The sequence below is a fragment of the Pongo pygmaeus genome, chromosome 1 (genome assembly GCF_028885625.2).
Source record: "Pongo pygmaeus isolate AG05252 chromosome 1, NHGRI_mPonPyg2-v2.0_pri, whole genome shotgun sequence".
Taxonomy (NCBI): domain Eukaryota; kingdom Metazoa; phylum Chordata; class Mammalia; order Primates; family Hominidae; genus Pongo; species Pongo pygmaeus.
Genome location: NC_072373.2, coordinates 39,559,385 through 39,618,188, shown reverse-complemented (window position 1 = coordinate 39,618,188; position 58,804 = coordinate 39,559,385). Strand labels below are relative to the sequence as shown.

General features: G+C 42.3%; 1 protein-coding gene across 2 annotated transcripts; it reads left to right on the top strand.

Annotated features, from left to right (window-relative positions):
• The first annotated feature begins 6,239 nt into the window (after positions 1-6,239).
• UTP25 (UTP25 small subunit processome component) lies at positions 6,240-27,952 on the top strand. Of its 2 annotated transcripts, XM_054450004.2 has the most exons (12): positions 6,240-6,453; positions 8,418-8,457; positions 9,110-9,347; positions 11,492-11,665; positions 13,397-13,485; positions 15,120-15,530; positions 17,236-17,455; positions 19,190-19,392; positions 20,605-20,787; positions 20,923-21,035; positions 21,779-22,024; positions 26,943-27,952. In XM_054450004.2, the coding sequence occupies exons 1-12, from the start codon at positions 6,347-6,349 to the stop codon at positions 27,184-27,186; spliced, it is 2,268 nt and encodes a 755-aa protein (XP_054305979.1). In that variant the 5' UTR covers positions 6,240-6,346; the 3' UTR covers positions 27,187-27,952. The 2 variants fall into 2 exon arrangements, with proteins under 2 accessions (XP_054305979.1, XP_063528543.1); XM_063672473.1 differs by lacking the exon at positions 11,492-11,665 and having other exon boundaries at positions 6,258-6,453.
• The last annotated feature ends 30,852 nt before the right edge of the window (positions 27,953-58,804 follow it).

The window sequence follows — 58,804 nt, the reverse complement described above, 5'->3', positions numbered from 1 at the left end:
CCAAGGTGGGTGGATCACTTGAGGTCAGGAGTTTGAGACCAACCTGGCCAATGTGGCGAAATCCATCTCTACTAAAAATACAAATAAAAAAAATTAGCCAGGCGTGGTGGTGCACGCCTGTAATCCCAGCTACTCGGGAGGCTGGGATGGGAAAAGCATTGGAACCAGAGAGTCAGAGGCTGCAGTGAGCTGAGATCACATGACTGCACTCCAGCCTGGGCAACAGTGAGATCCTGTTTCAAAAAAATAAATAAAAAACAAGAATTATCTGGGCACTTGTTGGGCAGATGGATGCAGTGTTTCTGAGCCCACAGGGATAAAGGGAGAACATAAGAAGTTAAGAGCTGTGGAGAGCTGAACCCTTGGGTTCACCCATGTGATTCCATCATATTATAACCATATTCGCATAGTGACCAGCATGGATAGTGTGGATTTCATGGATGTTTCTGGTAAACTGAACTCATTACAGTCTCAAAATATGATAATTATACCAGGAGAGACTTGAAATCCTGGTTTCAATAAACGCTGAGAAGTAGGAGGAAGCACTTGGTAAACATATGAAAAAGTCTTCAAAGTCGCCCCGGCTGGAATGCAGTGGCACAATCTTGGCTCACTGCAACCTCCACCTCCCAGGTTCAAGCGATTTTCGTGCCTCAGCCTCCCAAGTAGCTCGGATTACAGGCGCATGCCACCACGCCCAGCTAATTTTTGTATTTTTAGTAGAGATGGGGTTTCACCATGTTGGCCAGGCTGGTCTTGAACTCCTGATCTCAATTAATCCACCCACCTTGGCCTCCCAAAGTGCTGGGATTACAGGCATGAGCCACAGAGCCCAGGTGAAAAAGTCTCCAAAGTCATGGTGGGCAGCATCCAAAGCAAACTAATTGCTCAGGTAAGGCATCAGAAAGGAAGATTTAATAGACTTGACACCCACACCAGACATCCTTGTGATTTCTCTAAACTCCAAATCTGATCACATAACTTCCTTGCTTGAAATCCCTTATTGGCTCCTCACCTTTTATGGGATTGGATGTCAACTTCTCCGCAAGGCATCCAAGGCCTTTCATGGACTGGCTCCTCACCTGCCTGCTCTCTAACCCCTCCTGTCCTGCCCGTCCACCTCAGTGACGTGGACCACTTGCAGTTATCCAAACACGTCTCTATACTTTTGTTCATGCTATTGCCTCTACCTGGAATTCTCTCTTCCTATTTATTCACCCAGGAAACCCTGACTCAGCCCATCCTCTGTGCAGCTCCCCACAAACTTTTCCCTCTTCTCCACGGCAGAATGAGTTTCTTTATCCTCTGGGTTCCTTTAACCCTTTCGTACATCTTTTAGCCCATGACAATGTCATTCTTTGTTAACTGCTTTGTCTCCCAACTAGACTCTGAGATCTTCAAGAGAAAAGTCTGATGTTTGAGCTTTTTAAATCCTTGATGCCCAGTGTCATTGCTGGAACACAGTAACTGCTTAGAAAATGCTTGATAAAATGAATGAATGTATGAACAGCTGAGCCCTTGCCGGAACAAACGAAAAATAGTATGTAGTTATACCAACGTCCCACTAGAGGGAGCAATGCAAAACTTGATGCCCTCTAACAGCATTTAAGGCTTGTTCTCAAAGTAATATGATAAAATATTTTCCATTTTAAGCTAAACCTAATGTAAATCAATCCCTGATACACCTGATGAAACATATTTATAAATGTTCACTATATTCCAGGTTCTGAGTTTCACAGTGGATACTTCATACGGGTACAGACGAATGGAAAGGGCAGGGGCCATATGTACTCATATTTTGTATTTTTATGTTATGTAGCGTGCATCACAAAGCTTTGCTCTTCGCAGACATAATCTCACTTCTAAAGTCTGCTCCACCTAGAAGCTTATTGCTCCACATACAATAAATGCTGTGGAATCCGATGACTACACAGCTTCCTAATTTCCTATTGTCCTATATCCGTCATATCCTGTCTTGAACACACACACTTACTGTTGATGAGGTCAGGAAACACAACTCATACAGCCTCATATCTATAATTTCGATCAATTTTGAGTTCAATACTAGTGTTCAATGAATGTGTCTGGCTGACAGATGCTCAGCCTGAGACCAGCATCCTCCCACCTGGGTAAATGTGTCCTTGCAGATTCCTTAGCATCCAGCATTGTTCAGTTCAGCATTCAGCACAGTGTATTGTAATTGTCTGTGTACTTACCTACACCCAGACAAGACTGTGAACTCCCTGAGGAGACTAGCATGATCTTATTCTTTCTTCTAGCTTTGGCTGCCAGCATAGTACCTGGCACCTAATTGTTAGGTAAATATTTTTTTAAACAAATAAGTGAGCTAATTCCATAATTTTATAAGAGTAATGAGAGACTGATTTCTGCCAGCAGTCTCGGGAAGAGGCTGGATTGCTTTGGGTCTGTACACAGACATACGTGTATACATGTTGTAGAAGAGCTGGTCTTGTATGTAGGAAACTGCTAATTTAAGGCTACTAGGAAAACACACACACACACACTCCTTCCCTAGAATCTTCCCAAATCAGAAGCTGAGGTGTCTGACTTTCACCATTAGAGAGTCATACCTTTGGATATACATGGCTTCCTCTCAACATATCTTGAAACTATGTGACCTTGTTATAAAAAAAAATTAAACCTCAAACATCCCCAGCATCTGAGATGTATCCTCAAGGAGTGTTCCCCCTAGCTCTGTTGAGAATCTCAGATAGACCTCTGCTTACTTTCTGTATTTTGCATTAGAAAGTGACTGACTTGTGTCTTTAAATATTTATAGCTATATGTCAAGTAAGTACTTTCAAATTATATATATCATAATATTTACAAACAATTAGAATATATCAATTTGTAGAATTCCATGAATTCATAATGACACTAAACATAAAAACCAAAACTTAATTGGCCACCATTAAATCTAGTGATCAACTTCTTACGTTGAAAATTGGCAAATGAAGGGAAAGAATCAAGCATTTATTCTTTCCTATATAAACTGTACCACTGGGTAACCAAAATTTAATTAAGGTAGAAATTTGTCTTCACAACAAGAATTCAGCAATGAAGTAAAGAATAAATGACAGAATCAGAGTATCATTCCCTGAAATAGAATTATAACGTATTCATGAATTAATGAATTTAGACATTGAGCATCAATGTCTGGTAACATCACAGAAAGAAAGGCAACCAGACATCATATGCCTTCTGATGGAAGTATAAAATACCAAGTATAACCAAGTCTGATCAAACTTCTAGATCCAACAATCAATTCATAAGAAATATACAGAAGAGCATAACATGTTAAACCAACAAAGTATTTTTAAAAGACAACATTTATGAGACAATCAAAAATGTGAACACTGGCAGTATATATGATTATATTAAATAGTTATCTTCAGGTTTCTTTAGGTTGGATAATGCCATTGAGGCTACATTAAAAAAAAAGCCTTAACTGTTAGAAATGCACACTAAAATATTTACAGATGAAATAATATGATGTTTGGGATTTGCTTCAAAAATAATGCAGAGTCGGGACAGGGTATGGGTTGGGCATATAAATGAGACAAGATGGCCTTCAGTTGATAGTTGTTGAAGCTGAGCAACAGGTATATGGGAGTTCATTCTCCCATTTTGTCTACTTTTGCATACACTTAAAATGTGCCATATAAAACATTTTTTTCTTTTAAATTATTAACTGATTCCGAAACATTCTGATATTCTTGTCCTAAGGGATAGCTATCCCTCTCCCACTCCTTGAGATCATTATCCTAGAGAATCTTCTGGAAATTGCAAATATCCCAAGGAAAGTAACTTGTTAATTCATTAACAGCTATCTGTAAACTAATATAGAGGGTTATTTCCTGGACTGCCTTTAACACTGAAAATACAGAGTTCCTGTGAGTAGAGGTAAAAGAAAACTTTGGGGGAGGGAAACAGAAGGGGAGAGGGAGGGAAGAAGAAAGAAGAAGAACAAATTTTGTCTTCATTACAGTTTTCCTAAGGCCTTCATTTGTTGGCATATACATCGTCTTTGTGCAGGTTTTACTAAGAGAACTTTCACGGGGGGCGGGGGGGAGAAATGCTTACATTCTTGGCTTTTAGGTTAAATTTTCACAAAGGATCCCTTTTTATGTTGTCAAAGGATAATATAAATATTTTTAGGACAAAAAGGGCTTCTTTTTCCATTACCCAGTGAGCCAATGATGAGACTGCTTGGGTGGGGCTAGGGTAAATTTTTACCTGAACCTGAGAACCGTCTAGACCTGTACACAAGACCACAAGGGTGTGGAAACCAGGAGAGTAAGAGACACCTCAAGTGCTTGAGAATATAGCTTTCATAGAAGATCTCTGGAAGAACACCAAGAAAGTGGCTGCCTCTGGGGAGGGAAACCGGGGCACTTGGGATATGTTGGGAGGGAGAAAAAGGATAGCTCTTTATTGTTATAGCCAAGTTATACTGTGGTCAGCACCTTAAAATATATGATGACATCTTGCAAACAGGCTTTTGTTGACCTAAGTGACTGTACCTTTTATCTTGAAATTACATAGAAGACAAATGGCTATTTATGGGTTCCTTGGCTGGCCCAGCTGCTGGGCACCACCCGCTGTGTTTGCATGTGTTCCTCATATTCTCCAGCCCTGTCCTCCCTTCCCCAACCCAGCCTCTCCAAATCTAATTAAGAATAGTAGATGGTCACTAGAACTGACAAGAATCGCATTCTAATAGTTTTATTACAACTTCTATGGTATGACACAGTATCAGGGAAAACCCAAATTTCCCACAGTAGTACTCCAATAGCAGAGCTATTATTTTGCTTTTCATTTCTCTTATTTTGGACGCTCCTGTTTTACCATAAATATTCAAGTGAATTCTGCGGCTTATGATTTAAGCACTCCGTTTCTATAGAACATGGTATCATAAGTACTATTACGAAAAGGGTCTCACCATGTTTATCCTGTGGTCTCAAGCAGCCCTGCACACTTTGCAAATCCCTAGAATACTGAGTCTACTTTTATATTTTTGCTTTTTCCTGTTGATTTAAGTGTTATTTACATACATTAAAATTCATCCACTTTAACTGTACAGTTTAACTTTTCTCATTGTATACAAGGTGTAACTACCAGCATGATCAAAATGTAAGATGGTTCCTTTACCTTCAAAAGCTTTTCCATCCCCTTTTGTCCGAGTTCAGTTATGAGACACTGGATTGGGTTTCACAGCCTTTTCTAGCATTGACTGAGGTGATTTGAAGTAAAGTCACTTTACCTCTCTAGATGTGTTTCTGCTGTTGTTAAATGAGGAATGCTGGAACAGATTTGTTTGCAGGGACTCTTCCAATACTTTCAGAAAACGCGAGTAGGGTGAGGGTGGGAATCTCAGACTTGTGGGCCCCATGATTGATATAACACACACAGGCGGCAGACCGTAATGGGTAAAAGCATGTGGTTGCATCAGTTAAGGTTTTTCTCTCTTCTCTTGCTAGCGTGTTATCTTTTCTTTTCTTTTTTTTTTTTTTTTTTTGAGATGGAGTCTCGCTCTTGTCGCCCAGGCTGGAGTAGGCTGGAGTGCAGTGGAGTGATCTCGGCTCATTGCAACCTCCACCTCCCGGGTTCAAGCGATTCTCCTGCCTCACCTTCTGAGTAGCTGGGATTACAGGTGCCTGCTACCACGCCCGGCTAATTTTTGTACTTTTAGTGGAGACGGGGTTTCGCCATGTTTGGCCGTGCTGGTCTCCAACTCCCGACCTCAGGTGATCCGCCCGTCTCGGCCTCCCAAAGTGTTGAGATTACAGGCGTGAGCCACCGCGCCCGGCCGCTAGCGTGTTATCTTTTCTAAGCATCAGTTTCCTTATCTGCAACACCAGGCTTATTAACAAGACCTATCTGTACACTGTTGTGGTGATGAAGTGAGATGTTCAGGCACCCTTAAATGTTGGTTGATATTTTTATCGCAGTATACTGTAAAGTCACTGCATTCGACTATCTCCGCTACTACACATTTACGCAGACTGATTTCCATAACCAAAACACAAGCACAAAGCTCATGCCCCGACTTAACGCAACCCAGGAAGCCCAGCTGCCCACGTTCTAGGGCTCTGAGAACACATGGGAACGAACTCCCGTGCTTTCAAAGAGCTGCGGTAGGGGGCAGAATCGGGAACCGGATGTTCTAAGCCTGTCGTACGAGCGCGACGTAAAGCGGATCTACTTTATGGCACTTTGCTTTCGCCGTAAAGCGCCGCCAGCGAGCCCACGTGCTTGTGTTGACTGGACAACTTCCTGGTGAAAAACGCGACTCTTGCAAGTGGGGAAACTTGACGTTTTCGCTATGGGCAAACGCGGGAGCCGGAGCCAGAGCCAGCTACTCAACACCCTAACTAAAAAGCAGAAGAAACATCTTCGAGATTTCGGCGAGGAGCATCCCTTCTATGACAGGTCTGAAGGGGCGTGGCAGGGTTCCCCAGTCGCCAGAGATGTATCCTCGGGTTTGGTCCTCTGGTCTCCCGGATAGTGCTGCTCCGGTCTTTTCCCACGCTTCCCTGGCTCCCGCTGTGCTCGGCCGGGGAGATTCTGGCGCCATCCCGCCGGGAGATGGAGTGCTTCACGGGCATATTTGTTGACCCGTAATTTCATGCTAAGAGGTACGCCCGTTGTGTGGGGGATTTTTTTTTTTTTTTTTTTTTTTTTTAAGACGGTGTTTCCCTCTGTCGCCCAGGCTGGAGTGCAATGGCGCGATCTTGGCTCACTGCAACCTCTGTCTCCTCCCAGGTTCAAGCGATTCTTCTGCCACAGCCTCCCGTGTAGCTGGGATTACAGGCGCCCGCCACCACGCCCGGCTGATTTTTTGTATTTTTAGTAGAGATGGAGTTTCACCATGTTGGCCAGGCTGGTCTTGAACTCCTGACCTCAGGTGATCCACGCACCTCGGCCTCCCAAAGTGCTGGGATTACAGGCGTGAGCCACCGCGCCCGGCTGTGGGGGCGGATTTTTGTGTGGTCAGAGATCTAGGAATTTTTTGTAGAGACAGAGATATATATATAGATAGATATATAGAGATATATAATTTTTTTTTTTTTTTTTTTTTTTTAAGACAGAGTCTCGCTTTGTCGCCCAGGCTGGAGTGCAGTGGCGCGATCTCAGCTCACTGCAACCTCCGTCTCCCGGGCTTAAGCGATTCTCCTGCCTCAGCTTCCCGTGTAGCTGGGATTACAGGTGCCGGCCACCACACCCGATCAATTTTTTGTATTTTTAGTAGAGACGGGGTTTCACCATGTTAGCTAGGGTGGTCTCGAACTACTGATCTCAGGTGATCTGCCCGCCTTGGCCTCCCAAAGTGCTGGAATTACAGGCGTGAACCACCGCGCTTGGCCTGTTTTTATAATTATTTTTAACTTACATAAAATGATTGTACATATTTGTGGGATACAGTGTGATATTTTGATACCAATACGTGTACCCAATGTGTAATGATCATATCCGGGTAATTAGCATATTCATCATATCAAACATCAATTCTTTGCGTTGGGAACATTGAAAATCTGCCCTTCTAGCCATTTGAAAATATAAATTGTTAGTTATAGTCACATCATATGTTTTGTGTGTTTTTAAAGAATTTGTTGGGACATCATTGATCTATGCAATTACGATAAGGAACTAAGTGTATTAGTAGTTGTGGTTTCTCTAGAAATGGCTAGGTGCAGTTATGATCTCAATGCTCATCCCACTACTTTGGGCTGCTTTGTCATCAGTTAGGGACATTCTTTTTTTCTTTTCTTTTCTTTTTTTTTTTTTTGAGACAGGGTCTCACTTCGTTGCCCAGGCTAGAATCCAGTGCTGCAATCCTGGCTCACTACAGCCACCACCTCCTGGGCTCAAGCAGTCCTCCTGCCTCAGCCTTCCCAGTAGCCGAGACTACAGGTGCACAACACAACACCGGGCTAATTTTTCTTATTTTTTTGTAGTGACAGGGTCTCCGTATGTTACCTGGGTTGGTCTCAAACTCCTGGGCTCAAGTGATTCTCCCACCTTGGCCTCCTAAAGTGCCGGGATTCCAGATATGAGCCACCGCTCCCAGCTTAGAGGGACATTCTGATTAAGAAATTTGCTAGAAAAACATGAACCCTGAGATCTTTTATTTAGCCAAGTTGTATCCTTCTTTTGGATGAGAGCCATGTGTGACGGTAGGGTTTGTCATGTGACCTCCTTAAACTTTTCATTTGTCAGTTATTAACCATATTCTTGCCAGCCCTGCCCAAGTGCATGTGTAATTTTTGCATGACTATATCTAAAATGTATTTATAATGTTATATTCTGCCTTTTTCATTTAGCATCTCATTTGACCTTTTTCCTAATTTCTACATACTAGTAGTTAGAGTGTAACATTGCCTGTTTCTTTTTAGGGTTTCCAGAAAGGAAGCAAAACCACAGATTTGTCAACTGGTAATGGTTTATACCTTCTTTTTAGTAGTTTGTTTTGGGTTGTTGCCACTAAGATTATATCTGATAATAAAGCTTGATTACATTTCTATTCCTTTTGATTTCAGATGCAAGCTATTATTTTGGCAGTATTACTTAATTTTAAATGCAGATGTCTATAAAAATGCCATTGTGGTATCTAATACAGAAGCCACAGTTTGAAACTGTCCCAGGAGACTAGCCTATTAGGCCCTGTTACAGAGGCTTATCAGAGGGCTCTTAGTGAATCCTAACAGGGAATATCTTTTTTGGTTACCATAAAGGAGTCACAAATATAGTGCTAAATGAACAAAGGGCCTATCGTATTACAACAAACTAAAAAAAAAAAAAAAACCTGTTTTCTTTTGTTGTTTTGTAATTATCCTGTTGTTCTGTTAAACCTGTGGCCTAATGCCTGGGACATAAATTAGATCTCATAACCTGAAGTTTTATGTTTTAAAAGTGGGGCAGTAGCAGTTTGGAGAATATGAAGAGCTTCTAGAATCATAGCTAGATTAGCAATTTTAAGTAAATTTGAATTTGGGCTTCGTTGAATAGATGTTGGCTTGATGATAGTTTTAGGGTAACAATGAGAACAATATAGTTTTTGTTCTTAAAATTCCCCTTTTCCTTTTAGTCAGAGAGTTCAGATTCTTCAGATTCTGAAAGTGAATCAGAGAGTGAACCAGAACAAGTTTCTGGCTACCACAAACTACTTGCTACATTAAAGAATGTTTCTGATGAAGAAGAGGAAGATGAGGAGGAAGAGGAAGAAGACAGTATTGTAGATGATGCAGAAATGAACGATGAAGATGGTGGTAGCGATGTCAGTGTGGAAGAAGAGATGGCTGCAGAGTCTACTGAAAGTCCAGAGAGTAAGTGTCTTTAGTATAGGCTCATCATCTTTGCCAGAACTATAGACAGTTCATCTCATGGGCATGGTACCTTGTATACTGTGTGAGTTGGATGAAAGGACATGAATCCAAAACAGGGATTTAACCTTGTTGGGTTTGATTATATCTTTGATAATCTGATGGAAACACAGAACCTTCTTAGCACAGCTAGGCAGAAATAACATTTTTGCTTGTAATTTCAGGGACTTCATCAGTACTAGTGAAAGACCTCCTAATACAGAGGAAGGAGAACACAGTTCTCTCTTTGTGACTGTCTGAATTTATTGAAGAGTTTACTGTTCTTCTCTTAGGGAGACCAAGTTTGATGGAAGATAGACATAAAAATATATAAAAATTTTCAAACAGTAGATTTGCAATTGCATGGAACAGCTAGATGTAAGGTGTTGAAGAGAGGCAGAGTGGTTGAACACTGCCAGTGGAAATTAGGGAAGGCTTCAGGGACTCTGTCTCACTCAGACTTGAAGGTGACTTTTTTCTTTAACTTCAAAATCACCTTCATTGAGATATCATTTACATACAGTAAAATGTATCCAATTTAAATATACAGTCTGATGGGTTTTGACAAAGGTATACATCCAAATCAAGATACAGAACATTTCCATTACCTCCAGAAATTTTTCTTGTCCTTTTGCAATCAGTTCCCCACCCTTGGCATCAGGCAGCCACTGACCCGCCTTCTGTCACTATAGATTAGTTTTGCCTATTCTAGAAATTCATATAAATTGAATCATACAGTATGACTCCTTTTGTGTCTAGCTATTTTTGCTTCTCATGCTTTTCTAATTTATCTGTGTTGTGCATGTATTAGTCACTTACTACTTTTAGTTGCTGGAATAGCATTCCATTGTCTGAATATATCTGGGTGACTTTTTACTCATTATTTTAATGCCTATTTTTCTTACAGCCTTATTTTTTTTTTATACCTTCTAGTATTATATATCATTCCAGGTATTTTAACTGATCAGTTTTACTGAGATAAAAATTCATTGACTTACACTTAGGAGTTTGTTTTGTTTGTTTCTATTTTTCTTTGCTTTTTTGGATTTTTAAAAATGAAAATTTTTTTATCATTATAAAAATAATATATATTTACTGTAAACATTTAAGAGGGTAATATAGTTACCCTGTATCCCTGCTACCCAGAGATAAACACCTTTAGCATTGTATATAACCTTTCAGACTACATTTTTATGATTATATATGTGAGTATGTATATCTATTTATGTGTATCTGTATAATGGCCTTATACATTTCCGTAACTTCCTGTATCTGTGACTGTGGATTCACATTAGCTTCTTAATTACATAGTATTCCATTGTAAAAATATGATTGTACCCCATTGATAGACCCTTTTTCCCCCAGTTATTTCTTATAATCAGCGCTCGCTGCTTTGGACATCCTCTCATGTACATCTTAGTGTACTATGTCTGGTTACTATTTTAGAATAAGTTCCTAGAACTAGAACTGGGTATATTAATTCGAATTCTCCAGAGAAACAACCGGTAGGATATGTGTGTATATGAGAAAGAGATCTGGCTCACGCCTGTAATCCCAGCACTTTGGGAGCCTGAGCCAGGCAGATCGATTGAGCTTAGGAGTTCGAGACCAGCCTGGCCAACATGGCAAAACCCCATCTCTACAGAAAAATGCAAAAATTAGCCGGGCATGGTGGTGCATGCCTGTAGTTTCAGCTACTCGGGAGGCTGAGGTGGGAGGATCACTTGAGCCCAGGAGGTGGAGGTTGCAGTGAGCCAAGATGACGCCACTGCACTCCAGCCTGAGTGACAGAGCCAGACCCTGTCTCAATATATAAATAAATAAATAAACGCTCATCCAAAAACATCCTCGCAGAAACATCCAAAATAATGTTTGGCCAGATATCTGGGCACTGTGTCCCAGCCAAATTGAGACATAAAACCCACCATCACACATCATGTGTTGATGATTAGGCTTAATTTTGAAATCTATGTTTTCTACCTGAATTTACCTAAATATAAATAGTATCAATGAACATTATTGTTGGTATAGCCTAAGGAAATAAATTTTGTCAACAAAAGTATAATTTGTGAGTAAATAGTTTTATAAAGTGTTTCTCAAAACTGCAGATGTAGCTTTATCTGCTGACCCTGAGGGAAAAGAAGATGGGGAAGGGCCACCGGGCACATCACAAGCATCCCCCGAAGAGTTCACAGATGCAAAACACGAGTCACTGTTCAGCCTGGCAACCAATTTTCTGGAAGAGGAAAGTGGAGACAACTCTTCTTTGAAAGCATCTCAAGGTCATAGCGCAGTCTGTGTTATTTGAATTCACCAGGTGCTTAGTATGGAATTTGTGTACTAATACACATTGAATCTATTATTGGAACAAACAGCAATAAAAACTGTTTAGTGGCTAGATCTAGAGCTGGGAAAAATAATTCTAAAAGATATTTTGTGTTTTTCAAGGGTTTCTCAGTGTTTAGGGGTTGGAGGGGACATTTAGGAGAACAAACAACTTAAGAATGATGGTAGGGAAGGCCAGCTTCTCAGGCCTCACATTTTCAAAATTGGGGTCAGGGGAAGATTTCTGATTTTCTCCCCAAGAAGGGAAAGAGAAAGAAAAAGAGGAAAAAATACTTCCTCTACCCCTCACTTGCTGTTCCTTTTTGGAGCAGTAATTTTTCAGATTTGCAAGACCCAGGGGTGGCTAATCTGAGTGGTCTTTCTTACCAGGGAGACCCTCAAAAGCCAAAAAGCCCTACCCCGTGTCTCCTGCCTCCCACAGACTCGACCACTCCTGTGACCAAATGGCAGTCACGTGGTCAAGACGTGCCTATGGCGGGCTTTGATGGGTTCCTGCTGTCTCAAGTCCAGTTTCTCAGCCAGTGTCTGGGTAGGCAAGTCAGGCTGGTCTCGTTCTGTATCCTGATTGCCTTCATTGATCTCATTGCCATTCTTCAACCCACCTTTACCTTTAATGAAACAGAAATTTTAATCCTCATTTGACTCATTTAGTTCTGTTGGTTATTTTGCAGGAGAAGAAGTGACAGGTAGAATTTGTCGATTTTAGTACAAACTCCATTCTGAACCATTAAAACTTAGAAACTTTGGAGGAAACATTAGGAAGCTTGACTGTCCCATAATTTCTGTAGTTGTTTTGCCCATACAAATATATTAGCGTCTAGAATTCTTATGTCCTGTTGTTCACTCTTAGATATTTAATACAAGATGCATTTCATTTGAAATTTTAACTGTTTGGATGCTTGAATGGGTCATTTAACTTTGTTCTGTTTCTTATGAGTGGGACTGGGAGAGAAGGTTGGGTGGCTAGCTCAGAATACTAAAGATTACTTGGAGTGCAGATGCTATCATGTGGATCATTTGTTCAATTCAGGGGAATATTGGTCGTGTCTATGTGTCCCAGTGCAAGATCAATCAGACATGGAACCTGTTCTTAGCGACCTTGCAGTCTGCTAGATAAGACATGTATATATGTATATGTGTTGGAATGGGTGGGTTAGGCAGGGTAGAAGACTTGAGAAAGTGATGACTCTAGGGAACAAGGGGAGCCAACGTTGTGCCTAATACAGTAAGCCTGGGAAGTATTTATTGTGATTCAGTGGGTAACATTAAATTGATAACATTTGGATATGCAAAAATGAAATGAAGGAGAGGCTGGAATTTTTAGTTGAAGGAAGGAAAAGCACAGAGGCAGAAGAATTTGAGGGCCATATAGTCCAGAAATGATAATGAAGATGCAGGTTGGAGGTATATCCTAAAGTGCTCTGAATTCCAGGCTGAGAAGTTTCTTCAAAAGTTTTCAAGCTGGGAAGTAATATAATTAGAGAAATGTTTTAGGAAGATGAACCTTTCAGAAGTTTTTAAGCTCTGGACTTGGCCAGAGGATGGGGAAAGTCAATGGAGAAAAGGATGAGTTAACACAATGAAGATCAACATGTCTTTCACAGGGGAAGACCAGAAAACTCCTCTATAGTTGCATAGTGTGCTGACATTTTTTATTTCTGAATTAGATCCATTTCTTCAACATGTGAACAAAGAACTGAAGGAAAAAGAAATTCAGGCTGTTGCCACAAATCCCCAAACTACCCACGAGCTTAAAGTAAGTGTTGCTTGGTCATCCCGGTCACAAATAGAGAAAGCTCTAAATAAAACAGTGGTCTTGGGTTTTAGTGGCCTCCCAGAATGTATGATATACACCTGCAGTAGATGGCTTGCTAGGGAAGCAGGGCATAGGAAGGCTAGAAGAGCCTAGTGAGGCACAGATGTAGCTAGAAAAAGCACCAGGAAGCTGGAGTGTGGGTGCCAGATAATGTAATGATGGGTAAGAGTGGATTTGGAGACCAACATCTTCAAGGAGCTGTCACATTCTGACCCAAGGCAAGTTCATCTGCTTTTTTGCTATTCACTATTCTAGTCTGCTAGAGGGGGATAATAATACCTATCTCAAAATACAATAGTTTACTAATACATAGTGTTCAGTAAAACAGTGTTCATTAAAACAGTAGGTACTACTGTTGTTCATTTGTTTGAAATGTCTGAGGTAGGTTCACAAATAAATTATCCAGATATTGGGCAGTTTTTGCTTCTTTGTTCTTACCACTGATGCCATTCATGAGAGTTGGTCATCCTTTTTTTAATTGAAATTTTTATTGAGGGAATAATTATAGATATACATGCAGTTGTAAGAAATCATACAAAGACATCTTGTACCCTTTGCCCAGTTTTCCTCAATGATGAAATCTTGTAGAACTGTAGTATAATGTCACAGCCAGGAAACTGACATTGATATAATCTACCAGTCTTACTCAGATCTGATTTTACTCCTGTTCAACTGCGTATGCCTGTGCCTATATTTATGTACAATTTTATCATGCATAGGTTCCTGTATCTACCCCTGCCATCAAGATGCAGAACATTTCCTGCAAAATACGGATCCTTGTTGCCCTTTTATAACCATATCTACCTCCCTCTGCACCCCGCCCCACCCCCATTTCTAACCCCTGGTAACCACTAATCTGGTCTCCATTTCTACAATTTTGTCATTTTAAAAATGTTAAATGACTCATACAGCATGTAACCTTTTGAGATTGTTTTTTTTCACTCAGCATAATTCCCTGGAGATTCATCCAAGTTATTTCAGCTATCAGTAATTTATTTCTTTTTATTGCTGAGGTTCTCCTATTTTTAGATCAGCAATTTAGCTATAATGCAAAAATTCTTAAACTTGTATCCCACAAAATAGAAAGTAGTATTCCTCAGGATTTAAACAAAATGGACAGATTTCTTGTCATAGAACTTGTCAACACCTTTAGTATCTAATGTACATTGTGAATCTCCCTCCGAGGAATTAAGTTTTGTAATGTTTATCAAGGGTATTTGACCATGGAACCCCTTTGTTTCTAGAATGAATGTTGATTCTTCCCGAATATATTCCACAGAACAGTATGGGACAACTGATAGGGTGAAGAGCTCAGATTTGAAGTCAGAAACCTTGGGGTCTGGCCTTCAGCTCCATTTTCTTCTGTGTAAACTTTGTATCATACAACCTCTGTATGAACCTCAGCGCTTCCTAAACTATAACATGAGTATCATGGTAACTACCTTGCAGGGCTGTTGTGAGGTTTAAATGAGATGATCTATAAATCATGAAAAAATTTGCTAAATATAGTACTACGTGAATGTAATTTACTGTTATTCATTTCTAATTTGGCTCTTGATCTGTTTCTCCCCTAGTGGCCTATTCTGGGCCAGCTTGTCTTTTCCTCTAAGTTTCAGAAGTTGGAAACGTGTAAACCCCCAAAGGATATTGACTTAAAGTCACTTCATCTCCAGAAGCCTCTGGAATCCACCTGGACTAAGACCAACAGCCAGTTCCTATCTGGTCCCCAAAAATCAAGCAGCCCATTCACCCCCCTCCAGAAAGAACTCTTCTTAATTATGAATTCTTACCGGGACCTGTTCTACCCAAAAAGGACTGCTCTGAAGAACGGGGAAGAGATCCGCCATGTGTATTGCCTGCATGTGATAAATCACATCCTGAAAGCCAATGCCCAGGTGCTTGGCAACAATAGCAGACGCCGAAGCCAGAAGTTTGGAGTGGGTGATGATGATGACTTCAGAGACCAAGGGTTAACAAGGCCCAAGGTGAGTCTAGCAGGAAAGCTTTGCTCTCGAGAAGGAGACTGCAAGGCACTGCCACAGAGGTGCCTGACACTTAGCAGGAACTTGGGTGTTTTAATAATTGACTGGCATAATGAATGAGCCCAAATGTGAGCATATTAAGTAGGCCAGGTAGTGTCAGAGCAGCACTGCAACAGCTTAGTGGGCTGTTTCTGACAGTGGATGTAGCTGGAAACTTGTGAGAAGGAGGCACTTCATGACACTTTCCTTAAAGATAAACCCAGAGTATATAAATAAAACTCCATTATAAATCTCTTCTTTGTGGTTGTCAAAGCTGGATGGGACCTTAATGAGCATTTTATCCAGTCCCTCCATATTACAGCTGTGGACAGCCCCAAATTCGTAGAAATTCACAGAGGTCCTTGCTAAAGAGAACCAGGGAAAGAGTAGCAAAGATGAGACAAGAACTATAGATTCTCTTCACTAAGCCACATACATATGTCAGCCTTTGAAAGCAAAAATTTACATTTGCCACTGTAAAATTATTGCTGCTTAAAGTGATGAGTTTGTATTCATAAGTCTAAGTTCTAGTGGATTTGAGGCCTTAACAGGAAATGGCTTTCAATTCTGTCTACATTATTCATGATGTTATAGAACCAGGACTTGTCCCCCTGCCCTGAACTGCATCTCTCCGTGTTGAAGAAGCCTCATCTTTTTAGAATTTTCCCATTGAGTTTAATAGGATTCTAGAAATTTGATACTAATGTGGCCTTTAGAGATTTCTTAGTCAAACTCCCTTGTGTAATAGCGGGGGAGACCAAAGCCCTGATGCTTACTTAGTGTCACCGCTGGAACAATAACCCAGTCCTCTTAAATCTTGGTCCACCATCTCTGTAACTGTACCAAGCTGAGTCCACTGCACTCCTTGGGGCTTGAACATCAAGGTTATAAGGTTATTTGTTTCCATTTAGAATTACATAGGAGAATAAGAGGCAGATTATCTATGAAACATTATAATTTGGTGAGTTACGTGATTTAACTGGGGTTATGTCCATTGTTTACAATAGGAAATTAGAAATTAACCATTTATTAAGCATCTTTGGTTTTTATTCTCAATAGTAACTTTAAATATTTTTGAATATGCTTAGAAAGCTGAGTCCTGTTTTTCCCATTAATTGTGGTCATTTTTTTTTTTAGAAATGCTTGTCATTTCTGAAAGACTGTACTAGAGAATGCACTAAAAATGTAATGATGTGTTAATCCTTTTTCTTACCCGCTTTATTTCTTCTCTACTTGTTCCATTTATTTATTTGGCATGTATTTATTCACTGTGTCTTTAGGATAAAAATATTGCACTAATTCTGTGGGAGACACAGAAATCTTTCCCTCAAAGAGCTCACGTGTTTATGTCCTTGAGTTTTTACTGGTAGACGTATCTGTTAGAGGCATTGGCTTATTGTAAAAGGTATTTCCAAATTCTGCTTGAGAAATGTCTCACATGGACTGATGGGTCTAAAGTCTGCAGGTCATGGTGCTGGGGTTATATGAAAGGTGCTCAGTTTCTGGTGTTGAGCCAGGCCCTGCACAAAAGGGGTAACATAGGTATGTTTCTTGGCTGGAAGCCACTGCTCTACATGGAGGTTTTTAGCTCCACTTCCTCAGCAGTTTCACCTCAAAATCCGGTTCCTTCCTCTTGCACCCACTAAGGCTGCTGTTGCTCTCTGCACAGGTACTGATAGTGGTGCCATTCCGGGAAGCTGCTTTGCGGGTGGTGCAGCTCTTCATCAGCCTCCTTGAGGGTGACAGCAAGAAGAAAATCATTGTGAGCAACAAAAAGAGGTTTCAGGGAGAATATGGATCAGATCCCGAGGAGAGACCACCCAACTTGAAGAGGCCTGAGGATTATGAAGCCGTATTTGTGGGCAATATTGACGACCACTTCAGGATTGGTAATTATTCCTTATCAACTTTGAGATCTAAAGTGTGAAGGTCTACATAGCTGGAGACCAGAAGCTGGAATTAGATATTTTCCCAGTGGATCACTCACTGCGCCTCTTAACAGAACCAGTGTGCCTTTGAGACATGTTGTTTGCCATGGGAGAGTCTTGCCTTGGCTAATCGGGTGGACATTAGGCCAGTGGAGTGGGGAGGATCTCTGAGGCCATATATGAAAGGCACATGTACATTTATAACAGAAATTTATAGCAAGTTTATAACAGAAGTGTGAAAGCACACCCATAGCTGGTAGCAGATAGATGCTACAAGGGGTGCTCTAGGATGTTGGAAGTGATGGGGCTGATGGGGTCATTCTGGGGAGGCTGAATAAAATGACTGTCTCTACATAAAGGTGGACTTTCTCCTGTGTGCTACATAGATGCCTACCCTGAATAATCTCCACACATGACCTCCACCCAAATTTTCACATTTTTGCTTGTCTCTCATTCAGCTCCCATTGACTTTGGTTGGTTATACCTTTATAGAGTAAAGTTCTTGGGAAAATGTTCATTAGTCACATATGCTCATTCACAAATACTTATTGAGTATCTACAGTGTGCCAGGCACTGTTAAGAAGTTGGGAATATGCAAATAAATATAGAAATAAAAGTTATAGTTCCCATTGCTAAGGAAATCCAGCCTACGACAGGGAGCAGGCAGTGCAGGATACGTGTGCAGCGGTTGTTCTCAGAGCATTTAAAGCAAACCCCCTTACCCAAAATGGGGGCAGGGTGGTTAGGGAAGATGTTGTGGTGGAGGTGTCATCTGTACTAGGTAGAAACCTGTGTAGGATTCAGCCAGTTTCAAAGGGAGGTGGCTGAGTGGAGGAAAACATTTCAGACAGGAAACTGCTTGTTGCAGAGGCATCAGGGTGACTAAGCTTGGAATGACCTATGATTCACACAGGCTTCGGTATGGTGGAACGTAAGGCATAAGGAGACGAGAGCTCGTGTTTTGTTTGGAACATATATAGCTGTCCAGGAAGCAGTTGGTATATTGTTCTGGAGCTCAGGAAAAAGATATGGGCTGGAAATACACATTTGTGTGAACGTGACATTAAAGCCATCATCAGTGAGTCAGTTTACCCAAAGCTTTATGCAGCATGAGAGCAGAGCTGACAAGTGAATCCACCAGTTTGCAGAAGAAGAGTTATTTGGATCTGGAAGGATAGACAAGGGCCAGGTCAGTGATAGAAGCAAAAGTGAGAGTTGAAGTCATGGAAACTATTAGCAAGGAAAAGAGCATTGCAAGGCAGCTGTTTGTATATTCTGTGCCATTTGTACGTTCCTCATAAGAAGCTCTCAAAAGTGTTCATCCTGTTGGTGACTGAGGACTGTGGAGACCTTAGCTAGAGTCATTTCTCTGGACTCCTGAGAATCAGAGGCCAGATTGCAGTGGAGTGAGAAGTGAAGGAGATATTTGAAAGTAGAGAGAATTCTCTGGAGCAGTTTGATAGTGACGGAAAGGAAGAGAAGGTAGAAGGTAGAAGCTAGAAGGGACTATAGATGCAAGGGAAAGATTTATCTTGTTCTTATGTTTTAATAATTAAAGCAGTTGAGCACAGTTACATGCTAAGAGGAACATAAGAGATATGGAAGCAATAGAAGTGGTGGACTGCTTTGAGAAGGTGGAAGGTAATGGCTTGGTAGTAACTAATGAATTGGTGTATACTTGGCTGTTTTGTGTAGGAGTGGCAATACTTCAGAGAAGCATCCGACTCTATGCCCCATTTTACTCTTCGGATATCCTCATTGCTTCCCCCCTGGGCTTGAGGACCATCATTGGTGGAGAAGGAGAGAAGAAGAGAGATTTTGACTTTCTGTCTTCTATTGAGCTTCTCATCATTGATCAAGCTGACATTTACCTGATGCAGAACTGGGAGCATGTCCTGGTAATGCTGGCCATTCACATTCAGTGGGACAGTATTCATATTTAGAGGGATAAGACACCCAGTGGTTTAAGTCCTAAAGAATTATTTAAGTCCAGATTAGAACTCTGTTTGGAAGCAAGAACACACACTCCACATTTTCTAATTTGAAAAAGTCTTTTGTCCCCTTTTCTACCCAGAGGTTGTCCATAATTAAACTATCTAGAGATTAAAATTCCTGTCAGTCATTTTCAAATCTCCAGAAAAGATTTCTTTCCCTTAAAATTTCTTTCTACTAACTTTAGGGTGGGTGGATGGGTGGATGGGATAGGTTGACGGATGGATGGGTCCTCACCAGGAACATCTTTTCCTAACATAATCCCACATGTGGTTTTTGCTTATGCTGTTTTGTTTGGTCTTTAGTGAAGATGGGAATACCCTTCTCAAGATTTTTTAAAGTGGGATCTTGTTTTGTAGAGAAATATAGGATGTCTTTATTACCCGATGTAATTTGTACTGTAATTTTTTTCTCCTTCTCCACACACTCTGCAGTGTTATCAGTTTTAGGACTGAAAAACTGCTTTGGAACAATCCTTATTCAGGAACTATAGGTTTATGTTTCTAAGGCATATGGGAACTCACCCCTTCTACAACCCTGTGTCTTGAAGCTTGCAGGAAGTTTGGGACAAATGAAGGGTAGAACTTACTTCTAAAGTAGGAAATAAATTTATTGTACTCATTACCCTTCAATATCTATTACAAGGTAAAAATATAATTAAAATGGAAAAGGCATTTTGGCATAGTCGAGTTATATTCTTAGATTTGAGGAAAAGACAGGTAGGGTGACACTGCGACTATTCCTAATGTTTTGAGAACCAGGTCATTGAGGGACAGCAGCTCTGTTTTCCATGGCATTTCCCTTATTGTCCAAGTCTGGGACTTAGGGACCCATAGAGAGACCAGTGTGGCATTTCAGAAGTTCATTTTAAAGGAACATTCCTGTAGGTACCATTTTGATCATTTGTTAAAATTCCAGGAGGGCCAGTTTTAGCTTATCTCCTCATTGGGGATGTTTGGCTGACCATGGGCAAGTCACTCACCCATGTGAGCCTCAGTTTTCTTGTTATAATTTAGGAGATGATAGTACATGAGTTGATAGACTCGGAAAATGTTTAGCAATGTCCAACATGTAAATGCTCAGTCAACACTAATGGTAGTATTATTTCCCACTCAAAGCATTTGATGAATCACATGAACCTACTACCCCTGGACTCACATGGGGTAGACTTTTCTCGAGTGCGGATGTGGAGCCTCAATAATTGGTCCAAATACTATCGCCAGACACTGCTATTTGGGGCCCTTCAGGATGCCCAGATCAACTCAGTGTTCAACAAGTACTGCGTCAACATGCAAGGCCAGGTGGGTTCTCGTCTTGTTTCCTCAGTATCTTCATGAGCACTGTTTATTGTTTGGGTCCTGAGGTAGAAGGAGGGGATAGCTTCTGGTCAAGAAGGGGATGGCTGTCCACCTAACGCTCTCGTTGACTACTGGCAGGTGGCCGTGAGGAATGTCCCAATGACAGGCTCTATCAGTCATGTCCTGGTGCAGCTCCCACATGTCTTCCAGAGGATGGAAGCTGAAAACCTAGCTTCAGTGATTGATGCCAGGTAACCCACTGCTCCCAGCAGGCCCCTGGGGACCACATAGAGAAATTTGACTTGGGTGTACAAACCTAGAATTGGATTCCATTTTGCTTTTATTGATTACTGTTTACCAAATCAGGATGAGATAATTGAACTTAATTATGTCATTTGTCAGAGGAGGAAACTGAAGCACAGAGAGAAATAGTGACTTGGCCTAGGTCTCATAACTAGTTAGTAGCAGGGTTATTACTGTAAATCAGGACTCTTTCACTCTTGACTGTGGCATTTTAAAATTATACAGCTTTATGCTACAAAGTGTCTCATGTCAGCAAGTTAATCGTAAGCCCCTCAGGGAAAGAACTATTTTTTTAATTGTATAGATAATTTCCCCCTTTTTCTTAATTGTGTTTAGTTAGGGGACCCCAAGGAAGCTTAGTCGGGCTTAGTATATGGTAGATGTTCAGTAATTATTTGTTGACTGACTGACTGACTGACTGAATAGTGTGGTGTGTACTTCCTAGAATAATTCTCTGGGATATAATGGTATTACATCTGTTTTTTACAATGAATAGTGTTGACACTTATTTTTTTAGTGTGCTTATCAAGTTTTATCCTTACATAATCTCTTTGAGAGGAGGTAAATCATATTGGCCTCTGGGGAGGTAATCTTGTAACACGAGATTGTGATTTGCTCAGGGTCACACAGTTAAGAGACACCATAAGCTTAGCTCTAGACATTAACTTTGCCCTTTGCCATTCCAAATCAGGTTTAACTTTTTTGTGAACAAGATTTTGCCGCAGTATCGTGATGCAGTCATGTCTCACACGCTCATCTATATCCCCTCCTACTTTGACTTCGTGCGTCTTCGAAATTACTTCAAGAAGGAGGAACTGAATTTTACCCACATCTGCGAGTACACGCAGAAGTCTGGTGTCTCCAGGGCCAGGCACTTCTTCCTTCAAGGAGAGAAACAGTTTCTACTTTTCACAGAGCGCTTCCATTTCTACAAAAGGTAAAGTAGTGCCAGGTTTCAAGTCTCCTCTCTGCAGGGGAAGTGCAGGACAAATCATGGCCTGCTCTGAATGCATGGCAGGCTTCGTGGTGTTATGAGATCATCCCTCACTCTCGCACTCTTACAAAGTAGCCAGAGAGTTTTTGGTCTGGACAGACTCTTCTTGGTTGGTTAGTCGGTTTTCTCCCAAAATGAGCATTGCTGAAGAAGGATGTAGAAACCAAAGCATACCCTGTCTATAGACCTGGCGTGTAGCTGTGGTTATACACTGCAAGAAGGACATTACAGGACAACTCAAATGAATACAAGGAAGGGGAGGGACCTTCCCTGTATTCACTTGAGTTGTCCCTGTCTAGACTTTTTCCCTCTGTTTGCCCTCAGTGCACAGACAAAAGCATTGAGAGCTGTGTTTTCTGGGGAGATGGAGGCTGAGTACAGTGTCAGTTTCCAGACAGTTGCGGTGTTCCTGAGGTATGCACAGATACTCCCTACCAAGGAGAACTAGGACTGTGGGCTCCTTGACATTTGCAGGAGGTAAAAGGGTAAGGGCTTCAAGTTGAATGTTGAAGGGTTTCAGCATTTGCTTAGATTTCCTACCAGGTGACTTTGACAAAATAAGTTGATTGGTCTTCATGTTATTTTTTTAAAAACTCAGGCCAGGTGCAGTGGCTCACACGTGTAATCCCAGCACTTTGGGAGGCCGAGGCAGGCGGATCACCTGTGGTCAGGAGTTCAAGACCATCCCGGCTAACATGGTGAAACCCCATTTCTACTAAAAATATAAAAAATTAGTTGAGTGTGGTGGTGTGTGCCTATAATCCCAGCTACTCGGGAGGCTGAGGCAGGAGAATCGCTTGAACCCGGGAGGCAGAGGTTGCAGTTAGCTGAGATCGTGCCATTGCACTCCAGCTTGGGCAACAAGAGCGAAACTCCGTCTCAAAAAAAACAAACAAACAAACAAAAAAAACAAAAAAAACTTTAATTAGAGGGTTAGTAATACTGAGCCTTCTATTACTGTTTGGGATAGTGGCGGCTCTTTTGGCCCTAGAGCTCATGTATTTTATTGTTTTGCTAAGTCTCTCTCTGTTGATAAATAGAAAAAGCTTTTTTTATTTTATTTTTAGATTTTTATTTTCAATTTTCATGGTTGCATAGTATGGAAAAGGCTTTTTTTAACCCTTGCCTGTAGAGATATGTAAATTATATTCTATTACCTCATCCTGATTTCACAATAATGTCCAGTGGATTTAAGTTCTGACTTTACTGTTTTATTAACTCACAATGGGTGCATTTTCTCAGAGAATCCTAAACAGATACGCCAGAAATCTCCCAAGCTTTGGAGCACATTAGATGATGCACTTTGGCATTGCATTACCTTTTAGTTTATGCTAAAACGATTAGGATGGTGCTCCCCAGATAACGTTCTTGTTACCAGGATGGGGAGGGAGGAGTCCCAGCAGCTTGCCTAGGCATAGCAAAGCTGGCATGGCATGACCTCTGAGAGAGTTGAGGATTGATTAAATTTGTGTTTCCCAGGCTCCATTCTTGGCTACCCAGAGAAGGCTGCTTGGCCAAAGAGTGTTAATGAATGCCTGCTTGTTGGCCTCATTATTTGCTCTATTCCAGTAAGTTGTCGTTTCCATTCATGTTGGAAAGTATTTGGGGAAGTTGCACTCATCAGGTCTTAAAAGCTCTTAGCTTTCTGTCATCTTGACAAATGAAAGCAAGCCCTTTAAGTGAAGTGGATGGACTGGAAAACTTCCCAGTGTGATTGTCTATGGCAACTGTGAATTAAGCTGGGATGAGGACTGCTCTTTAATATCTCAGCAGCTTTTCAAGGACAGGGCATGGAGCCCTTTGTAAGCAGGACAGTCCCCTGTATTACACTGTCTGTTTATTTACCAAGCCATGTTGCCCTCAAAGTCACGATAAGAACAAATCTCAGCATATGCCATTTGCTTTATGCCCGGGGCCAGGTTAATTGGTGTTTCTTTTGCAGAAGATGAATGAAAATAATGTGCTTTAGAGTTCTGCAACAGCTAATTATCTCGAGGTTTCCAACTATAGAATTTTTTGCTCGAGAGATCACCAAGGTGATGATGGGTGTTTTGGTATGCAGTGCCTTTGTGATTTGTTTTGTTTTTTTTTTTAATTTGACCTGGGAAAAAGTACTTTTTTTTTTTTTTTTTTAAAGACAGTCTCACTCTGTTGCTCAGGCTGGAGTGCAGTGGTGTGATCTCGGCTCGCTGCAGCCTCTGCCTCTTGGGTTCAAGCAATTCTCATGACTCAGCCTCCTGAGTAGCTGGGATTACAGAATTGCATCACCACGCCTGGCTGATTTTTGTATTTTTAGTAGATGAGGTTTCGCCATGTTGGCCAGGCTGATCTTGAACTCCTGGCCTCGTGTGATCTGCCCACCTCAGCCTCCCAAAGTGTTGGGGTTGACAGGCATGAGCCACTGTGCCCGGCCAGAAAATGTACATGTATTTTATATTGTAGTATCTGACTCTGTTTTTGTATTCTCTATGACAGCTGGCAATGTTAGGAAGATTAGAATTCATTTCTGAGTTAGCAAAAATTTTTTAACCTGAAGATTTGTTTTATTTGGGGAAGATTAAACTAGCAGAATCTTAGGATTGAATGAACATTTGGTCATGATTGCCCTCCCAACGATGGGTCACAGCTCTTTTCCAGTGCGTTATCAGTGGGTTTCCACAGCAGGGAGGATCTCAACCAGGAGGCAAGTCAGAAACTAGAGGTGGGATTTGTGGAGTTTGGAAAGGCTGGTGGGAGTTTCTGATTACTCCCTTCCCCTACATGAGAATCCCAGTTCTAGAAGTAGTAGACTTGGTCTTTATGGACCATAGGAAGGAGCCGCTTTTCAAGTTCATTGTGGTTGCCTCATTTGTCTTCAACAGTGGCCGGTGAAATACACATGTGGAAGGTCCTGTCAGGGTGAGGCTGTGTTTGCAGGAGTCACTGAAAACAAAGCATATATAAGGGAGGAGGAAGGCAGGGGTAAGAGGTGCTCAAGCTATGGAGACTTGGCACTAACTGCCCCTTGGAAGAGGCCCTGGCCATGTTCTCTGTTGCCATGAGATACTTAGTCTCTATTGTGGTTGCATTGGGACTGAGACAGATTTTCGTGTGTGTGTGTGTTTAATATAACACTTAACGGTTTTATTGTTTTGTTTTTCCTGATTGAGGGTATTACACAGTTATTGTAGAGAAATTGGAAATTTTAGGTTAAAAATCTCACTGCCCTGATATAAATACTCTTTGGTAACTTTTTTCCATCTTTTTTATATGAAAAATGTGTGCATGCATGTGTGCACATGCACGCATGCACACACACAGGTGTTTTTTAAAAAAATACTAAAATGAGGATCTTTTTTTGTTTTAAGGATTTTTTTTCCTTTGTCTTAGATGTTTTATGTGCTCATTTAAAAAAATTCAAAGACATTAACATTTTGGCCTGTATATTTGTATATTGTGGATTTTTTTGTGTATATTTTTTAAGTTACTATATATAGCTCTACCACATCCTCTCTTCCCCCAGGTTTTTATTTGAAAAGATTTCATTGTGAAAGAAAATTGTTAAGAGACTAACAATAAACATCTGTTTATTTATAAATGCTTTTACCCCAAATTCCACCAGCTGTTCTCATTTTATCACATTTGCACACACCCATCTTCTCTCTATCCCCACTCACATCTCTTATTTTTTCTTCCTGAACCATTTGAAAGTAAAGTAGCGTGAGTCTTCATTGACACTTCATCCCTAAATATTTTCGCATGTAGCTCCTAAAAACAAAAACACTCTTTTATCTAACCATAGCACCATTATCGTGCTACCTGATGTTACTACAATAATATCATCTGATATCTAGTCTATATTCAGATTTTGCTAGTTGTCACCAAAATGACCATTATAGCTCTTTCCCCTCCAGCCAAAAAGGATTCAGTAAGGATCATACATAACGTTTGGTTAACTTACTGCTTTTGTTTCTTTAATCTAGTTTAATTCTCAATTGGGGAACAATTTTGCTCCCTCAGGGACATTTGGCAATATCTGGAGACATTTTTGGTTATCACAACTGGAGGATTATTCTGGTGGTTCTAGTGGGTTGAGACCAGTAATGCTGCATACACAGTAATCTTCTGTGTATGAGAGAAACTTAACAGGAAAAATCAGAAGCTTGTCAACATATAAAATCTTTTGTTATGGAATCCCACAGGGGAACGGTTGACCTCAGCCTGACTGAACCATACTGTGAGTCAGTCCCTGGGGTGTACACCACCCCCCACCACAGGGCAGCACTGTGCAGCCGGGAAAGAAATGGAAATGCATACGCTGTTGAAACTAATTGCTTTCTCATGATGCCTAGTGGGTCCTTGGGCAGGGTTTTGTAAATGGATGAACTTGGGACATCTGCCATGGAGTTCACATGTCTCCAGAGTGGCAAGAAAAGACTAATGGGAGTGTATTTACAATCCGTACAACTTATTTTATGTACTGGGTCTGACCTGGTCTCTATTCTTTTCTGCCTGATTATAATAAGGCTAATGTTCCATTTTAAGTGCCTGCTTTTTAAGTTTTCTATGACAGATTTTAAAATCCTGGTCTACTGTTCTTTCTCATGATACCTCAGCCTACCCAGCGTAGGATCAATAAATGTGTATTTATTTGATCATTATCTTAAGCCAAATATTAGGAATTCGAATATGTTGTCATAAAAGGAATTCGAATATGTTGCCACCTCAAGTTAGAATAACTTTTGTTCTGTTATTTGTGCCACTGTTTTTCTCCATTAGCAGGAAGCAACAAGCATGAACTATGCCTCTGTACAACTCCTAGGTAGTTTTTCTAGAACTTGTTTCTCAAGTTGACATAGCTCTCTCTTTCCAATTCTAACAGGTATACAATAAAAGGCATCAGGAACCTGATTTTCTATGAACTGCCGACATATCCACACTTTTACAGTGAAATCTGTAATATGCTGAGAGCCACCAATAGAGGAGAAGAGGCCACGTGGACCTGCACTGTTCTCTACTCCAAGTATGATGCCCAGAGGTTAGCTGCCGTGGTTGGTGTGGAGCGGGCAGCACAGATGCTACAGTCCAAGAAGAATGTCCACCTCTTCATTACTGGAGAAAAATGAAATTTTGTTGGGCAGAAAGTGGTATTTGGCATGATACATAATGTTTGATTCTATGCCATTTGGACCCAATTCTGATTACTTACAGAAGGATTGCTAGAAAGCGCATAGGCAATGTCAGTATTATCTGACATCTTTCTTTTCAGGTCATGTGTCCCTGAAAAGTTAAATGTAAACCAGATTTTGGTAAATCACATCTTTCAGAAGTGAAGAGGGGGCTAGAAGGACTCTGAGAAGTTGGTAGAAGAAAACTCCCACTGGTGAATATTTTTGTGAGACATAAATTCTTTTATTACGATTTACCTCTAATTTATTACACTTAGTAAATTCTTCCAGATTTTTCTATTTGTTTGACACTTTCTTAAAGTAAGGAATACACATTGCTTGCGAGAACTGGTTATGAGACATTGGAATACTTCTTGCTGCTACACGTCATCTTAATTTTGGATGACATGGGTTTTGTAAAACTTATTTTGCCCCAGCCAAACTTTTTTGAAACCTTGAATAGTCTACCTTAATTCAGTCTAGAAGAGTACATTGATTCACTGATCTTTTTTTATTTTCATAATAGTAAATGTTTTAGTTTTGTTCAAATATATGCTTAAAATCACGTCATTTAAAAAACATATCAACTCTGTCTCAAGAAGTAATTTTGTTGAAACTCCATGTTAAAATATCCATCTTCAACAGTAGTGTCTTCATAATAACTAGTCATTTTTTGAGTCATAAATAGATGCAAATAAAAAGGAAATTATACTTTAAAAAAAAACATATTTTGAAACATTCTCAAACACAAAAATTACAAGTACAGAACCTGAACCATTTGAGAGTAAGTTGCCAACCCAATAGGCCTATCACCTTTAAATACTTTAGTATATATTTCTGTAAACAATTAAGGGTATTGTTTGTGATTAGGAATGCCCCACCAGTAAGGATAATGTGAATATTTCAAAATCCAAAAAAATTCGAAACACATCTGGTCCCAAGCATTTCAGATAAGAGATATTCATCAACTCATCCTAGTATGGACTTGTAGTTTCTTCTTTTATTCAATGGGTTATGGTTTGTTACATCATTATTTCTTTCGATGCGTAACTGGTCTCAAATATGGCCGCTGGGAGCACCTTTAGGTTAGCCCCTGTGTACTTTTGACGTGTTCCCCATCTACTTGGGCACTGCTGTATTTTTTGACAATGAGACATTCCAGGTTTCTCTACTCCAGCCCTGCTTGCTTTTAGTAGAAAATTATAATAAAAGGTTAGATTGGAGTGCTTACTATTGTGGTGCCACTCATCCCAGGCTCAGTGGTCAGAACTTCGGAATTGTGTACATGTATGCACACACATATGTACACACGTTGTCTAAATTTGCTTCAAATTAATATCTAAATTTACTTTCATATCCATATATTGAAAACCATGAATTCACACTAGTACCTCCAATTCTAGTCCAACAACACAGGATTGCTTCTCATTTTCTTTCCATATTGATAATTCCTTTCTCAGACAGTGGCTCCCGTTATGCTCAATGTAATAACCCATGATTGGTACAGATTTTTCTTATCCTTGGGCATGCTTAAAATTACTTATCAAAAAAAAAGTAAAATCACTTTTGAAGTAATATTTCTGCTAAACATTTAGACACTTCTTTTTCTTCAGCATGGTAAGTAAAACCATTTATTCCATATTTAGATGGTTTTCTAAATTTCAGAAAATTTACTTGATAGATAAAAACCAACCGAACCCATGCTACAAAGAACTTTTTGTATCTATAGGCATGCCTTGTGGTTATTGGCATAATTGTGCTGCTGTTTATCATAGATCCTGTATATTGTGAGAATAAGAAATGAGTTTATTTACCTTGTTCAGAAATGTGAGGCAAAGGGACTGTAATTACCTGGATCTTTTTCTTTTTTTTGAGATGGAGTCTCGCTCTGTTGCCCAGGCTGGAGTACAGTGGCATGATCTTGGCTTACTGCAATCTCTGCCTCCCGAGTTCAAGTGATTCTCGTGCCTCCGCCTCCCAAGTAGCTAGGACTACAGGCGCATGCCACCACGCAGCGCTAATTTTTTGTATTTTTAGTAGAGATGGGGTTTCGCCATGTTGGCCAGGCTGGTCTCAAACTCTTGACCTCAAGTGATCCGCCCGCCTCAGCCTCCCAAAGTGCTGGGGTTACAGGCCTGAGCCGCCACGCCTGGCCAATTACCTATCTTTTTCTACTGCCATATTCTTTTGCCTGTGAATTGTAGTTCATCTCGTGGTTTCCATTATCACTATTCACACGACTCCCAAATCTCCAGCTTCTTGGGCTCTCCACTCACATGTGAGTCTGGATTTCAAATCCATGATGTAGCCCCAGAAATAACCATTTTATTAAGACCCCTAGTGATTTTCATGCTGGTGTAGAGCCAAACCCAGCCAACTGCTTCTTGCCTGCAGAGAACACTGAGGATTTCAAGTGTGAACAAAGTAGTGTTGCTTTGTTCCTGGCCCAGCACCTGGGAAGAAGGTAAGCCTCTGCAGTTAGCCCTGGCTCCTTAGTGCATTGCAGAGTGGAGTCTCTGGAATGGTTTTATTAAAAGGATGCCTTAACATCTGGTCTCTCTCAATACACAATAAGGGAGAGGAGAGGCTACTGAAATATGGATGCATGAGCTGGAATTACACACTATCTTGATGTTAAACAAGGCTCATTTACAGCAAGCAAGTGCCTATATAGGGTCTGTGAAATACAGACAAAGGAGTGGTCCCAGTCCTGGAAAGAGTAGAATTAAAAGGTATGGAAAGGAACTTACCCAGAAAGTAACACTTTTAAATGTTTTTTCTTTGCCCATAGTTAAAACAACCAGCTTAGCACTTTTCTTTTTGAGAGAGAAAAAGCTTTGAATGGTGGATGCTTCTCACAGCTGGCTGCACCATGTGCAATGTTCAAAAAACAAGAACAAGCTAATCATAGAGAACCAGCAGTAGCTAAACAGCCCTCTGCTTGCTTCCAAAGGGCTTATAATTGAGCGCAGATGGTCCTAGCGGAGATGGGGAATGTGTCCCTGCTGACTCCTCATACCCCAGAGGACCAAGGGGGGCTCATGAAGGCTCTCAGCCCTGATTGTGCCCTCGTGAGGGCGAGGAGCTACGCTGCTGAAGGAGGAAAGGGAAAGGCAGGTGGGGCCAGACCCTGTTGGCCGTCTGACCAGCCTTCCCAAGGCCATGTGAGCAGATCTAGGGTCTCAAGATTACAGGAGGCCTGGGGTGAGGGAGCAAGAGCTGGAAGTTCTTTATAGTTGTCTGAAGAGCCTCATTGTACAACTGCAGAGGCCTGAGGTGCCCAAAGCTTCGTGGAAAAGGAAAGTCAGTGGAATGCTCAGAAGTGGCTCTTTTCAGGGCACAGCCTCTGAGGAAGGTGGGGCCACCACAGCTAGCCCTCCCTCCGTTTAGCCATCCTCTCCTTCCAGTCCCTTTCTCATCTTTTCTCTCAAAGGAGCATGGTAGTGCTCTTCACTACCAAATTTCTATTCCACACTTATTTTAAAAAGCTTTTCTGAAAGCCTGGCTACATAGAATTCTACACAGATTTCAGTCAACTTAATTACAGAGTCAATGAATGGGGAGTAAATACACAGATAATCCAAAATTGATGTAAGCATTGGAAGGTGAAACAGGGAACGCTTCTTTCCCTCTGGGCCTGGTCATTTCCTCCCAAGCAAACCCTGTGACGTTCGGCCGTCTTCCTCCTATACCACATGCTCTCACCAGAAACTGCAGCAAAACTGCATTTTATGTCCCGTGTCTAAAGCTAAACACATGTTCCTGTCTACTTTTGCTTTGTTTCTGTTTCCCTTCTATGAAGACCTTCCCCTCCTCAGATGTGGGGAGGAGTTGCCTCCACTTGCATTACATGTATTTCAGAGTAGGTCCTGGGCTCCCCTTACACCTCTGGTCACATTGCCATTATTCCTATGGTAGATAAAGGGGATGAGAAAGAACAGCGCTCCAGGCCTTTTTCAAACAAACTGGTTTTCTCCGTATAGCCCTATGCTCAAAAGGAGTCAGGACAGAGATGTGACTGCCATAAGGAGCTGTTTGCTTTGCACAGAGAAATCTAATCTTTCTCCTGCTGGGCAGCTCAATGCAGATGTCCCCTCACTGCTGGGAGAAACACCTGCCCTTGCTTGTTCTCCTGATGGCCCCTCACAGTCAGGTGTGGGATGGCACATTCCTAGGTGCTCCTAGCCGAGCTGTCATGGGCTTCAGTCTTGGGCCTCTGCAGCTGGCTGTGACCAGGTGGAAACCGTAGCCTTGGCTGACCCAGAGAAGGAAAGGAGGCAGTCTGCCGCCTGGCTGATTTGGGAGTTGTGCTGAATTCCTGCCCATCTGTTCTCCCAGCTGAGCCAAGGCCAAAGCTGTCTACCTTTTGCCAACCTAGGGAATGACACAGAGCACGGAGCACCATCACTGAGACATCTGCCCCAGTGACCTGCCACCTTCGTCCTCACTGACCTCTGCAGCCTCTCTCATCTGCCAGTTTGATTCCACAGGGAGAGGTGGCCCTGGGCTCACAGCTGGTGTTTGTCCACAGATGTTCATGGGTTTCTGTCTTTGTGTTCTCTCATTTTTTCAAAGCTGGGTGTTGCGACCAACATCATCACTGACATTCTGTGGCTCTAAACAAGTCCTCACGACCACTTCTCAGTTTTCTCATCTTTATAAAGTACGCAGTAATCCCCACTATCCTTATAGAAGGACTGTGCGAGAAGGGAAGAGACTGCTATTGTTTGCCCTATATCCACCTACTTCCCTAGTTCCAGAACGCTGGATTTTAATGAGATAACAAAGTACCTAGTAAAAACACTGCATCATTTTCCATCCCCCACCCCTTGCAGTAAGATGTGGCCCATGAAACAGAAGCACTAACTACTGAGCAGGACTTCTAGGGGAGTTCTTTAAAACTCAGAGGAGCACCACTTTTACCTTTTGCTCTTCCAGTTTTCCTGCCTGGAACGCAGAAGTGATGGCTGAAGCTCCTGAGGCTGTAAGCTCTGTACGTAGGATAGTGGTGAAGAAAGGAGCCTGGTTCTCCAAGGACGTTGTACAGCTGCCATACCAGTCCTGCATGGTATTCCTGTGCACTACTCTTACGTGAACACATAAACGCCTAATTCGTTTAAGCCATTAGACCAGGCCTCTATTAGCCATTCCTGACTGATACAGAAGACACAAATAGCACCACAGACTCCTGAACTCCAAAGACACTGCCTATTCTTTCGTCTGTTCTCGGCAAACACCAACATTGGGACTGTACTTCAGGGCTGATGCTGGCCATTTGGTGGCGTGAGGAGTGGGCAACTCAGGAACCTCTGCTAGCAGTTCTGACCTGTCCATTCCACACTGAATCCATAGAATGACGGAACACAAGTGTCTTCTCATAGGATTTATGGAAACAGTGATCGTTGCAGAAAAATAATTAGCAAGAGAACAGACTTCAACTCTCTGAAGGCTGATGACCACCTGTTTCTCCTCTCTTCCAGTTATGTCAAAACTAAATTAGGTCAAACAGGAAATGAGTCAGAATCCCCAATTCAATAGAAACTTACAGGTCTTGTGATCTAATCTGCCAGTCGATCTGTGAATTACCTATAGGTCATCCCTGAGAGGTGGTCTCCAGCTTCTGCTTGAATTCCCTTCAAGGATGGGGTGCTCGTTGTGGCTTTTCTAATCATCTCTGATTGTTAGAGACTGTGAAACTTTTATCCATCAGTCCTGTTTCTGAAGCTGTACAGTACAAATTTTTTTTTCCCCACTTAAGGCTCAACTATTTGAAGACATCTACCATGTCTCCTATGAAACTTCTCTTCTCCAGGCCAATCATCCTTACTTCCTTAAACTCTTATTTTTTTTTCCCGAAAAGTTTTTTATCTTATTAAAAAAGCAACCCATGCCCATTCCGCAAATACAAGTAAAGAAAAAAATCAAACTACATCTATTTGGTGATCATTATTAATGTCTTATGTTTCCTCCCAGATTCTTTTCTGCATGAATGATAACAACCAACAATGTGTGTGTATATATATACTTTTGCATTGAAAGGTGGTTTTGAAGGTAACATTTTCTGGAGTACTTATTAAGCTCCAGCAACTCTTCCAAGCTCTTTGCATGTATTAAATCAGTTACTCCTCATACCCATGTAAGGTAAGCATCCTTATTTTTCCCCATTCTATAGAGAAGGAATCTGAAACTTACAAATATGAAATAACTTTTTTAGCAGGACCGCCAGCATTTGAACACAGGTAGCACGACCCTGAAAACCTACACTGTTGTTAACTAGATAATTACTTCTCTAAATACAAAACAAAAAAAAGCACTCAATAAATAGTAGTTATTTTTACCTTTTTTAAGAAAGCAATCTTAATTGTTTAACTCTTAAAAGGACTAAGGGATGGCTCACACCTGTAATCCCAGTGTGTCCGGAATTGTTAGGTTCTTGGTCTCACTGACTTCAAGAATGAAGCTGCGGACCCTCGCGGAGAGTGTTATAGGTCTTAAGGGCCGTATGTCCGGAGTTTGCTCCTTCTGAGGTTCGGACGCATTCGAACTTTCTTCCTTCTTCTGGGTTCCTGGTCTCACTGGCTTCAATAGTGAAGCTTCAGACCTTCGCAGTGAGTGTTACAACTCATACAGGCAGCGTGGACCCAAAGAACAAATACTCCACACAGTGGAACGAAAGGTGAGAAATTGCCACTGCGTCCGGCAGCCTGCGTTTATTCTCTTATCTGGCCCCACCCACATCCTGCTGATTGGTCCATTTTACAGAGAGCCGATTGGTCTGTTTTACGGAGAGCTGATTGGTCCGTTTTGAAAGGGTGCTGATTGGTGCGTTTACAATCCCTGAGCTAGACACAAAAGTTCTCCAAGTCCCCACTAGATTAGCTAGATACAGAGTGCTGATTGGTGTATTCACAATCCCTTAGCTAGACATAAAGAGTCTCCAAGTCCCCATCAGATTAGCTAGAGAGTGCCCATTAGTGCATCCACAAACCCTTAGCTAGACACAGGGTGCTGATTGGTGTGTTCACAAACCTTGAGCTAGATACAGACTGCTGATTGGTGTATTTACAATCCCTTAGCTAGACATAAAGGTTCTTCAAGTTCCCCACTAGACTCAGGAGCCCAGCTGGCTTCACCTAGTGGATCCGGCACCGGGGCCGCAGGTGGAGCTGCCTGCCAGTCCTGCGCCGTGCACCTGCACTCCTCAGCCCTTGGGCAGTGGCTGGGACCAGGCGCCGTGGAGCAGGGGGCGGAGCTCGTCGGGGAGGCTCCCGCGGCTCAAGAGCCCACGGCAGGGGTGGGGGGGCGGCTCAGGCATGGTGGGTTGCAGGTTCCGAGTCCTGCCCTGCGGGGAGGCAGCTGAGGCCGGAGAATTTGAGCACAGCGCCAGCGGGCCGGCACTGCTGGGGGACCCGGTGCACCCTCCGCAGCTGCAGCCCTGGGTGCTAAGCCCCTCACTGCCCGGGGCCGGCGGGGCCGGCCGCTCCGAGTGGGGGTCCCGCTGAGCCCAGGAGCCCACCTGGAACTCGCGCTGGCCCGCAAGCGCTGCGGGCAGCTCTGGTTCCCGCCCGCGCCGCTCCCTCCACACCTCCCCGCAAGCTGAGGGAGCCAGCTCCAGCCTCGGCCAGCCCAGAAACGAGCTCCCACAGTGCAGAGGCGGGCTGAAGGGCTCCTCAAGCGGGGCCAGAGTGGGCCCCGAGGCCGAGGAGGCTCCCAGAGTGAGCAAGGGCTGTGAGCGCTGCCAGCACGCTGTCACCTCTCACCCAGGACTTTGGAGGCTGAGGTGGGTGGATTCCTTGAGGTCAGGAGTTCGAGACCAGCCTGGCCAACATGGCAAAACCCCATCTCTACTAAACATACTGAAATTAGCTGGGCGTGGTGGTGGGCGCCTGTAATTCCAGCTTCTCGGTTGGTTGAGGCACAAGAATCTTTTGAAGCCAGGAGGCGGAGGTTGCAGTGAACCAAGAAGACGATGCCACTGCACTCCAGCCTGAGCAACAGAGGGAGACTGTGTCTCAAAAAAAAAAAAAAAAAAAAAAGGCCTAAGGGAGATGATAATATTTTCTTGGGGAGGGTTGTTATAAACATTGAGTTGCTTGTGTGCCATCCTTCTGGATGTCAAGTGACATTCTTTTATTTTTCGAGACAGAGTCTTGCTCTGTCACCCAGGTTGGAGTGCAGTGGCGCCATCTCGGCTCACTGCAAGCTCTGCCTCCCAGGTTCACGCCATTCTCCTGCCCTGGCCTCCGGAGTAGCTGGGACTACAGGCGCCCGCCACAACGCCCGGCTAATTTTTTTTTTTTTTTTTTTGTATTTTTAGTAGAGACGGAGTTTCACCATGTTAGCCAGGATGGTCTCGATATCCTGACCTCGTGATCCTCCAGCCTCGGCCTCCCAAAGTGCTGCGATTACAGGCGTGAGCCACCGCACCCAGCCACCACCAAGTGACATTCTAAAGGAGAATTCAAGCAACCTGAAAAGCATAACGTCTCATGTGTCAGGATCATTTAAGGCATATTTTTCACTCCTTTGCTGCCCCGTTTATCCTTGGTCCATTGAGCTTTACCCAGAGAGATTAAATTCTTAATGTCAGTCCAAATACAAATTAATATTTTTTTTTCTTGAAACACGCGCATGCACAGAGAAGCAGCGTAAGAATGTGTGAGCACTGAAGCCAAGCTGCCTAGGTTCAAATCTTTGCTTTAATATTTTCTAGCTGCGTAACTTTTGGCAAATTCCTTAAACTCTCTGTACCTCAGTTGCTATCTGTAAAATGGGGATGGTCATCAGAATAACCTGTCTTCAGAGTTATAATAACTAAGTTACTTAATCCATGCAGGGCACTTAGAACAAAACCAGACCTTCTTTTCCGCGTTACAAAGCTTAGTAAAATTTTAGAAAATTAACTGTTATTTTGTATTATTCTTATTTATATGCCTCATACTCTTCAAAGGAAAGAAAAGAGATTCTGAGAGAATCTCTGTTCAGAAAAACAGCTGTAGGTATATCTTTTTAACTTAGCAAGTTCCAACTCTTAGGGGTGAGGAACGCTTATGCGTTAGGAACACCAGGTGGCGCTGTAAACAAGTACAGTAAGGAGATCTGCACCTCCCCTCGGGTGCCGGCCTTGGGCTGTGCGGCTTGTGCCTGGCAGCTCTCAGAGCTGGAAAAGACAGAGACCTAGGCCTCTATTTTTTTTTTTTTAAACAACTTCAATACATAGGAAATTAAGAAATTCAAAGAGTTACAAACAACTGTGATAGAATTTGTTTATAAGTTAATACCTTATTAAAATGATTTCATAATCGTGTATTTATTTCAGGAAATAATTTTATGGAGTAGTGAACATTACCTTTTAAGAAATGGAAAATCTCCAATAAGTGCTATGGCATATTTAAACTCACAAATAATTTCTTAAAAACTAACTTAACAAACTCTAAATTATAATAACTATGAGTAGCTTCATTTGGTTGTTCATAACCCAATTCACAACCAAATTTACATATATGAGGCCCAAGCCCAACAGCCCCCTGGCTCCCCATCACCACCCTCTGGCTACACCTTTCTGCAGAAAAGAGATTGACCATAATCCCTTTAGAATTGTGGTTTCTCGTCTAACCTTTTTCCAGAGGGGTTAGAGTTTTTCTCAGAGACGGGGAGATTTTCTCTACTGGGTATTTTCCTAACTTCTTTTCCATCCACTGCTCCCAGGCCTAGGTTGTCAGTTCCTTCTTGAGACTATCCACTCCCATACCTAGGCCAGGGTGGATGTCCTCACACTTGCCCTTTGGTCCTCCTCTTGGGAACAGTACTTCCCAAGCCAAAAGACATCAGGAAACCATGGGGAAAGATAGGTGAATTAATATTTATGGAACACATACTGTGGGCCAGGCACTGTTCTGGGTGCTTTATGTACATCAGTCATCTCACAACAACCCTTAAAAGCCAGCTGATTGCTTATCACCATATAGCAGGGGAAAAACATGCTCAGAGAAATTAGGCAGGTCTCCCAAAGTTAAACAACTGACTAGTGACCAATGCTACATGTTTTTTCTGAATCCCCATGTGATTGAATCCAGTGGAGAGGGAGGTCAGGACCAGCCACTCAGATGGAGATGAGTCTGCAAAGGGATTTCTCCCTTTCCATCTGTGCCCGAGTCTTGTCAGTTTTATCAACCCACTGCCTCAAACATCAGCTCACCTCTCTAACTTCCTTCCCACAGCTTTGCTTAATTCAGACCTCCATTAGTCTTCATGGCATAATCTACACTTTACAAACTGATAAACTAGGCTTTTAATCTCAGCTTTACCTTTTACTGGGAGTAAAAGGTAAGTTACCTTTGCTTACCTCAGTTTCCTTATTTGTAAGGTAGAGATGATTATGTCTTTCTTGAGTGGTATTGTAAGGATGAAATGAAACCACATACATTAGAAAAGAAAGAGTCTCCTTCTCTCTCTTTTCCTTGGTCTGAGCATTGATTTATCCATTCTGTGAATATGTACTGAGCACCCACGATGTGCTAGAAATTATTTTAGGCACTTAGGACACAGCAATGAATGAGGCACACATATTTCCTGCACTCATAGAGTTACAGTGCATGGTGTAGACAGAAAAGAAAGAATTAGAGGCTAGATAAAAGTACAATTTCAGATGGTGCTAAATGTTGGAAGAGAATAAAACAGGGTCAGATAATAGAGATCTTTGACCATCCTGTTTCCTTTGTCCAGAATGCCCAATCACTACTCCTCCCCTGCTGAACTTACTCCTCTCTAAAGGCCCCCTTCAAATGATAATCTCTGTGAAATCATCACAGCTCGCTATGAACTTTAATCGTGCCCTCCTCTAGACTTTCCCACTGGTTGTCTAAATCCACCTGCGAGGCTGTGGACATTCACTCATATCTTACTCATTGTTCCATTCTGCACACCTTTGTCCCACCCTCAAGCAAAGCTCCACAAATATACTGAAGAGGAAAACTGACACTGTAACCCCAAACAACTACCCGATACCTTGGTTTGCAAGTGGCAAATCCGAGAGTGGGGAGAAAGGGGACAGGCATCCTGGTACTTCCAGATGGGTACAAAGGAACAAACTTCCAAACAAAATGAACCATGCCCCTGGGATGTGTGTGTGTTTGTGTGTGCACACACCCATGTGCTCATGACTGTGTGTGGTGTGTGTGCCTGTCTGTCATAGAGGCAGGGATGAAGACTGAGAGGAGGGAAAATCTAAATCTTCTAGCAGGAGGGATACTAGTTCTCTTGTTTGTTTTTTTCCTAAAACGCTTTAGAAGCCTTCCTGCAAAAGGCTGGATTTCTGGAAGCCACTTAAATGAAGGCATTTTGCACATGAAGGACATGCAGAGTCTGAGTGTGTTCACCTGCCCCTCACTGCCCGCAGTGAGCCGTCAGCCACCCGCATCACCCCAGCTCCAGCACCACAGTAGCAGATTGATCCTTTTCAATGAGATGCTCAGAGTCTGAGCACTCCTCCTTTCTGGGGTCCTAATCATTTCTCAGAAAGTGGCTGCCCTGCATCCTGGAATTCAAGTTTTTGATTTGTTTCCCTTTCCAGCTCCAGCCACAGGGTGAGGAGGTGTCGACAGGAGGCGAATGGCTGTGGAACACCTGTCACAGAGTTCTTCCCATCCCCTGTGGGTGGGCAGGGAGATATCCCGGTTTTGTTCTATCTGTTATGAAACCTGCAGAGAAAGCTAAATCTGGCTGCACTGACTTAACTCCCGGGTTGAAAAAAGCTGCTTGAGAGTCTTGGGCACAGAAAGGAATCCAAGCCAGCAGCCATCATCTGTAGAGCTGCGTTTGTTCCCCACAGGAACCTGAACTCAGAGGAAATGCCAGCTGAGTTCTTCTTGCCCCATCTGTGACAGAATTCCAGCTGTTCCGCGATAGCAATCTGGCTTGGAGAGTGTAGTGGCTTCCCTACACTCCATCAAAACAAAGCAGGGTGACTTGTGAAGATACTAATTTTGGCTCCATTTTTATTGCTGTAAATGTTTCTGCAAATTGCCACCAAAAAGTTAACCAGGTCTTGTGTTCCTTGCCTTGGGGAGCTTTGGGAGAGAGGTGAACAGTATTTTCCAGGCCAAGAGAACTTTGTTGGCGTGTCATGTAAGTAGAGGACATTAAAGCTAGGGTGGAGGAGGGGGAGACAGAAGCAGCCAAAGGAAAAGAGTTTTGAGGGTTCTCCTAGAACAGGAGGGAAGGGTTTTGCAAAGACCTTCCTGTCCAAGCATGGCACAAAAGCCATGACATTGCTCCCTTTAAGCACTCATAGAAGTTTGGAAAATAAACAGGTAAACATGTTAATGGCGGCAAATCCATAATGGTCTGCAGCAACCTCAATTCTTGCCTCCTCAGAAGAAAGAATTCGGCTGAGGCGCATAAAGCAGAAAAGGAGACCAAGGCAAGTTTTAGAGCAGGAGTGAAAGTTTATTAAAAAGCTTTACAGCAGGAATGAAAGGAAGGAAAGTACACTTGGAAGAGGGCCAAGAAGGTGACTTGAGAGATCAAGTGTGCAGTTTTCACCTTTTGACTTGGGGTTTTAGACGCTGGCATACTTCTGGGGCTTTGCGTCCCTTATCCCCTGATTCTTCCCTTGGGGTGGGTTGTCCGCATGCACAGTGGCCTGCTAGTGCTGGGGCAGGGAGCACGCACAGTGTGTTTACTGGAATTGTACGCATGTTCACTTGAGACATTCTTCCCTTGCCAGTCAAATGTCTCTAAAGGTTATATACCAGTTAAACTTTGCCATTTTGCCTCGTAATGTGCATACTTGAGCCCACTCACCAACTCCTGGGATCAGGAAGCTGCTGATCACCAGTTTCAGGTGTTTCTGTTTATTCGGAGAAAGCCTTCCCCTGGCTCTGGCTGAAACCAATTATTATTTTAACGAGACAGTCACCTGACCATCACCTGATCATTGCCTAACATTCCTGGTGTGTGGGGGGGGGGAGTGGGGGTGAGGGTGGGGGGGTGGAGGGGGTGGGGGTGGAGGGGTGTCTATCCTGCCCTGCTCATGTCTGACTAGCAGACATGAGCTACCTACTTTTTGTTACCTACTGTAACAAAAAGAGACCAGAGTAACTGAAGGCCAGGTCAGAAGGCCTTCCCTAAATGCTGTAGCCTCTATAAGACCTCCAGGATTTTTGCACAAATCTGAAATGGGGAGCCCCAAGTATGACTGAAATTGACTTTCTGGTGAATCAGGAGGGATGAGGTTTAGAGCAGATTACAGTTGTTTTAAAGAAATAAATGAGGCCAGGCATGGTGACTCATGCCTGTAATCCCAGCCCTTTGGGAGGCCGAGGCGGGTGGATCACCTGAGGTCAGGAGTTCGAGGCCAGCCTGGCCAACATGGTGAAACCCCATCTCTACTAAAAATACAAAAATTAGCTGGGCATGGTGGTGGGCACCTGTAATCCCAGCTACTCAGGAGGCTGAGACAGGAGAATTGCTTGAACCCAGGAGGTGGAAATTGCAGTGAGCGGAGATCATGCCACTGCACTCCAGCCTGGGCAACAAAGGGTGAAACTCCATCAAAAAAAAAAAAAAAGAAGAAGAAGAAAGAAAAGAAAGAACAAAGAAAGAAAAGAGAGAAAGAAAGAAAGGGTGATACTGCTTATACTCCTAAGTTTTATGAAACAGAATATATACTTGGAACAAAACATTAGCAAAGCATCCCAAATGCTCTTCTTATGAGTAAACAATAGGGCAGAGCCAGGAAGCAAAACCCTAATTCAAGGGACTTTGCTCTCAACCTTGTAAAGCCACGAGTTGCAGGAGAAAGGTGGGCAACTGACATCCTGCAAGGAGTAGTGTGTTAGTTTGCTAGGATTGCCATAACAATGTACCACAGACTGAGTGGCTTCAAAAACTAAAATTTGGCTGGGCACAGTGGCTCATGCCTATAATCCCAGCACTTTGGGAGGCCGAGGCAGGAGGATCACTTGAGCCTAGGAGTTTGAGACCAGCCTGGATAGCATAGTGAGATCCTGTCTCTCCAAAAAATAATTTTATAAAATTAGTTGGGCATGGTGACACATGCCTGTAATCCCAGGTATGTGGGTGGCTGAGGCAGGAGGATCACTTGAACCTGGGAGATCAAAGCTGCAGTGAGCCTGGGAGATAGAGGCTGTACTCCAGACTGGTTGACAGAGTGAGACCCTGTCTCAAAAAACAATAAGTAAATAACCAAAATCGATTTTTAATTCTGGAGGCTAAAAGTCGAAGATCAAGGTATTAGCTGGGGTGGTTTCTTCTGAGGCCTGCCTGTGTCTTCACATGGTCTTCCCTCTGTCTGTCTGTCTGTCTGTGTCCTTCTCTTCTTATAAGGATGCATATCAGATTGGATTAGGGTCCACCCTAATAACCTCCTTTTACCTTAATTACCTTTTTTGAAAATAATTTTTTTTCTTTTTTCAGACATTTATGCAGCCAAAAAACACATGAAAAAATGCTCACCATCACTGGCCATCAGAGAAATGCAAATCAAAACCACAATGAGATACCATCTCACACCAGTTAGAATGGCAATCATCAAAAAGTCAGGAAACAACAGGTGCTGGAGAGGATGTGGAGAAATAGGAACACTTTTACACTGTTGGTGGGACTGTAAACTAGTTCAACCCTTGTGGAAGTCAGTGTGGCGATTCCTCAGGGATCTAGAACTAGAAATTCCATTTGACCCAGCCATCCCATTACTGGGTATGTACCCAAAGGACTATAAATCATGCTGCTATAAAGACACATGCACACGTATGTTTATTGCGGCATTATTCACAATAGCAAAGACTTGGAACCAACCCAAATGTCCAACAATGATAGACTGGATTAAGAAAATGTGGCACATATACACCATGGAATACTATGCAGCCATAAAAAATGATGAGTTCACGTCCTTTGTAGGGACATGGATGAAATTGGAAATCATCATTCTCAGTAAACTATCGCAAGAACAAAAAACCAAACACCGCATATTCTCACTCATAGGTGGGAATTGAACAATGAGAACACATGGACACAGGAAGGGGAACATCACACTTCAGGGACTGTTGTGGGGTGGGGGGAGGGGGGAGGGATAGCATTGGGAGATATACCTAATGCTAGATGATGAGTTGGTGGGTGCAGCGTACCAGCATGGCACATGTATACATATGTAACTTACCTGCACATTGCGCACATGTACCATAGAGCCTAAAGTATAATAATAATAAGAAGAAGAAGAAAAAAAATTAATTAAAAAATAAAGATTGTATCTATAACCAAAAAAAAAAAAAAAAAAAAAAAACCAGGGTTGAGTGGAAAAGTGTTTGTTTAGTTTAGAAAGACATGTGAATTTCCTAGTCAGGGAAAGAACCTATTTTCTGGAAGAATGTAAGTTGCTATATCTGGAGAGGCATGTAGGACAGGGGTTCTAATTACTGTCTGTGAGAGTTACTACTTTGTAACTTATGGTTTCTGCTTCAGTATTTTGTCAGTTCTGTATTCTAAATTGCACCTTAATAGACCAAAAATATCTATACAGCACTGATTTCCTTGAATATTGTGTGTTAATTGATATATCTCCTGGAGGCAAAAGGTTTAAATGTGTGTTAAAAAGGTTATATTACCTCCTTTTTAAACAAATTAAAGAGTTGTAAATACTAGTATAGATCTCTTTTGTTTACCACAGCATATATTGATTTTATGATTGTTAAGCATTTCATATTTTAATTTAAATTGGATTAAACCACAATAAAGAAAATGAGACAAAAAAAAAAAAGAAAATACTTTTTTTTCTTTTTTTTTTTTTGATACTGAATCTCACTCTGTTGCCTAGGCTGGAGTGCAATGGTGTGATCTCAGCTCACTGCAACCTCCTCCTCCCGTGATCAAGGGATTCTCCTGCCTCAGTCTCCCAAGTAGCTGGGATTACAGGTGCTTGCCACCACGCCCGGCTAATTTTTGTATTTTTAGTAGAGACGGGGATTTCACCATGTTGCCCAGACTGGTCTTGAACTCCTGACCTCAGGTGATCTGCCTTCCTTGGCCTCCTAAAGTTCTGGGATTACAGGCATAAGCCACCATGCCTGGCCCACCTTAATTACCTTTTTAAAGACCCAATTTCCAAATACAGTCACGTTCTGAACTACTGGGGGTTAGGACCTCAAGATAGGGATTTTGGGGAAACATAATTCAGCCCATAATGTGTATTCAGGTCCCCTTTCTGACCAGACTTTAATGCAAATATAGATTCACCAATCTGTCAAAAAAAAAAGGCCACTGAGAAAGGAGGCCACACTTCCAGGAGGAAATTACATCGGGGAGGAATAAATACAAGCCTGTGGAGGTGTGGTTACTAGAAGGGGAAGCTGAAAATCTGTTTCTTATCTGCCTACACTCTTGGTACTTCCTCCATGTGGGCTGCAAAAGGGTGGTACCCCACACTTCAGCCCTGTTTGTTCCCTTCCACCCACTCCCACCCTCTGTGTACAGCCTGGGGAAAGCATTCTGATGTTTTAGTTTTCTTTCTCCAGCCAGTCTAGGATAAAGTCTGTAGGGCATCTTTGCAGAAGCCTGCCAATATTTTGCTACGGAAAAGTGTTGGCGGGAAGTCAGGGACCCCAAACGGAGGGAACGGCTGGAGCCGCGGCAGAGGAACATAAATTGTGAAGATTTCATTTTAATATGGGCATTTATCAGTTCCCCAAATTAATACTTTTATAATTATTTCTAATGCCTGTCTTTAATCTCTTAATCCTGTTATCTTCGTAAGCTAAGGATGTACGTCACCTCAGGACCACTATTGCGGTAACTGTACAAATTGATTGTAGAACATGTGTGTTTGAACAATATGAAATCAGTGCACCTTGAAAACAAACAGAATAACAGCAATTGTAGGGAACAAGGGAAGGCAACCATAAGGTCTGACTGCCTACAGGGTTGGGCAGAATAGAGCCATATTTTTCTTCTTGTAGAGAGCCTATAAATGGACGTGCAAGTAGGGAAGATATCGCTGAATTATTTTCCCAGCAAGGAATATTAATAATTAATACCCTGGGGAAGGAATGCATTCCTGGGGGGAGGTCTATAAACAGCTGCTCTGGGAGTGTCTGTCTTATGCGGTTGAGATAAGGACTGAAATACACCCTGGTCTCCTGCAATACCCTCAGGCTTATTAGGGTGGGGAAAAAACTGCTCCCTGGTAAATTTGAGGTCAGACCAGTTCTCTGCTCTCGAACCCTGTTTTCTGTTGTTTAAGATGTTTATCAAGACAATATGTGCACAGCTGAACATAGACCGTTATCAGGAGTTTTTGATTTTGTCTGTGCCTTGTGATCTTTGCTTTGCCCTTTGCCTTGTGATCTTTATTGGCCTCAGAAGCATGTGATCTTTGTTCTCCTTTTTGCCCTTTGAAGCATGTGATCTTTGTGACCTACTCCCTGTTCATATACCCCCTCCCCTTTTAAAGTCCTCAATAAAAACCTGCTGGTTTTGTGGCTCAGGTGGGCATCATGGACCTAGCGATATGTGATGTCACCCCCAGAAGCCCAGCTGTAAAATTCCTCTCTTTGTACTCTTTCTTTTTATTTCTCAGACCAGCCGACACTTAGGGAAAATAGAAAGAACCTATGTTGAAATATTGGGGGTGAGTTCTCCCAATAGAAAAGTACCCAAACCTCTTAGTAAGCAAACCTCTTAGTTAAGAACCTACCTTTTTGGACCAATTGGTGGGAAAAGCATGGCCGTAGAAGATTGGCACTAAGGTGGGGCTGTTAAGATGTGACAAAACAAACGAAGGCTAAGCTGGTGCACATAATAATAACAGCTTCTGCTCCAGGAGACATCTGTGGGCTCCTCGATGGCTCTTCAAGCTCGCGGATGGGTCCAGCCAAGAGAAGCCCCAGCAAATAACGTCTGATCATGTGGAGGCCTTGGTTCTCAGGGTCTCCCTGCTGGGCTGCAGGTGGGTGGTGGCTGCTGTCTCTATGAAAGCCACAGCTCCTGCTGGGTGACCCTCTCTACTACAGCCCAGCCTCTGGATTCCTCCCCTTGCCCTGCGACACTCCAGCATCTCTTGTTAGTTTCCACTGACCCTGCCCACACCTCTGTGAATAGATACTTCATTAATCTCTCCTTAATAACTCACGTCACTGTGCCATCTGTTTCCTCTCAGGTCCCTGAGCTTTTCTGTGTGCTAGGCACGGTTATAAATATAAATATACATTTCCTCTTTTTTAAAAAAACAGTTTGTTGAGATATAATTCACATACCATACAATGTACCCACATAAAGGGTAAGATCAATGGCTTTCAGAGTATTCGCAGATATGTACAAACAATACCACAGTTAATTTTAGAACATTTTCATCACCTCAAAAAGAAACCCCATGTCCCTTAGCTACTACCCTCCTCTTCCCCACACCCCACCCCTCAGTCCTGAGCAACCGCTCACCTACTTTCTGTAGATTTCTCTCTTTCTTTTTCACATAAATAGAATGCTATAGTATGTGATCTGTTATGACTGGCTTCTTTTACATAGCACAATGCTTTCAGGATTCTTCCATGTTATTATAGCTTATGTCGGCACTTTGGTCTTTTTTGTAGTTGAACAATATTCCACTGTATGAATTTAACACATTTAATGTATCCATTTGTCAGTTGATGGACATTGGGTTGTTTCCACCTTTTGGCTATAATAAATAATGCTGCTATAAATGTTCAGGCACAAGTTTTTGTGTGGACGTTGTTTTCATTTCTCTTTCGTATACAACTAAGAGTGGATCACTGAGTTCTATAGTAACTCTATGTTGAATTATTTGAGAACTTGCCAAACTGTTTTTCAAAGCAGCTGCACCATTTTACATTTCCATCAGCCATATATAAGGGTTCTGATTTCTTCACATTCTCACCAACACTTGTTGTTATCTGAATTTTTTATTCTGGCCATCTTCGTGGTGGTGGTATCTCATCATGATTTTGATTTCTATTTCCCTGTTAACTAATGGTGGCAAGCATCTTTTAATGAGCTTATTGGCAATATCTATCTCCTTTTATTCTCACAACTACTTTATGAGATAGGTGGGGTATTAAATCCATTTTACAGATGAGAAGAATGAGGCATGGAGAGTTGAGGTGACTTACCTAAGGTATACAGCAAGTAAGGGTTGGACTAGGATAGGAACTCTAGCAGGCAACCTTCATGCTCCTGTTAGAACACACTGCCTTTGCACAAAAGAACAAGAAGATTTGGGGGATGGCAGGGCAAGAAGGCAGGGTGGCCAAAGAACTTTTAAGAAGAGGAATATCTGCTGTGCCATTTAAAATAGCTCATGTTGCTGCATAGAAATCTCCTTCATTTCCATGTGTGAATGGTTATTTTGTGGAAAGCAAGGAAAGAGGGCCAAGTTCTCTCATGTTTGGGTTAAAGCCAGAGTGAAAATAAAGGAACAGCCACAAGCAATAGGGCAGGGATCAAGAACTCAGCTGGGGCAGAAAGTTGGAGCCAGAGCTAATAAGATCATATAGATCCCTTAATAATTCACAGAAATATGGGAGGGGGCTGTAGCTTTTCCACAGTCCAGACAGTTCAAACAAACCTTATCTGGATCTGAAGGGCCTGGGAGATCCTCAGCTGGGTTTCATTTATAAAGTACTTTAGCACAAGTATGGTCATCCCCTCCCCAGTCCACCCCCACCCTGAAGTTCTTAGCCTTGTATCCAAATGAACATGTGGGCACTAAAGCCTGCTCTTTCCTTCTTCTATCTTCGTATTAACACTGAACAAACTGGCCTTTGTTTCTGACCTTGAAAAGACAGTAAAATCAACATAATTCTCCAAAATATCCCCCCAAAGATGGGCCTATAAGAATTCAGAGAGTTTAGAGAACCCCTGCTTAGAAGCTTTCTCCCCTCAAACTCATCCCAGGAATCTTCTCCCTTTTACTCCCACTCCCACCCTCAACACATCACACACACACACACACACACACACACACACACCCCTCCCAATTCACTGCCAGACTGCCTGATGGTTCTCTCTGGTGAGAGAAGTCAGGGTAACAAGAAGGAGGGAATGAGTCTGCAAATCAGGTATATTTTTGAATTTCAATTCTGCATCCCCAGCATCTGTCTGCTGTTTTATCAAGAGGACCAGAGATCATTTAGGAATGATGGACAGTCCTCTGAGGAAGCAATGCCAGAAGCATGATGAGCAGAAATGCTGAACAAGATGCTGGCTGGAGGGGAAATCAATCTCCCAGGCCAATTAGTTTGGGTGGGAGCCAACAGAGGCTGAAACTTGTTACAGCTACAGTCATCTGTCTTGCTACTTTTTTTTTTTTCTAGATCCTGGAATAAAATCAGATTAGCCTTAGCGCTCAAGGTAGTTAACTGGTCTGCACATGCCATGGCAATGTCTCAAAACAGATGACTATTATTAAAAAATTATGGAGAGATGACATGATGCATCTCTCCATTTGGTCTGTAAGATACTTAAGGACAGGGGCTATGACCTTCTTCTATGATTTATGGAGTAACTAGCACAATGCTGGGCCCAAAAGGTCACTAAACAACTTGCTGAAGGGAATAGGCTTAAGTAGACATGAAAGGAACTTTCTTTTTTAAAAAAATAAAACAAAGAGACTTTGTCTAATCTGCCAGCTAAGAAATGAAAGCCAGATGAGTCCAATTCATTATGATGCATAGAGAATAAGATGGGTAATTACAAACAGAGAAGCCCACAGAGAACTTTGGAGGAGGGGGTTGCTATTCAATGTTAAAAACATGATTCTCATACATATATAGTCAAAGATTGATCTAACTTATTAGTGAGGGAACCAGTAGGAAGACAAATCCAAATAAAAGGAGAATACAAGAGGCTGTTTTCTATGATCATTGAAAGTAAGGATGTAGAAGTGGGTTTGCAAAGCTAGGCAAAACTGTTTAATGTCCTACACAGCAGCAAGATCAGACCCTTTGGGGTTATGTTTTCTATTTGACAGAACTCTTTTGCCTTTCTACTGAACAAGAGTCATTTGCAATGTAGCAATCTTTTCAAGTTAACATCTGATTTTACAGAGTCTGGCCCCTAATCATGAGTAATGGGAACCAGAGAAATGCTCCTCTCTCTCTTTTTAAAAAAATCCTGGGCTGGTATAGCAGGTGACAGTAGCAGTTAGAAGTGTTAATCCTCTCATTGGCCTCTGTGAGTTTAGATGGAAAAGTCAGGGAAGGAAAAGTAGGCAGAGTATGCAATGAGCCTAGCGTCACTCTTGGTAAGCTACCACTTGCCTATAAATAAAAACCACAATGCATGATCACCCATAAACCCAGAAAATGGTTTTCAGAGTGATCTAATCCAACCTGCAAACCCTGGCTTCTTTTCCTCCCCTGACATTTCCATCCACATTCTTTAGGTGGAAGGTAGAAATAACCACCTACCTGAAGTGAATAGACTTACCTCTCCTTGTCTGACAGCTTAAGTCCTAGATTTATGAGCGAGTCTTTCCTATTAGGAAGAGAATTAAATCGTTGTTAAACAAGTGTTTGTTTTCTTTTGCTTTTTCCCTCACAGGCCAGAAGCCATTTCTCTGGATCCCACTCAAGTTTAGGTGGTTGTGCCAATAGCATCAACTGCATGGGCTGTATTTATAGACAAGTGGTATCTGACAGTAAGGAAATTGCTTGTTGAATGACTTGGAGGATCTCCCTGCCCTATTGAACCAGGATTAATAAACTCAGCGATGGAGTTTTGGAGGCTTTACTGTCCACCTCAGGGGATATGGCTTGGGAAGAACTCAAATTCACCTCTATGACATTCTAACACTGGCAGAGGCAAATGAGAGGATTAACACTTGTAACTGTTACTGTCACTTGCTGTTCTAGCCTAGGATTTTAAAAAAAGAGAGTATTTATCTGGTTCAGCCCCATTTGCTGCTATGAACCCTCCCAGCCCTTGCCTTTTCTTCCCTGCTGGTTCTAGGGCACCCCAAAGAGCACTCCACATGGGCACATAGCACAGTCCTCTGGTACGTAACACCAGTACCATCATTTCTCTCTAGTTCCGCCCTGAATTCCTGTGCTGAGTTTCATTCCAGAGATCACATACTCCTGTGCAGCTAGCTGGACACTACCAGAGCACAGACACCATCATTCATGATGCCAAAGCCACTGGCACCAGGACCACAAGTGCCCTGTGCTGTCTGATGCCCTCCATGCCCCTGCTAGGGTCTGTGGAATGACTCACTTAATTCTCTCCTTATGGCAGCCCTTTCTGCCTAGGACTCAGGCAGGTGCCCTTAGCACCATCTGGGTTTCTCTGCTCCTCTCACATGGACCCAGATTTGTGCAACTCTACCCTTTGCTCCTTCAGGTGAACTCTCCTGGGGGACTTATGAGAAAGGCCCCTTAGGGGGCCCATGGCCCATTTGGCCATGATTCTCCAAATATGCTCAGGGGTGTCTGGATCCAAAGTAAATAAAGTTGAGGTTCAAGTTGAGACACTGTCACCCTTTAAAATGGACATAGATGGGACAATAGAACATTACCCACCAGCTCTGAAAGGAAGTTCACAGATATTTCCTTAGCTAAGCAGACAAACATGGGGACAGTTTCCTAGCTCCCTCTGAATCACATCTTCAACGCGAGCGTTTGCTATTCCAGGGAAGAAACAGGAATATTCAAAAGAGAAACTGGAAAGTGAGACCTAGAGTATAGTCTCAGTTGTACCATTAATGAGTCTGAGAAAGTCATTTCCTCTCCCTGGCCTCAATTTCCTTTTATGTCAAATGAGAGTAGTACTCTAAACTGGGGGTCAGCAAACTTTCTGAGTAAAAGGCCAGATAGTAAATGTATAGGATCTATTAGTAATACAGTTTCTGTCACAACTACTCAATTCTGTAGTTGTAGTACAAAAGCAGCCATAGGCAATGTGTGGCCGTGTTCCAATAAAACTTTATTTACAAAAACAGGCAGTGGGCTGGGTTTGACCCACAGGCCGTATTTTGCCAACCCTAGGTGTAGATGATCTTCAGCATCTTTTTAAATAACAATAATTCCTTTAGGTGAGAAGTGGATTTTTTTGATACTACACATAAAATTCATTTAAATGTAAGATCCCCAATATAATAACTCCAACCATTTTTTTGTTGTTTTGGATAACATGTTTTCTTCTCTCCTTTAGTGATAAATCAAACCTCAACAGAATTTATTTAGAGGCTAGAATAATAGGTCAGGTGATGCTGTCACTGAGGAATTTGACAATATACATCACTAAATCCTAGACCTCAAAGTGTTCACAATGTAATGAAAGAGACATACACATAAAGGCATAATTATAAAGCATTACAGTAATTGCTATAATCATGCTATTATCCATTATCAAGACTTAAGTTCTACCACATCCAAATTTCAGATGCTAGAGCAGACCAAGTTCAAGGACATTGCAATATAATATATGTAGGATATGCAGAAAATTGGTGGGCCATCTGAAATGCATTCTTGTGAAAACTGAGGGTGTGAGTTTTTAGGGAAGTCTTGACTCAGAATAAGACTAGTCCACAGAGCAAGGCTTTGTCAGATTACACTTGAGACCTAAAGAGTGGCCATCTGTGGTAAAAGTCAGACCTTTGTTCAACTGCAAAGAAGTAAGGCGTAGTTATGGTACAGAACATGTGAAGAGAACTTTTCGTTCTGGAAGGCGGCACATGACATTCCATTTGAATGAGAAACATCAGAGAGAAGCGTGCTTTCACTCTCACAAGGCACGATCCCCAGCTGCACAAAGCTTTGTATTTCTTGTTGTATTTCCTTTTTCAGGGAGATGAGGGGCTGGTGGTAGAGATGCATGGACCACAGCAAGTTATTGTGCCATGATTTTGTCTTTGACATACTTATTTCTGAAATTCATTATGACTTGAAATATCCTTTTCATAAAGACTGCAATAAAGTCTTTTGACAATATGGCTAGATGGATCAAAGGCCTTATCTCTGCTGAATCTTGAGTAGCCACCCAGATATCACTAGAGAAGCAACAATGCAGGTAATTCAAAACACCCTCAACTCACATTTAGTTGACTTTGGGATGTAGTACAGTTTTGCAGGAATATATTTATGTTTCTTATATTTCATAACCTAATAGAAGCTTAAATAGTTACCTCAGCCTTCATTGCACAGATGATGAAAGAGAAGCTTAAAGAAGAGAAATTAAGTACTTGCCCAAGGTGACATAGTTAGTTAATGGAAGAACCAAAACTAGAACCTAGATCTTCTGATGCCACATTTCAAGCTCCACGAACCACTGGTAAGAACTACCTTTTATGCTGGTACACAGTATGTGTGCAAGATTACACCTATAATGATAAAACTGGTGGTTTTTATTCTGTCCTTTTCTATTTGATTATTTCCTTTTTAATAGTGCTGGTCATGGTCCATAAACTCACTACGAGGTCTCAGCTAGCATTTGTAAACACTGCGGTGGATCACAGAATTGCTTATATGCCATCCTAACCCTATACCAAATGATGCTTTCATACAACAGTGAAAAAATATTTCCCTTGGAAAGATTACATTTCTACTGTCACTTTTTGTAAGTGAGTAGAAAGAATTTGTGACTATTTGGTTTTCTTAGGGAAAAAAGATTAAATATGCATAAAGGGAGCCACAAATCTGTCAAGTATTTTCAGACTGCGTTCAAAAACTCACCGTTTCCATGCACTCTTTCCACACTAGACTCATTGAGCTCTCTGATCTTCTCAACACTGATGTACCTTTTTGCAAAACATTTAGTCACTGATCCTAAACTTCAACTTTATCCCCTTTTTCTAGAAAAATTAAGAAAAATTGCACTCACACACAAAAAATTCCATTGGCATCAGGGGACCCTTACCTGCTTATTCCCAAATCTGGGAGGTGTGGTGGAAGGCTCACATGTATGATACAGAATGACAGGCATCCATACATGTCAAATACTGTATATCTGAGAGCTGAAAATATGATGGGAATGCAACAAAAAGTCAAAATCAAGTGTTCCAGGTTGGAAATTTGGCTTAAAAAAAAAATCAGTCTGGGCACAGTGGCTCATACCAATGATCCCAGCACTTTGGGAGGCGGGCAGATTGCTTGAGCTTTGGAGTTCAAGACCAGTCTGGGCAACATAGTGATACCCTGTGTCTACCCAAAATACAAAAATTAGTTGAGCATGGTGGCACCTACCTGTAGTCCCAGCTACCTGGGAAGGTCTGAGGCGAGAGGATCACTTGAGCCTGAGAAGTCAAGGCTGCAGTGAGCCACGATCACGCCACAGCGCTCCAGCCTGGGTGACAAAGCAAGACCCTGTCTCATTAAAAAAAAAAAAAAAAAAAAAAAATCAGATTTCTAATGCAATTTTAGAAACTTTGCAGCCTGTGGATATCACAGACTCAACTGGATTCAACCATGCACTGGTCCTTCTCCCCAAACATCCTTCAGAGTTACAGATTTCCAGCAAGTAATGCTTTGAAATTCATTTTGTTTTCTTAACCACCAGGCCTGCAGGAGATCAAGGCTAAAGGCAAGGAGCGGAAGGGAGACGCACAAGATGCTCAAGTCTTTAAAAATCCCCATTGGGAGAATCATGCTACAAATGGACAAATCACATCCTGAAACGGTGGACTCTCTGAAGACCTTACAAAACAGCCTTCAGGCCTGATCTGTCTCCTTTCCCAGCTTGAACTGTGTTTTCCTAAAGTGGTTTCACTTTCCTACTTCTCCAAAAGGTGGCATCAGAAAGGAGGGAGCAGGAAGGCACAGGCCAAACGCTCATCTCAATGGCTGCCTCAGCCATGCTCTGACAAGTGAGCTGATGGGAAAATTGCTCCTAATTAAATCACTTCATAAAAACGAGACCATTTTCCAAGCGAATGCACTCCGCAGTTCTCGTGGTGGGTAATTTGTTGTGTTAATAAGCTGGAGAGGTTGAATTCCAAGGTTGCAGCCACTGACAGCCCGCAGAAATAGGGACCATATTTTGGCAATGCCCTTGCCCTGTCGAGGGTACCGAGGAAAGCTGACAAATGGCAGTTCCTTATAATAGTTCTGCTCACTGGAGACCTGGGGGGCTGAGAATGATGTTTTCTAGTCTGTAGGTTTAGGATGCCAACAAGATAAAACAAATATCCAGAAAAAGGCACTGTGTCTTTTGTTCGCTGAAAAATAAACAGGGGAGGACTTCCCTTTTGTAGATCCCACTGTGATAGAGGAAGAGGGTGCTTCCTCAGCTGTATTTGAACCGAAGCATGGAAAATTGCCATCTGCATTTGACTCTGTGGTTTTAGGGCAGCTGGATAGGCAGTGCTGCACAGTCTGAGGCTGTGGACACTGAAGTTAGACCAAGTGTCAGTTCCAATCCTAATACTTACCAGCTGTGACACCTTGAACATGCATGGTAATCTCTCTAAGCCTCATTTTCCTCATCTGTCAAGACAGTCATAATACCCACCTCTTGGGATGGTGGTAAAGAGTAAAGAAGGTAACATTTGTAGAGCGCATAGTGTCTGGCAATAGGAAGTACTTATTAAATGGTAGCAAAAGTTTTTTCCTCCACTTTACAGATGAGGAAATGGAGGATTACAGTGATTAAGTAGCTTAACCAAGGTCATAAAACCCTGAGTGGGAGGGTCAGGACTGCGTTTGGCTCTAAATCCAGGCACCATGATTTCACTGTTGGTACAGATGGAAGCAAGCACTTAAATGCATATGATCTTATTGGCTGTGAACTGAGCAGGACCATTTCTGATATTTCTGTCTAGAGCAGGCCAATCACATAGTGCACAGATTATATTCCCTGATGTGTATCTTGGCAAAAATGGTCCCAATCCCTTTGGTTCTTGGGCTGATCTTGTTTGACGATTCTGTTGCTCCGAGCCCCTGCGCCCATTTCTCTCTAGCTTCTAAAGAACATTTGGTCTCCTGGGTTCCCTGTAGCCAGTCTGCTGCTTCACTTTTCTTCTTTAGCAGCTCAGAAAGATTTTTTCCCTTATTTCCTGAGACCCCAAGGAAAACTGGTGGTCCTGGCTCTTGCGTTCTGACCTCCACTTCTTTGTCAAGTTTCCACTTTAGTTTGGCTTCTGTGGAAAATTCCACTGTGGACTTCTATGGATGAATGCACTCTCTAATTATATTGAATCTACAGAGATCCATTTTCATAACCCTAACAGGGTTAGTCCCTGAGTTCCTGTGACTGTTAGATGATCATGGACCCAATGGACCCATTCTGCTGGGTACAAGGGGCCCTCAGGGAGGCTCACTGACGGTGGCCAGTCAACCATCATGAGTCATTGCTATCGTGCTAGAAAAATAGAAATGTATGGCTTTGATCAATATCTTTCCTTAGGGCTCAGCATCTCTTGGCTCCATTCTCTTGTTGGCACTCTGAAACAGCAGCAGTTTAAAAAAATTTCTTTTCTACTGCAAATAAATTCTTTTTTGCTACAGTTTCTCTGAGGGCTCTCACTGCAAAAGAAACCAGGAACTGTACCATAATTTGGGTTGTGTTTAGTTCTCTTTCCCTCTCTTGGATTTTCTTGCTGCCTCCTTCCTTTCTTCTCTTTTTCTTCCTGTCTTTTCTTTCCCCTCACTTCCCTCGCTTTCCTACACTCTCCCTTCTCCTATCCACTCTGTGTTTCCACATTCTTTTCAATTCAATAAATATTGATTAGGTACTCAATTGATTGGACTAGGTAACTCAGTACCCCCAAAATGAGATGGTCTCTGTTCTTAAGGAACTCATGCTTATAACTTAGTAGAAATCTTTCCTATATTGCCTTCCCCCCCCCCCCCAATTTATAGTGAAGGCTGAAAATCTAGATACTATTTAGGGTTAGTAAATATTCTCTTATAAAAAGTCAAAAACTTCTTGAGGAGTCTCGCTTAGTCATTCACACATTAGTAAGAATTAATTTCATAAGATTGCTTTCCCTCTCATACCTAGTTAAACAGCTTGCCTTGTAAGAATAAAGATTCTGATTGGGGAAGGAGAAGTAGGAAATCTGGAACTATAAAACAATTTTTGGAGGTTGGCAGCCTCAGGGAAAGCCCTTGGAAGAGGATAAGAACATTGTTCATTAAGATAGAGATTCTTGTTTTAAAATGAAATCAGGCTGGACACAGTGGCTCACGCCTGTAATCCTAGCACTTTGGGAGGCCGAGGTTGGTGGATCACCTGAGTTCAAGAGTTCAAGACCAGCCTGGCCAAATGGTGAAACCCGGTCTCTACAAAAATGCAAAAATTAGCCAGGCATGATGGCAGGTGCCTGTAATCCCAGCTACTTGGGAGGCTGAGGTGGGAGGATTGCTTGAACCTGGGAGGTGGAGGTTACAGTGAGCTGAGATCGCACCATTGCACTCCAGCTTGGGCGACAGAGCAAGACTCCATCTCAAAAAAATAAATTAATTAATAAATTAAATAAACAAGTAAATAAAAAATAAAATGAAATCAATAAAAAAAGATAGATATTCCTTTTACCCAAGGCTTGTCAAACACCTCTGTGACCTATAGTTTTAATTTGAACCAAGGCTGAGTGAGAGAATTTGGAGGGATTATGATTTTAATTTCTCCAGTTGTAAAAATCTTTGACTCTACTCTCAGCAGCAAGAGGTGGAACTTTTTTTACTATCTTCTCCACTAGATTGTAAGCTCCATTAGGTTAAGATATTATCTGTCTTGTTCATAATTGTGTCTTCACTGCCTAGAACTATGCCTGGTATACATGTAGGAGGTGCTCAAGGGATACTTGATGAATAAATGAATGGATGAAAAAAGTGACAGTTGGATACAAACTGCTAAAGGGTGTAAACGAGGGGGAAATTGCATCAGGTTGAAGAACGTTTTCTACACCCTGGTTTAGAAAGAGCTTCATGGAGAAGGGTTTTCAATGCAGAGCTAGTGGACTGTTTGCCTGGACCTCAAGGACAACAGAGGAAGAAAATAACTGCTGAGAACCAGTAGGGAACATTACCCAGTTGGAGTAATAACACTGCCAAAAAGTGAACACTCTAACAATGAACTTGAGCACAATGGAATGTACAATCAGATTGTGTGCATATTCTGATTGTACAGAATATGCCTGGTGGGATGATTTTACTTCCCTTCTGAGCAATCTGGGAATTGTCAGGAAAATGGAGATAGCTTCAGGCTAAGAAGGGATTGCCCAGGGAACTGCTTGGTGTTTCTGCAGAATCACTGCATGCTCCACAGGGCAGAGCCTCTCATTGAAGGCTCCGGGTGCTCTGTTTCTCAAGAGTTGTCACTCCTTAAACCCAGGAACCCTCTCCAAATTTGTTCTACAGGGTTGTTCCTATCTGGAGTGAGTGACAAGTGACTACGCAGTCTGTTTGCAGGGAAGAATTTCCAACCCAGTGTGGCGTGGGTGTGGGGATGATTCTGCCCCAAGGCAGGGAGGAGAGAAAATATCCTTCAGTGAGACCCTTCAGCCTGAGAATCCATAATTACCGTGTAGACTGGCTGCATAATCTGACCTATTCTCCAGCTCCCTGAGTGATGGCAGGTGTGGTTAACTCAACAGTCTTCCTCCTGTGCCGTACATCTTCTCCTTTCCCCACTTACACCGACAGATTATTCCTTCCTGGTGTCCTTTTTTTTCCCTTTGTCTCAGAAATAACGAGGTGTTCATAAGTCTGCCATACATCACCCTATCGGCAGCGAGTGGTGACTTCCGATTAGTGGAATACCATGGGAGCAGAGGGAGGGAGCGTGGCAGCACCGGCTGCTCTGCCTGGCAGCCCTGTCGCGCCTCAGAGACTGGCGTTTTGTCTGTGTCAACAAGAATCCGCCTGGATATTACTCATGTAGCCGGACATAATGAATTCAGCTTTTTGCTAGTGCAGCAAATAGGTTTTTTGCCAGTGATATTAGGATCAAGCTGAGTAATAGGATGTGTCCATACCAGAGTAATGTCCATTTATTAGCTTCTGTGGGAACACACACACATTAAGAAAAATCACATTTCGCGTGGCTCTGTAGCTGAGGGAATTGCTTGTTAAAAATTTCCACTCAAGCAACCTCAAGCTAAGGATTTGTATTCCAAAGAACTGGACCTATTTCACCAAAAGTATTTACTTTCGAAGTAGAAAAATCTTACAAGCTTAATGAGCACAAATGACTCTGCGTTATGTAAAAATCCCTGTGGGAAAGTTAACCTTAGTAGAGGAGAAAAGCTGGAGGTCTACAGAGAGGGCAACCCAGGGGGAATGGCTGACACATGCTGTCTTTCAACATAATGTCAATTGGCTTTTTTTAATGGCAACATAAGATTGACTTTAATTGCCTAGGAGGTTACACTGGGAACAAGAACAGGCTTCTAAGTCATCAGGAGAAGCATCTGTCTACTTGATTTCAGTGGCTGGGGGCATATACCCTTAGTCCTCCTTAGAAACCTCTCATCAGCTCAACCTCTCATCAAATGGTGGGACTAAACTCCCACCATTTCAGATTCATCCCTTGGCTTGAGATTTGCCTTTGCCCAGTGAAAGATGTCACTAGGAAGCGCCAAACGTGAAGCCTCTTAGAATTGTACAGTGCCAGCCCCCACAGACTTAGTAATTTGGAACTCTTTCTTATGAATGAGTTTTGATGGGAGAGAAGGTGAAAATTGGAGGGCTCTGGGATCTGGTGGAGGGGAAAGAGAATATAGACAAGGTAGAGAAGGGGTGACTAGTAGTTCCAAAAAGGTAGGAAAAAGTGGATTTGGCATGCCTGTAGTCCCACCTACTCAGGAGGCTGAGGCAAGAGAGTTGCTTGAACCCAGGAGTTCATGGCCAGCCTGGTAAACATAGTGAGACAGACAGACAGAAGGAAGAAAGGGAGGAAGAAAGGAAGGAAGGGAGGGAGGGAGGGAGGAAGAAAAGAGAGAAAAAGAGTTGAGACCGGAAACAGAGACCTAAAATTTTGCCTATTTCACAGTCTTGCAAAGGAAAACGTAATAAATAACAGTCCCAATCTTTGTCACTTGGAAGTTTACAAATGTAGAATGCCTTCTAAGGTACATCCCATGCAGCCTAGACAACCGCTTTCCACGAAGCCAAAGGGACAGTGGAAATGTCTTGGTGGTATGCCTTCTTCCAGGTGGGAAGGAAAAGGCAGACATGAAGGTGAATATTCTGAAGTGAGGCAAACCCACCTCCTGTTTTCCCACACAGAGGGCCCCACGCAGTCGTAGCAGTGGAGGTGTTGGATGATGCTCTGCTCCTCCATGGGTCTGTCAAGCATGTCTCCCATGGAAGGCACCCCCTTGGCACCAACTTGGCAATTGTAGCCATCAGCATTTTGTGATCTAGTGAAAGTGTCCATGTTCCCTGGAAGACAGTAGGGCAATTCCTTCAGCTCAGACCACGAGGTCAGAGAACGCAGGGGGCTCCTGCCAGACAAGCACATCTCCCAACCCAGCCCCCTTGGCCCTGGCTCCACTTTCGCTAGTTCCCAGATGCCTCTCCAGAGATCAGGTTGCATTCCCTGCCCTTCACAGATGTCCCTCACACCGACTCAACTTCTCGAGCCATTTTTTCCTCAAGACCAGCTTCTAAAC

Coding starts and splice junctions, on each gene's coding strand:
- UTP25 (XM_054450004.2), top strand. CDS start 6,347: ATGGGCAAACGCGGGAGCCGGAGCCAGAGCCAGCTACTCAACACCCTA. Junction 8,458..9,109: donor AACCACAGATTTGTCAACTG/GTAATGGTTTAT, acceptor TTTTCCTTTTAG/TCAGAGAGTTCAGATTCTTC. Junction 15,531..17,235: donor AAGGGTTAACAAGGCCCAAG/GTGAGTCTAGCA, acceptor CTCTCTGCACAG/GTACTGATAGTGGTGCCATT.